A 72,089-nucleotide genomic window follows, 5' to 3' on the forward strand; every position below is an offset into this window, starting at 1 on the left:
TGCTAGGGGTATCTGCCTAAGATACCTGATCAGAAATACTCGATATCATCAAGTCACTGTCACATTCATTATTCAGTTGTATGATCTCAATGAGAGCGTCTACATCACCTATCATGAAGGGATCTCCCGAGTAAGACGTGGTTCCAATGTCTGAGGTTTATCTTGCCGGCCTCTCAATTTATGCCATTTTTTGAGTTTTAATTTACGAACATATTTAAAGACATCAATTCTAGATTCACTATAATTGAAGTACATGGAAGGGCAGAAGGAGAGGCCCAACCTGAGAATAGTCAGTTCAGTTTCAGTAATTGTTCGTTTGGAAAAATTTATGACAGTTTCATTTACCATCTTGTCATCCATTATTGGCCTTTTCTGGAGCGTGTATTGGCTCTTCCCATGTCGCCCCTTTGCATTGCCTCTTCTCCCAGCACTGGCGAAGCCTCTTGCCCCGGTTCCTGCGTTTCCACGTCCCTGGGTCGTCCTTGGCCTCTTGATGGAGTTGGTGGTGGAGGTGATGGTGCCGGAGTTCCCTGGTTCGTCCGTCTGCTCCGGCGCAGATGACGATACTCGTCTAAAAAATTCGGTTTACGAGCTGGGGTTTTCACTTGAGTATTGTCTTCAATCGATGCATTGGAGACTTCTGAATCTGTCTCGCTCACTGCAATAGACTCGTCTTCCCCCCTTGCTCCACCTTCCACCTGTGTAGTTTCAGCAGTATTAGCATAGAGATGATCGTATTTTCGGCTGAAGGTCAAGATCCTCCCCGTATCGTAGTCTTTGTAATCTCGCTCCAGTTTTCTTTCTTTACGTGCCTTGATATCCTCCTCATGGCGCTTGAGGCGTTCTTTCATATCTGCGACCAATTGTTTGACATTATCTTCGTCTGCATGTGTACTAATGTCTTCCATCAGTGCAGCGATTTCTTTCAATAAACTCTCACGATCTAGCCATGCATATTTGACTAGAATTTCCAACATTCTCCTGGAACTGTTGGCAGAGTTAATAGACCATTCAGCCAACATGCCAGGGTTAAGTGCTTCATAGGTGGGAGTAATAAAGATACGTAATCCTCTAGGCACCATTTCTTGATCTATATAGTTCTGTAGGGAGGTAGCCTCCCACCATTTGTTTATTTCTCCTTTCTTCAGTTTCTCAAGTTTGTTAATTTTATCCTTAATCGTTTGTGGGGGGTCTTTTTTGACAGTACTTCCCGTAGGAGCTCCTTTCTTGGTCCTGGCAAACAGCAAACGTGCTGCTGCCCTTCTCTCATCTTCCTCCTCCATGTGTGAACTCCCTTGGAGAAGATAACTCTCTGTGGCGAAATAGTGGCAACCGCCCTTAGTAAATACCAAGTTCCTCCTGCTAATATATTACTGGAAAGAGTCTGAGGGTAGGAGAAATCGTAGTGGCAACAATGAAAATTCACTGCACAGCGTGTAGTTATCAGAGTTCAAAAACGCCCATGCTGGTAACGGGAGCACTGGAAGAGGGAAAAGGGCGACGCGCCGTTAACCCCTAGAGACCCGGTGCCTGAAAGCGTAAGCCAGCCAACACCCTGCTCCCAGAGGACGGACGCAGGACCCACAGCCCACAACCCAGCACTCACCGTACACAATCGCCTTCTCCTCTCCGTGAGGTACAACACAGTCCAGTATATAGTATAGCCGGGCCAGATGCAAACTCCTGTAATAGTTCCAACAAAACGCTCAGTCAGAATGCTAGAGGCCCCAAGGGAGGTGGCGTGCGTTCCGGTCGAGCAAGCCGGAAAAATTAATCCACACCACAACAAGTTGCAGGCTCTCAGCTGCCGCCACAAAACACCAAAACAGGAACAGTCCAAGGGTGTTTATTCACAAGCTACATGTTTCGGCTTCTCACAAGCATTGTTCATGCAAGTGAAATCTCGATTGCACAGTGTTTAAATCGTGTTAACATCACACAAGTAGAAAGAGGACTACGGGTATAATCAATGGCAGACATGTTAGGCAGAAAAAATACAGACATAACGAAACCCATTAATCATTGTGTCCACTAAATCAATGTAAGTCCAACTAAATTGATTTCAAAAGCGATAAGCAAATATATTGAAACCAAACGGAAAACATAAATCAAAATACTGGGTAAAAACCAAGCAGCGTAATATGAACGCCTAAATAAGCGCAAAAAATGCAAAACATTTGATATATGCATAGCTACCCAGAACAGGCAAGATTAAGCCGTAAATGCAGAAATCAAACCCCAGGGAAAATCAGACCCGGGAAGAACTGCATGTGCTGTCTCTGCCGTTAAAGAGACAGTACAAAATGCAACACTCAGAACCGAAAACATAGGTTCAGAGGTGGCATAAACAATAAACCTGCTGCAAGATAATACAACCTAATAGTAAAACAAAGGTACAATACTTGTAGTAGTGGAACAGGTCAAAGTCAAATGTACATCCTGCCCATAACCCGCGAAGAGTCCACTGAACACTTCATGGACTCTTCGCGGATTATGGGCAGGATGTACATTTGACTTTGACCTGTTCCACTACTACAAGTATTGTACCTTTGTTTTACTATTAGGCTGTATTATCTTGCAGCAGGTTTATTGTTTATGCCACCTCCGAACCTATGTTTTCGGTTCTGAGTGTTGCATTTTGTACTGTCTCTTTAACGGCAGAGACAGCACATGCAGTTCTTCCCGGGTCTGATTTTCCCTGGGGTCTGCTTTATGCATTTACGGCTTAATCTTGCCTGTTCTGGGTAGCTATGCATATATCAAATGTTTTGCATTTTTTGCGCTTATTTAGGCGTTCATATTACGCTGCTTGGTTTTTACCCAGTATTTTGATTTATGTTTTCCGTTTGGTTTCAATATATTTGCTTATCGCTTTTGAAATCAATTTAGTTGGACTTACATTGATTTAGTGGACACAATGTTTAATGGGTTTCGTTATGTCTGTATTTTTTCTACCTAACATGTCTTCCATTGATTATACCCGTAGTCCTCTTTCTACTTGTGTGATGTTAACACGATTTAAACACTGTGCACTCGAGATTTCACTTGCGTGAACAAGGCTTGTGAGAAGCCGAAACATGTAGCTTGTGAATAAACACCCTTGGACTGTTCCTGTTTTGGTGTTTTGTGGCGGCAGCTGAGAGCGTGCAACTTGTTGTGGTGTGGATTAATTTTTCTGGCTTGCTCGACCGGAACGCACGCCACCTCCCTTGGGGCCTCTAGCATTCTGACTGAGCGTTTTGTTGGAACTATTATGGGAGTTTGCATCTGGCCCGGCTATACTATATACTGGACTGTGTTGTACCTCACGGAGTGGAGAAGGCGATTGTGTATGGTGAGTGCTGGGTTGTGGGCTGTGGGTCCTGCGTCCGTCCTCTGGGAGCGGGGTGTTGGCTGGCTTACGCTTTCAGGCACCGCGTCTCTAGGGGTTAACGACGCGTCGCCCTTTTCCCTCTTCCAGTGCTCCCGTTACCAGCACGGGCGTTTTTGAAATCTGATAACTACACGCCGTGCAGTGAATTTTCATTGTTGCCACTACGATTTCTCCTACCCTCAGACTCTTTCCAGTAATATATTAGCACTAGGAACTTGGTATTTACTAAGGGCGGTTGCCACTATTTCGCCACAGAGAGTTATCTTCTCCAAGGGAGTTCACACATGGAGGAGGAAGATGAGAGAAGGGCAGCAGCACGTTTGCTGTTTGCCAGGACCAAGAAAGGAGCTCCTACGGGAAGTACTGTCAAAAAAGACCCCCCACAAACGATTAAGGATACAATTAACAAACTTGAGAAACTGAAGAAAGGAGAAATATCCAAATGGTGGGAGGCTACCTCCCTATAGAACTATATAGATCAAGAAATGGTGCCTAGAGGATTACGTATCTTTATTACTCCCACCTATGAAGCACCTAACCCTGACATGTTGGCTGAATGGTCTATTAACTCTGCCAACAGTTCCAGGAGAATGTTGGAAATTCTAGTCAAATATGCATGGCTAGATCGTGAGAGTTTATTGAAAGAAATCGCTGCACTGATGGAAGACATTAGTACACATGCAGACGAAGATAATGTCAAACAATTGGTCGCAGATATGAAAGAACGCCTCAAGCGCCATGAGGAGGATATCAAGGCACGTAAAGAAAGAAAACTGGAGCGAGATTACAAAGACTACGATACGGGGAGGATCTTGACCTTCAGCCGAAAATACGATCATCTCTATGCTAATACTGCTGAAACTACACAGGTGGAAGGTGGAGCAAGGGGGAAGACGAGTCTATTGCAGTGAGCGAGACCGATTCAGAAGTCTCCAATGCATCGATTGAAGACAATACTCAAGTGAAAACCCCAGCTCGTAAACCGAATTTTTTAGACGAGTATCGTCATCTGCGCGGGAGCAGACGGATGAACCAGGGAACTCCGGCACCATCACCTCCACCACCAACTCCATCAAGAGGCCGAGGACGACCCAGGGGACGTGGAAACGCAGGAACCGGGGCAAGAGGCTTCACCACGCTGGGAGAAGAGGCAATGCAAGGGGCGACATGGGAAGAGCCAATACACGCTCCAGAAAAGGCCAATAATGGATGACAAGATGGTAAATGAAACTGTCATTAATCTTTCCAAACGAACAATTACTGAAACTGAACTGACTATTCTCAGGTTGGGCCTCTCCTTCTGCCCTTCCATGTACTTCAATTATAGTGAATCTAGAATTGATGTCTTTAAATATGTTCGTAAATTAAAACTCAAAAAATGGCATAAATTGAGAGGCCAGCAAGATAAACCTCAGACATTGGAAACACCGTCTTACTCTGAAGATCCCTTCATGATAGGTGATGTAGACGCTCTCATTGAGATCATACAACTGGATAATGAATGTGACAGTGACTTGATGATATCGAGTATTTCTGATCAGGTAACTTTGGCAGATACCCCTAGCACTACCCAACTCTTGAGGGAATCCAATTTCTCTACTGATTATAGTGCTGCATCGGGTTTTAAACCTAGATCTACTTTCATTCCTCTTATGCCGCATGATGCGATTGACACATTTCACAAATGTGTCAATAAAGAACTTAATAGTTTCAGACATCATAAGAATAGGCATCAGAAATCTGAAAAAGATAACCTCTCCTTTAAACAGAGGAAAGCGTTGAAATCTTTGACTGAGGACAGCTCCATTGTCATCTGCCCTGCCGACAAAGGTGGCAATATTGTCATCATGGACAGAGAACAATATGTTGCTGAAGCCCATAGACAACTTTCGGAAGGCAACTTTTACACCGCCACCACTTTTGAAATGTACAACAAAAGTATTATTGAACTATGGGACAAACTAACTGCTTGGAAAGATAGGGGTATCTTAGAGTGGGAAGAGTACAGATTCCTGAAAAATGATAACCCCACCCTTCCAGTACTCTATTTACTCCCCAAGATCCACAAAAGCATGGACCAGCCTCCCGGCAGGCCCATTGTATCCTCACGCGGCAGCGTTGCTGAACATGTTTCCAAATACGTGGATCACTACTTAAGAGATTGGGTTGAGGGACTCGATAGTTATGTCAGGGATGCCAAAGACTTTCTTTCCAAACTGAATAATCTCACATGGGATGAGAATTACCTCCTCATTACCATGGATGTCCAATCCCTGTATACTATTATAGATCACAAACAGGGTTTGGAAGCATGTCAATACTTCCTTGAGGGACGTGCTCTGCGTTTCAGGGAGCACAGCAAAATGCTCCTCGAGATGATTAAGTACTGTCTCCAAAACAACTACTTTCTCTTTGATGGGGCCATCTTCAAACAGGAGATTGGTACGGCGATGGGTTCGTGTTTTGCCCCAAGTTTAGCGAATTTGTTCATGTGACATTGGGAGCAAAGCATCTTCACGGACCCATCGCTTACCGAATCGATCAAACTGGTGGTTACTTGGTGGAGGTACATCGACGACCTCTTTATGGTGTGGAGAGGCACCAAAGATGAGGCGTTGAGTTTCATTGAGACCTTGAACAACAATAATCAGAACATCAGACTTACTAGTAACATCGACAAGGAGATGGCGGAGTATCTTGATGTCAAAATCGAGATCAAGGATAATAACATTACCACCTCCTTGTTCAGAAAACCCACCCCTGGTAACAGCATTCTCCATGCCCTCAGCAGTCATCCAGAACCCCTGAAATGGAGTATTCCGTATGGAGAACTGCTGAGGGCAAAAATAAACTGTAGTACGGATAGTAACTACCAACTGGTGGCATCTGAAATGCTGGAACGGTTTAAACTCAGGAATTATCCTGCTTGGGTTCTTAAGAAAGCTAAGAACAGAGCTGACTCTATTTCACGCATTGATACCTTGCGTGACAAAACCTCTGAAAAGACCAACAGTGAGGAAGACAACACCAGACTTATCCTCACATTTAACAGGGAGTCACAACAAATACATAAGATTGTCTCTAAAAATTGGGATATTCTCAAGAGTGATGCTACCATTGGTCATATTATTGCCAATAAACCAAGTATCACTTACAGAAAAGGGAGGAATATCAGAGATATCTGTGTTCGCAGTGACATCACTAATTACTCCAACAACCAAGATTTAGGTTTGAAAGGGTTTTACCCTTGTAGCCACTGCAAGGCTTGTAAAACAAGTACCTCTGTTAAGCAAGTTACTTACAATGGGGTCAGCAAGATCATGAACCAATTTCATCTTTGTGGTTTACGTTATCGTTTGCCCCTACGAATTATGGTATATTGGCAGTACGACTGCACATGCCAAGAAAAGGATTCTCGAACACTACCGCGCCATTGTTAACAATCAATCAATCAATCAGGACATTTATATAGCGCACTGCTCACCCGTAGGGTCTCAAGGCGCTAGGAGGGGGGGTGCCGTTACTGCTCGAACAGCCAGGTCTTGAGCTTCTTCCTGAAGGCGAGGTGGTCTTGGGTCAGGCGCAGGTCGGCCGGGAGGGAGTTCCAGGTCTTGGCGGCTAGGTAGGAGAAGGACCTTCCTCCTGTTGTCGCTCTTCGGATGCGCGGGACATCGGCGAGGGCGTGGCTGGTTGATCTGAGGTGGCGCTTGGGAGCGTAGAAGTTGATTCGGTTGTTGAGGTAGCTCGGGCCTTGGTCGTGTAGGGCTTTGTGTGCGTGGGTGAGGAGACGGAAGGTGATTCTTTTCTTGACGGGGAGCCAGTGCAGGTCTCTCAGATGTCCGGAGATGTGGCTGTTTCATGGGAGATCGAGGATGAGTCTGGCTGAGGCGTTCTGTATCCGCTGGAGTCTCTTCTGGAGCTTGGCGGTGGTTCCGGCGTAGAGGGCGTTGCCGTAGTCCAGTCGGCTGATGACGAGGGCCTGGGTGACGGTCTTCCTGGTCTCGGTGGGGATCCACCAGAAGATCTTCCGTAGCATGCGTAGGATGTTGAAGCATGATGAGGAGACGGCGTTGACTTGTCTGGTCATGGAGAGGGAGGAGTCCAGGATGAAGCCCAGGTTGCGTGCGTGGTCCGTTGGTTTGGGTGCGGTGCCCAGGGCGGGGGGCCACCAGGAGTCGTCCCAGGCGGAGGGCGAGGAGCCCAGGATGAGGACCTCCGTCTTGTCTGAGTTCAGTTTCAGGCGGCTGGTCGTCATCCACTCGGCTACATTTCTCATCCCTTCGTGCAGGTTGGTTCTGGCGGCGGCGGGGTCGTTGGTCAGGGAGAGGATCAGCTGCGTGTCGTCGGCATAGGAGATTATTTTGAGGTTGTGTTTGCGTGCGATGGCCGCGAGGGGGCTCATGTAGACGTTGAAGAGGGTGGGGCTCAGCGAGGATCCTTGGGGGACGCCGCAGATGACTTCGGTGGCCTCTGACTTGTACGGTGGTAGGCGGACTCTCTGTGTTCTTCCTTCTAGGAAGGAGGTGATCCATTCCAGTGCCTTCTCCTGGATTCCGATGTTGCCGAGGCGCTGTACTAGGGTGCGGTGGCAGACAGTGTCGAACGCCGCGGAGAGGTCTAGGAGGATGAGGGCTGCTGTTTCTCCGTTGTCCATCAGGGTTCGGATGTCATCGGTGGCAGCGATGAGGGCGGTCTCGGTGCTGTGGTTGGCTCGGAAGCCAGACTGTGATGGGTCGAGGGATCCATTCGTCTCGAGGAAGGCGGCCAGCTGTTTGTTGACGGTCTTTTCGATGACTTTGGCCGGGAACGGGAGGAGCGAGATGGGACGGTAGTTCTTGAGTTCGGTGGGGTCTGCTGTGGGTTTCTTGAGTAGAGCGCTGAGTTCCGCGTGCTTCCAGCTCTCCGGGAAGGTGGCGGTGTCGAAGGAGGTGTTGATGATGTCTCGCAGGTGGGGTGCGATGACAGTGTCGGCCTTGTTGAAGACGTGATGAGGGCAGGGGTCGGTTGGAGATCCGGAGTGGATGGAGTTCATAGTGCGGATGGTGTCTTCGGTGCTGATCGGGGTTCAGGCGCGGAGGGTGGTGGTGGGTGGTGTTGCTGTGGTCGTGGCGTGCGTCGGTTGGGTGCTGAAACTGTTGTGTATGTCCGCGATCTTGTTGTGGAAGAATGAGGCGAGGGAGTTGCAGAGGTCTTGCGACGGGGTGATGTCGTTGTTTCCGGCGTTGGGGTTGGAGAGCTCCTTTACGATGTTGAAGAGTTCCTTGCAATTGTGTGCGTTGTTGTCTAGCCGGTCCTTGTAGGCATTTTTCTTGGTGGCGCGGATCAGTTGGTGGTGTTTCCGGGTGGCGAGCTTGAGGTTGGCCATGTTGTCCATTGTTGGTTCCCTTCTCCACACATTCTCGAGGGCTCGGCAGTTCTTCTTGGAGCTCTTGAGTTCGTCGGTGAACCATGACGCTTTTCTGCTGCCGGGTCTGCTGGGCGGGGTCCTCAGAGGGGCGAGTTCGTCCGCACAGTTGCTGATCCACTTCGTGAGGTTGTCGGCGGCCTGGCTGGGGTTCGTTGAGCCGGCGGGAGGGTGCTGGCTCAGGGCGGTGGAGAGCTGGTCGGCTGTGGTCTTGTTCCAGCTTCTTCGGGCAGCCTGTTGCTGGTGGTGGTGGATCGTCGTTCTTTTGAAGGTGAAGTGGACGCAGCTGTGGTCCGTCCAGTGGAGTCCTGTGGCGTGGCTGAAGGCGATGTCTTTGCTGGATGAGAAGACGGCGTCGAGTGTGTGTCCGGCGAGGTGGGTGGGGGTGGATACCAGCTGCTTGAGTCCGAGGTTGGCGAGGTTGTCGAGCAGGGTGCTGGTGTTGCGGTCGCTGTTGTTCTCCAGGTGAAAGTTGAGGTCTCCCAGGAGGATGTAGTCGACGGAGGGGAGGGCATGCGGGCTAATGAAGTCGGCGATGTCTTCGCTGAATCGTGTGCGTGGTCCCGGGGGTCGGTAGATCAGGGTGCCTCTGAGGGTTGTTCTGGGGTCCGTGTGGATCTGGAAGTGCAGGTGTTCGGCGGTGGTTAGGGTGTCGTCGGTGTTGGTCGTGATGCGGATGGTGTCTCTGTGGATGATGGCGATGCCTCCTCCCATCTGGTTGGCGGTGCGGTCCCTCCGTGTGATCTTGTAGCCCTCTGGGATGGCGATGGCGATGTCGGGCGCTGAGGAGGCGTTCATCCAGGTCTCAGTGAGGAAGGCGACGTCAGGGGCTGTGGTGTCGAGGAGGTTCCAGAGTTCGATGGCGTGTCTGTGGACGGAGCGGGTGTTGAGCAGGATGCACTTGAGGTGGTTGCTGCTGGTGTTCGTCTTGGTGGGTGTTGGTGCGGGGCAGGTCCGGATGCAGGTGAACTTGCAGGCGTGGCAGCTGAAGGGTCCGTGGGTGTGCTTTGGGGTGGCTCGGTGACATCCCGGGATGCCGCCGGTATTGAGTGCGAGGAGGTCGGCGGCGTTGTAGGTTCTTCGGGTCGGCTTCCGTCGGTGGGGGCCAGGGGTCCTGGCACTGGGCGCGGTCCGGTCGCGGACGGGCGCAGACGGGCTTACCTTTGGCGCGCCTTCGGCGCACAATCGGCGCGCCCGCTGCGCGTCAACGCTGCACGTTCGCACGGTCGCCATATATGGCGAAGTGCGCGGGTGGGCGGAGCAGCTGGGAGGCGGGAGCGGGGAGGGTACAGAAAGAAAAGGGGCGGGGTCAGTGGTGGAGGCGGGAAGCGGGAGGGATGAGACGGCGGCAGAAACTAGGCTAAACAGGCAGAGATTGGGGGACAAAAGTGCTAAATAGACAACAAAACTACTCAGAGACACAATACAGTCAGAAACAGTGATACAGCGCAAGCAGCGAGCACAGACCACGCCGCTCGATGTAAGGGGGCGTGGTCACGCGGCGGAGCCGGGGCAGCGAGGCAGAAGGCGGGGAAGCACTGCAGCAGCTGGTGGCCGTGCGGCGCGGGGGTGTCCCAGGACACCCCGTAGCCAGACACTTCAGTGAACACCATTTTTCCAATCCTGCGCTCATGAAATTTTTCATTTTAGAGCAGATAACCAAAAATCCTAGGGGTGGCAATAGACTTCTGAAATTGAGACAGATAGAGTCTAAGTATATCATCTCCTTCCAGACTAAGGCCCCTGGAGGATTGAACCAGGATGAAGAACTTGCGGTTCATCTGAAAGACGATTATACTTAGTCTGGTTTCTTGGTCATTCTATCTAACATGTAATATGTCTTTCTCCATGTTGATGAACTTGTTTACTTTTATGTGCACTTGATTGGTCATGTACCATTTTAATTCTGTTTCTTTCTTTTGATCTTTTCAGGATCTATCCTACCACTTTTCTTCTGCTCCTGTCACTTTTCAAGAGCACGCCCACTCGGGCATCACTGAACACTTCATGAACTCTTCGCGGGTTATGGGCAGGATGTACATTTGACTTTTACCTGTTCCACTACTACAAGTATTGTACCTTTGTTTTACTATTAGGCTGTATTATCTTGCAGCAGGTTTATTGTTTATGCCACCTCCGAACCTATGTTTTCGGTTCTGAGTGTTGCATTTTGTACTGTCTCTTTAACGGCAGAGACAGCACATGCAGTTCTTCCCGGGTCTGATTTTCCCTGGGGTCTGCTTTATGCATTTACGGCTTAATCTTGCCTGTTCTGGGTAGCTATGCATATATCAAATGTTTTGCATTTTTTGCGCTTATTTAGGCGTTCATATTACGCTGCTTGGTTTTTACCCAGTATTTTTATTTATGTTTTCCGTTTGGTTTCAATATATTTGCTTATCGCTTTTGAAATCAATTTAGTTGGACTTACATTGATTTAGTGGACACAATGTTTAATGGGTTTCGTTATGTCTGTATTTTTTCTACCTAACATGTCTGCCATTGATTATACCCGTAGTCCTCTTTCTACTTGTGTGATGTTAACACGATTTAAACACTGTGCACTCGAGATTTCACTTGCGTGAACAAGGCTTGTGAGAAGCCGAAACATGTAGCTTGTGAATAAACACCCTTGGACTGTTCCTGTTTTGGTGTTTTGTGGCGGCAGCTGAGAGCGTGCAACTTGTTGTGGTGTGGATTAATTTTTCTGGCTTGCTCGACCGGAACGCACGCCACCTCCCTTGGGGCCTCTAGCATTCTGACTGAGCGTTTTGTTGGAACTATTACGGGAGTTTGCATCTGGCCCGGCTATACTATATACTGGACTGTGTTGTACCTCACGGAGTGGAGAAGGCGATTGTGTATGGTGAGTGCTGGGTTGTGGGCTGTGGGTCCTGCGTCCGTCCTCTGGGAGCGGGGTGTTGGCTGGCTTACGCTTTCAGGCACCGCGTCTCTAGGGGTTAACGACGCGTCGCCCTTTTCCCTCTTCCAGTGCTCCCGTTACCAGCACGGGCGTTTTTGAAATCTGATAACTACACGCCGTGCAGTGAATTTTCATTGTTGCCACTACGATTTCTCCTACCCTCAGACTCTTTCCAGTAATATATTAGCACTAGGAACTTGGTATTTACTAAGGGCGGTTGCCACTATTTCGCCACAGAGAGTTATCTTCTCCAAGGGAGTTCACACATGGAGGAGGAAGATGAGAGAAGGGCAGCAGCACGTTTGCTGTTTGCCAGGACCAAGAAAGGAGCTCCTACGGGAAGTACTGTCAAAAAAGACCCCCCACAAACGATTAAGGATACAATTAACAAACTTGAGAAACTGAAGAAAGGAGAAATATCCAAATGGTGGGAGGCTACCTCCCTATAGAACTATATAGATCAAGAAATGGTGCCTAGAGGATTACGTATCTTTATTACTCCCACCTATGAAGCACCTAACCCTGACATGTTGGCTGAATGGTCTATTAACTCTGCCAACAGTTCCAGGAGAATGTTGGAAATTCTAGTCAAATATGCATGGCTAGATCGTGAGAGTTTATTGAAAGAAATCGCTGCACTGATGGAAGACATTAGTACACATGCAGACGAAGATAATGTCAAACAATTGGTCGCAGATATGAAAGAACGCCTCAAGCGCCATGAGGAGGATATCAAGGCACGTAAAGAAAGAAAACTGGAGCGAGATTACAAAGACTACGATACGGGGAGGATCTTGACCTTCAGCCGAAAATACGATCATCTCTATGCTAATACTGCTGAAACTACACAGGTGGAAGGTGGAGCAAGGGGGAAGACGAGTCTATTGCAGTGAGCGAGACCGATTCAGAAGTCTCCAATGCATCGATTGAAGACAATACTCAAGTGAAAACCCCAGCTCGTAAACCGAATTTTTTAGACGAGTATCGTCATCTGCGCCGGAGCAGACGGATGAACCAGGGAACTCCGGCACCATCACCTCCACCACCAACTCCATCAAGAGGCCGAGGACGACCCAGGGGACGTGGAAACACAGGAACCGGGGCAAGAGGCTTCACCACGCTGGGAGAAGAGGCAATGCAAGGGGCGACATGGGAAGAGCCAATACACGCTCCAGAAAAGGCCAATAATGGATGACAAGATGGTAAATGAAACTGTCATTAATCTTTCCAAACGAACAATTACTGAAACTGAACTGACTATTCTCAGGTTAGGCCTCTCCTTCTGCCCTTCCATGTACTTCAATTATAGTGAATCTAGAATTGATGTCTTTAAATATGTTCGTAAATTACAACTCAAAAAATGGCATAAATTGAGAGGCCAGCAAGATAAACCTCAGACATTGGAAACACCGTCTTACTCTGAAGATCCCTTCATGATAGGTGATGTAGACGCTCTCATTGAGATCATACAACTGGATAATGAATGTGACAGTGACTTGATGATATCGAGTATTTCTGATCAGGTAACTTTGGCAGATACCCCTAGCACTACCCAACTCTTGAGGGAATCCAATTTCTCTACTGATTATAGTGCTGCATCGGGTTTTAAACCTAGATCTACTTTCATTCCTCTTATGCCGCATGATGCGATTGACACATTTCACAAATGTGTCAATAAAGAACTTAATAGTTTCAGACATCATAAGAATAGGCATCAGAAATCTGAAAAAGATAACCTCTCCTTTAAACAGAGGAAAGCGTTGAAATCTTTGACTGAGGACAGCTCCATTGTCATCTGCCCTGCCGACAAAGGTGGCAATATTGTCATCATGGACAGAGAACAATATGTAGCTGAAGCCCATAGACAACTTTCGGAAGGCAACTTTTACACCGCCACCACTTTTGAAATGTACAACAAAAGTATTATTGAACTATGGGACAAACTAACTGCTTGGAAAGATAGGGGTATCTTAGAGTGGGAAGAGTACAGATTCCTGAAAAATGATAACCCCACCCTTCCAGTACTCTATTTACTCCCCAAGATCCACAAAAGCATGGACCAGCCTCCTGGCAGGCCCATTGTATCCTCACGCGGCAGCGTTGCTGAACATGTTTCCAAATACGTGGATCACTACTTAAGAGATTGGGTTGAGGGACTCGATAGTTATGTCAGGGATGCCAAAGACTTTCTTTCCAAACTGAATAATCTCACATGGGATGAGAATTACCTCCTCATTACCATGGATGTCCAATCCCTGTATACTATTATAGATCACAAACAGGGTTTGGAAGCATGTCAATACTTCCTTGAGGGACGTGCTCTACGTTTCAGGGAGCACAGCAAAATGCTCCTCGAGATGATTAAGTACTGTCTCCAAAACAACTACTTTCTCTTTGATGGGGCCATCTTCAAACAGGAGATTGGTACGGCGATGGGTTCGTGTTTTGCCCCAAGTTTAGCGAATTTGTTCATGTGACATTGGGAGCAAAGCATCTTCACGGACCCATCGCTTACCGAATCGATCAAACTGGTGGTTACTTGGTGGAGGTACATCGACGACCTCTTTATGGTGTGGAGAGGCACCAAAGATGAGGCGTTGAGTTTCATTGAGACCTTGAACAACAATAATCAGAACATCAGACTTACTAGTAACATCGACAAGGAGATGGCGGAGTATCTTGATGTCAAAATCGAGATCAAGGATAATAACATTACCACCTCCTTGTTCAGAAAACCCACCCCTGGTAACAGCATTCTCCATGCCCTCAGCAGTCATCCAGAACCCCTGAAATGGAGTATTCCGTATGGAGAACTGCTGAGGGCAAAAATAAACTGTAGTACGGATAGTAACTACCAACTGGTGGCATCTGAAATGCTGGAACGGTTTAAACTCAGGAATTATCCTGCTTGGGTTCTTAAGAAAGCTAAGAACAGAGCTGACTCTATTTCACGCATTGATACCTTGCGTGACAAAACCTCTGAAAAGACCAACAGTGAGGAAGACAACACCAGACTTATCCTCACATTTAACAGGGAGTCACAACAAATACATAAGATTGTCTCTAAAAATTGGGATATTCTCAAGAGTGATGCTACCATTGGTCATATTATTGCCAATAAACCAAGTATCACTTACAGAAAAGGGAGGAATATCAGAGATATCTGTGTTCGCAGTGACATCACTAATTACTCCAACAACCAAGATTTAGGTTTGAAAGGGTTTTACCCTTGTAGCCACTGCAAGGCTTGTAAAACAAGTACCTCTGTTAAGCAAGTTACTTACAATGGGGTCAGCAAGATCATGAACCAATTTCATCTTTGTGGTTTACGTTATCGTTTGCCCCTACGAATTATGGTATATTGGCAGTACGACTGCACATGCCAAGAAAAGGATTCTCGAACACTACCGCGCCATTGTTAACAATCAATCAATCAATCAGGACATTTATATAGCGCACTGCTCACCCGTAGGGTCTCAAGGCGCTAGGAGGGGGGGTGCCGTTACTGCTCGAACAGCCAGGTCTTGAGCTTCTTCCTGAAGGCGAGGTGGTCTTGGGTCAGGCGCAGGTCGGCCGGGAGGGAGTTCCAGGTCTTGGCGGCTAGGTAGGAGAAGGACCTTCCTCCTGTTGTCGCTCTTCGGATGCGCGGGACATCGGCGAGGGCGTGTGCTGGTTGATCTGAGGTGGCGCTTGGGAGCGTAGAAGTTGATTCGGTTGTTGAGGTAGCTCGGGCCTTGGTCGTGTAGGGCTTTGTGTGCGTGGGTGAGGAGACGGAAGGTGATTCTTTTCTTGACGGGGAGCCAGTGCAGGTCTCTCAGATGTCCGGAGATGTGGCTGTTTCATGGGAGATCGAGGATGAGTCTGGCTGAGGCGTTCTGTATCCGCTGGAGTCTCTTCTGGAGCTTGGCGGTGGTTCCGGCGTAGAGGGCGTTGCCGTAGTCCAGTCGGCTGGTGACGAGGGCCTGGGTGACGGTCTTCCTGGTCTCGGTGGGGATCCACCAGAAGATCTTCCGTAGCATGCGTAGGATGTTGAAGCATGATGAGGAGACGGCGTTGACTTGTCTGGTCATGGAGAGGGAGGAGTCCAGGATGAAGCCCAGGTTGCGTGCGTGGTCCGTTGGTTTGGGTGCGGTGCCCAGGGCGGGGGGCCACCAGGAGTCGTCCCAGGCGGAGAGCGAGGAGCCCAGGATGAGGACCTCCGTCTTGTCTGAGTTCAGTTTCAGGCGGCTGGTCGTCATCCACTCGGCTACATTTCTCATCCCTTCGTGCAGGTTGGTTCTGGCGGCGGCGGGGTCGTTGGTCAGGGAGAGGATCAGCTGGGTGTCGTCGGAGATTATTTTGAGGTTGTGTTTGCGTGCGATGGCCGCGAGGGGGCTCATGTAGACGTTGAAGAGGGTGGGGCTCAGCGAGGATCCTTGGGGGACGCCGCAGATGACTTCGGTGGCCTCTGACTTGTACGGTGGTAGGCGGACTCTCTGTGTTCTTCCTTCTAGGAAGGAGGTGATCCATTCCAGTGCCTTCTCCTGGATTCCGATGTTGCCGAGGCGCTGTACTAGGGTGCGGTGGCAGACAGTGTCGAACGCCGCGGAGAGGTCTAGGAGGATGAGGGCCGCTGTTTCTCCGTTGTCCATCAGGGTTCGGATGTCATCGGTGGCAGCGATGAGGGCGGTCTCGGTGCTGTGGTTGGCTCGGAAGCCAGACTGTGATGGGTCGAGGGATCCATTCATCTCGAGGAAGGCGGCCAGCTGTTTGTTGACGGTCTTTTCGATGACTTTGGCCGGGAACGGGAGGAGCGAGATGGGACGGTAGTTCTTGAGTTCGGTGGGGTCTGCTGTGGGTTTCTTGAGTAGAGCGCTGAGTTCCGCGTGCTTCCAGCTCTCCGGGAAGGTGGCGGTGTCGAAGGAGGTGTTGATGATGTCTCGCAGGTGGGGTGCGATGACAGTGTCGGCCTTGTTGAAGACGTGATGAGGGCAGGGGTCGGTTGGAGATCCGGAGTGGATGGAGTTCATAGTGCGGATGGTGTCTTCGGTGCTGATCGGGGTCCAGGCGCGGAGGGTGGGTGTGGGTGGTGTTGCTGTGGTCGTGGCGTGCGTCGGTTGGGTGCTGAAACTGTTGTGTATGTCCGCGATCTTGTTGTGGAAGAATGAGGCGAGGGAGTTGCAGAGGTCTTGCGACGGGGTGATGTTGTTGTTTCCGGCGTTGGGGTTGGAGAGCTCCTTTACGATGTTGAAGAGTTCCTTGCAATTGTGTGCGTTGTTGTCTAGCCGGTCCTTGTAGGCATTTTTCTTGGTGGCGCGGATCAGTTGGTGGTGTTTCCGGGTGGCGAGCTTGAGGTTGGCCATGTTGTCCATTGTTGGTTCCCTTCTCCACACTTTCTCGAGGGCTCGGCAGTTCTTCTTGGAGCTCTTGAGTTCGTCGGTGAACCATGGGGCTTTTCTGCTGCCGGGTCTGCTGGGCGGGGTCCTCAGAGGGGCGAGTTCGTCCGCACAGTTGCTGATCCACTTCGTGAGGTTGTCGGCGGCCTGGCTGGGGTTCGTTGAGCCGGCGGGAGGGTGCTGGCTCAGGGCGGTGGAGAGCTGGTCGGCTGTGGTCTTGTTCCAGCTTCTTCGGGCAGCCTGTTGCTTGTGGTGGTGGATCGTCGTTCTTTTGAAGGTGAAGTGGACGCAGCTGTGGTCCATCCAGTGGAGTCCTGTGGCGTGGCTGAAGGCGATGTCTTTGCTGGATGAGAAGACGGCGTCGAGTGTGTGTCCGGCGAGGTGGGTGGGGGTGGATACCAGCTGCTTGAGTCCGAGGTTGGCGAGGTTGTCGAGCAGGGTGCTGGTGTTGCGGTCGCTGTTGTTCTCCAGGTGAAAGTTGAGGTCTCCCAGGAGGATGTAGTCGACGGAGGGGAGGGCATGCGGGCTAATGAAGTCGGCGATGTCTTCGCTGAATCGTGTGCGTGGTCCCGGGGGTCGGTAGATCAGGGTGCCTCTGAGGGTTGTTCTGGGGTCCGTGTGGATCTGGAAGTGCAGGTGTTCGGCGGTGGTTAGGGTGTCGTCGGTGTTGGTCGTGATGCGGATGGTGTCTCTGTGGATGATGGCGATGCCTCCTCCCATCTGGTTGGCGGTGCGGTCCCTCCGTGTGATCTTGTAGCCCTCTGGGATGGCGATGGCGATGTCGGGCGCTGAGGAGGCGTTCATCCAGGTCTCAGTGAGGAAGGCGACGTCAGGGGCTGTGGTGTCGAGGAGGTTCCAGAGTTCGATGGCGTGTCTGTGGACGGAGCGGGTGTTGAGCAGGATGCACTTGAGGTGGTTGCTGCTGGTGTTCGTCTTGGTGGGTGTTGGTGCGGGGCAGGTCCGGATGCAGGTGAACTTGCAGGCGTGGCAGCTGAAGGGTCCGTGGGTGTGCTTTGGGGTGGCTCGGTGACATCCCGGGATGCCGCCGGTATTGAGTGCGAGGAGGTCGGCGGCGTTGTAGGTTCTTCGGGTCGGCTTCCGTCGGTGGGGGCCAGGGGTCCTGGCACTGGGCGCGGTCCGGTCGCGGACGGGCGCAGACGGGCTTACCTTTGGCGCGCCTTCGGCGCACAATCGGCGCGCCCGCTGCGCGTCAACGCTGCACGTTCGCACGGTCGCCATATATGGCGAAGTGCGCGGGTGGGCGGAGCAGCTGGGAGGCGGGAGCGGGGAGGGTACAGAAAGAAAAGGGGCGGGGTCAGTGGTGGAGGCAGGAAGCGGGAGGGATGAGACGGCGGCAGAAACTAGGCTAAACAGGCAGAGATTGGGGGACAAAAGTGCTAAATAGACAACAAAACTACTCAGAGACACAATACAGTCAGAAACAGTGATACAGCGCAAGCAGCGAGCACAGACCACGCCGCTCGATGTAAGGGGGCGTGGTCACGCGGCGGAGCCGGGGCAGCGAGGCAGAAGGCGGGGAAGCACTGCAGCAGCTGGTGGCCGTGCGGCGCGGGGGTGTCCCAGGACACCCCGTAGCCAGACACTTCAGTGAACACCATTTTTCCAATCCTGCGCTCATGAAATTTTTCATTTTAGAGCAGATAACCAAAAATCCTAGGGGTGGCAATAGACTTCTGAAATTGAGACAGATAGAGTCTAAGTATATCATCTCCTTCCAGACTAAGGCCCCTGGAGGATTGAACCAGGATGAAGAACTTGCGGTTCATCTGAAAGACGATTATACTTAGTCTGGTTTCTTGGTCATTCTATCTAACATGTAATATGTCTTTCTCCATGTTGATGAACTTGTTTACTTTTATGTGCACTTGATTGGTCATGTACCATTTTAATTCTGTTTCTTTCTTTTGATCTTTTCAGGATCTATCCTACCACTTTTCTTCTGCTCCTGTCACTTTTCAAGAGCACGCCCACTCGGGCATCACTGAACACTTCATGAACTCTTCGCGGGTTATGGGCAGGATGTACATTTGACTTTTACCTGTTCCACTACTACAAGTATTGTACCTTTGTTTTACTATTAGGCTGTATTATCTTGCAGCAGGTTTATTGTTTATGCCACCTCTGAACCTATGTTTTCGGTTCTGAGTGTTGCATTTTGTACTGTCTCTTTAACGGCAGAGACAGCACATGCAGTTCTTCCCGGGTCTGATTTTCCCTGGGGTCTGCTTTATGCATTTACGGCTTAATCTTGCCTGTTCTGGGTAGCTATGCATATATCAAATGTTTTGCATTTTTTGCGCTTATTTAGGCGTTCATATTACGCTGCTTGGTTTTTACCCAGTATTTTGATTTATGTTTTCCGTTTGGTTTCAATATATTTGCTTATCGCTTTTGAAATCAATTTAGTTGGACTTACATTGATTTAGTGGACACAATGTTTAATGGGTTTCGTTATGTCTGTATTTTTTCTACCTAACATGTCTGCCATTGATTATACCCGTAGTCCTCTTTCTACTTGTGTGATGTTAACACGATTTAAACACTGTGCACTCGAGATTTCACTTGCGTGAACAAGGCTTGTGAGAAGCCGAAACATGTAGCTTGTGAATAAACACCCTTGGACTGTTCCTGTTTTGGTGTTTTGTGGCGGCAGCTGAGAGCGTGCAACTTGTTGTGGTGTGGATATATATATATATATATATATATATATATATATATATATATATATATAAATAAAATAAAAACAAATGTATGTCCGCGAAGGTTTCTGGCATACATTTTTTTAAAATATCGGCCCTCATAATCTTTCAAATACTGTTGTACGCACCAGACGGAAAAACAACAAATTGTGTATCCACAAGCACTTGAATAAATAAATAGAATTAAAACACCATTCGTCCGATCGCCATGAAGCTTTGGGAAGTTGTTGAGTACACTCCTGCAAAGGTTTCTGGCATAGCATTTTTTAAATATCGGCCCCCCAGGGCCCTCATAATCTTTCGAATACTGATGTACGCACAAGACGGGAAAAAAAAATTGTGTTTCCACAAACACTCGAATAAATAAATAGAATTAAAACAGCATTTATCCGATCGCCAGGAAACTTTAGGAAGTTGTTGAGTACACTCCCGCAAAGGTTTCTGGCATACAAATCTTTTAAATATCGGCACCTCCAGGGCCCTCATAATCTTTCGAATACTGATGTACACACAAGACGGAAAAACAAAAAATCGTGTATCCATAAGCACTCGAATAAATAAATAAAATTAAAACAGCATTCAATCGATCGCCAGGAAACTTTGGGAAGATGTTGAGTACACTCCCGCGAAGGTTTCTGGCATAACTTTTTATTAAATATCGGCCCTCCCACGGCCCTCATAATCTTTTGAATACTGATGTACGCACCAGACGGAAAAACAAAAAATCGTGTATCCAAAAGCACTCGAAAAAATAAATAGAATTAAAACGACACTTTGAAATGTTTTCCATATTAAAATGAATAAGTTTCAATAAAAATGACACAATGTAAATTGAATGTTATCATAACGAGTTTCCTGGAATTTCCTTTTTCCGGAGATCGCAGCAACGCGCGACGGGTAAGCTAGTATATATATATATGTTACCTACTGGCGGTCGCCAGTAGGTAGGTATAGTTAGGACCTAGTTTCCATAGGAAATCTGCAACATTCTATTTGGAATAACTTTGGCGCCGGTTGATGAATCTTCGCGAAATTCTCCAAGAAAATGGCCTCCTCCGCTCCACTCCTTCCCTGAAAGTCTGGGGGTAATTCGTGAAGCGGGGGCTGAGAAAAAAGGGGGACCCAAAACGTGTTTTCCTCATGCAATTTTCCCTAGGACCTTTAACCAGGGCCACAGCCCAAACTTCTGAACGGAATTACACCAAATTTAGCCAAAGAGTAGAGTTCCGTTCGCAGACCACGCTTTTTGTTAAATGGTGTAAATCTGTTCAGTAGTTCCCGAGAAAATCAAAAGTAAAATCATAGATATATCTAGAGATGAAGTACCGTACTCTGTACTGTACTCTGTACCTTCCTGAGCACGAGTTTTATGCTAATTGGCTGTCAACACCTCAAACCAGGAAGTGTTGGCAGCCATCTTGTGCCTCGGCAGAACTGAGGCACAAGAAAGAAGCAAAAGAAATGCAAAAACATGCAAAGGGGGCAGGATAGACACACCCTGACCCCCTAGGCCTGCTCCAAGGTCAACATTTTTAATTTCTTTTTTAAAAATCGCGGTATACGAGTAGGTACGCGTACCCTATGAAAACAAAAATACCTGGTCTGTTTTTTTTCAAATTAGCCCCCGGGGGCATAGTGAAAAAAATGTGGGGGGGCCCCAATCACCCCTACACTGCCCCAGGGACCGCCACCCCCTGGGTCAAAGTAATTATAATAGTGGGGGCACACGGCCCCCCCCACAGTCCCGGGGACAGCCACCCCCGTGGCTTGTATATGTATGTTTGGGGGCCTCTAAGGCCCCCCGAGCCCCGGGGACCACCACCCCGGGGCTTTATTATTAAATATGCGGGGGGCTCACAGCCCCCCCACAGCCCCGGGGACCGTCACCCCCCCGGGCTTCAATTCGTATGGTGGGGGCCTCAAAGGCCCCCCAAGCCCCGGGGACCGCCACCCCCTCGGAGCTTTATTATTAAGTATGCGGGGGCTCACGGCACCCCACAGCCCCGGGGACCGCCACCCCCCGGGGCTTCAATTCGTACGGTGGGGCCCTCAAAGGCCCCCCACAGCCCCTGCGACCGCCACCCCCGGTGCTTCATTTTTTAAAATAAAAAAACCTGTGGTGGGGGGGCTCAAGTCCCCCCCACATGCCCTGGGGACCACCACCTCCCCGGGGCACTAATATTTAAATTGGGGGGTCCGTGACAGACCCCCCAGCTCCGGGGGCCACCATCGCCCGGGTTTTTAACAGGTGGGAGGGGGGCCACAGGTAACCTCAGGATTGAAGAGGAATATATTCCCCAACCTAAAACACGCCACAGGGCGTGTTTGCACACATGTCACCTCAGGCCCCGCCCCCTTCCTTCACTATTGAGCGAAATATTCCTCTAAAATCAGCCGAACTACGAATTCCGATTTACTCCCCTGTTATCAGGAGAGACCTTAGTGCTTCATATTTTAGCCCACTACTGTTCCTGAAAAGTAATTCTAATCGTAGTTACAGTAACTTGAATTTCCTTCCATAGGCTAACATTGACTCGTTTTACTCGGAAATTTTTCTAAGTGTGGAGTTTTGGAACTTTAAAAAATTTCTCAAAAATCAGCCGAACTACGAATTCTGATTCACTCACCTGTTATCAGGAGAGACCTCAGAGCTGCATCTTTCAGCTCACTACTATTCCTGAAAAGTAAATTTAACTGTACTTACCAGTAACTTGAATTTCTTTCCATGGGATATCATTGCCTTCAATATAAAATATGTATAAATTAAAAAAATATGAAATAAAAAATATGAAATAAAAATATGAAATATTACAATTTCAATATTTTTAAAAACTTTTTTTTTCAATGTATATAAAAAATATGTAATGTAATTTAAAAAATTAAATATCTAAAAATAAATACTTTAAAACAATGTAGTAAATTGGTATAAAAAAAATAACAATTAATATATTTAGAAATTATCATGTCATCAGTGATGTCATGAGTGATGTCACTGACCATGTCATGAGTGATGTAATATGTGACGTCATCAGCAGTGCATTGCGGGCGCGCGAGTTATAGTTAGCTGAACTAACTATAACGGGGGAATTTCAAAGGGGAAGATATGTGTTATTCATTTTTTGTATGGTCTTCTCCTTCCATATTGTGATATTGTGATGTTTCATTTAATTTCTTCTTATGATTGCCTTTCCATGAAATGCTTTGTGTTCTCTAGTTATTACGTTTGTAGCAGCATACTCACTTTGTTGTTGTTTTGTACAAGGGGAAGATGTGTGCTGCGGAATGCTGGTGCATGGTGAGGTCATGGAATGTTGAGGATAACAAAAGAATGTTTGTGTCGTACTAGCTGATTCAGAGGTGGAGTGGACTTTAGAACATATTTATTTTCCATTGAAAAGGAGGGAAACTTGTAAAAGATCCTTTTCCCATTGTAATTCAACAGCAGATTTTGTCTATCCCCATATGAGTCAATTAGGACTATATATATATGTAAGATGTGCCTACATCAATGCTGAAATTAAGAGGAGAGGATGAGGTTTTAGTTGTGGATTGTAAGGGGTGGTGATGAAAAAAGTTGTAGGTGAATTGGCTTGAGGTGTTCATATCTGGTAGCATGGTAGGATGAAATACTAAATTTGTGTTGCATGGCGGAAAATTCAATAACATCCCCATTTGAGAAGGGTTGACCAATAGTCATAATCCCTTTATTTACCCATTCTTACCAAGACAGGACCCTAGTATTTAATTTTATATGCTTAATATACCATATAGGTAAAAATTTGATATTCTCTATATGAGATTTAAAACAGGTAATCAGGGGTTTAGCTAATGAAACAGAGTGAGTAGGTATCGGGGAGTAACATGATTTGGGAGGTTGTGAAATATAAGTTGAGTGTTGAACAGTAAAAAGAGTAATGAAGAAATATTCAAATTTTTGCTATATAGAGGATTCATAGTAAGTTTCATTAGAAAGGGAAGTTTGGAACTGTTTGAGTTTGAAGGCAGAAAGATGTGTGGAAAAGTTGGGAAAATGTACCCCACTGGTTTCTTTAAGTTGTTGTAACTTGGCTAAGGTGATGCAAGCCTTGTGCTTCTTCCATAGAAACTGTATCAATAGACTATTAGGAGATTTAAAGAATATATTAGGGATAGGAAGCAGGGATAGGTAAACAGTAATAATTGGCAACATCATAATTTAAATGATAGCAAGTCTGCTTCCACGGATACAGGAGCCCATTGGACAATGATGTTTGTAATTTTGATTTACGTACATGGAGGTTAACCAGTTTAGTATCTCTGATAGAGCTACAATACAACATTCCTAAGCATGTAATACTTTTTGACTTCAATGTAAAACCTGGACTTTAAACATCTCTTGAAAACAAATATTTGCTCAACGGGAGGACTTCTGATTTGTCAATGTTGAGTTTATATCCTGAAACAGCAGAGTAGTTCTTGAGTAATCAGTGAAATTCAGGAACCATAAGTTGTGGATCATATACAAAAAGTTAGATGTCATCTGCATATGCAGTGAATACAACTTGTAAATCCTTATATATAAAACCAGAAAATGTTTGAGAGCTGTGGATTTTTTCCAAAAAGGACTCAAAAGCTAAAATAAATCGAAAGGCATACAGGGCAATCCTTTTGAGTTCCTCTATGCAAGTGAAGGTAATGTGATTGCTTACCATTAACCAATATAGAGGTGGAAGGTGTAGAGTATAAAAGGTGAATATATTGCAGAAATTGAGGGATGAAGTCATGCAATTTTAATGCTCTAAACATGAAAGAGCAGTAGGCACAATCAAACGCTTTGCCTGGGTCCAGTAATATGGCACCACCGGGGGAGGTATATTTGGAAGCCAAGAGCAGAATATATAAAAGGATTCTAAATTATCCGAGATAAACCTTTCCCAAACAAAATTGTACTGTTCCATACAAATGAGATATGGGAGGATATGATTGATATGCAAGGCAAGTGGTTTTGCAAAAATCTAACAATTGGACTTGATAAGAAAGATGGATCTATAACTCCAGCATAAGGCCAGTTCGTTATCTTTTTTGGTAAGCAAACATAACATGCCTTCACAAAATGTGTACAGTGCATTGTCCTGGGATATAAATGAATAGAAGAGCAATCGTTTTGAGATTCAAATATGGGAACATTGGGAATAAAATTCAACCAAAAAACCATCTAGGCCAGGAACCATGTCTTTAGGAAGTATTGTGATCATGCTCATAAGTTCTGCTACCAAGATTTCATTTTCCAAGAAAGAAAGGTCAGGTGAATGCTCAGAATTCCTAGGGATATAATATAAAAAAGGCATCCAGATCATCCTCCCTGAGAGAGTTATGGGGTGTATAACTAATTGTAGTAGTCGCTGAAACATTCTAGAATCTTTGAGTTGCTACAAAGTCTTGTTCCATGTTTAACAGTAATAGTATGAAGTTTGGATTTTTGCTACTTACGTTTGAAATGATTGGCTAGTAATCTGCCCACATTGAAAGGATCACTGTAATATTTGGCATTCATTTTTAGTAACTTGTCACATGCATTTTCTAGACATTGCTTATTATACTGAAATTTGGCTTGGTCAATTGTGTCAAAATAGTTGCCTGCATGGATGAACAATATTAATGTTCAAGGGTTTTTAATTGTTTTAAGCAGTTCTGGAGAGTTCTTAGGTTTTAAGGGCTTTCTTTTTTTGGTAGTAGCAAAATCTTTCAAGAAACTTCAAATTGTTCAACAAAATTATTATCAAGCAATAGAGCATTTTTAAATTTCCATCTACTGGAACAATGACTGTCAGTTAAGATATTTAGATCTACTAAAATTGGGGCATGATTTGAAATTAGAATGGAGCTAATATCTGAGTGCAACAGGGATTGAAAACCATTTTTTGATAAAAATATGTAATCTAGTCTAGATTTATAATGGGGTACAGGGGAATAAATAGCAAATTCCTGTACATCAGGGTGAGAGGAACTCCAAGTATCAATCATCCCACAAGGCACAATGAATTGTTAAAATAATGTTTTGTATTTTGGTGGGTATATATCAAGCTTGAGAGTTTTGATCAATGAAAGGGTCTATTGCTGATTACAGCTCCCCCTCCCCTACTATAAGGGTATCGGAAGGCCAAGATAAAAATGTAATTGTAAAATGTTCCCAGAATTGTGGATCTACACCTGTGGGATCAAAGACATTACAAATAGAGAGATGTGTGTGGTTTAACTTGAGAGTTAAAATAATCCATCTACCGTTATGATCCTTAGCTTTTTTCTCAATATGAAAATATTAATTTGTATGGATGAGAATGATCACATCATTTTTATTATTGAAAGATCATAGAAAAATAATGTCTTGTTCTTGAAGGTGAGATTTTTGTAACAACGCAATCTGACATTTCAGTCAGGAAAGATTGATGAGAAACATTTTCTTTTATAATGGGGTTATTTAGGCCTTTAGCATTCCAAGAAAGAACACATAAATTGCTCATGAGACATGGGTAAAGAACATTAGGTATTATAACTTTAAGTATACCAATTATTTAGTAATGCAATAACCTCAATATGAGATGTGAACCAAGCAAAGGAAGGCTGCCTAAGGAAAAAAACATTGCATTATGGCAGTGGTTCCCATACTATGTGCCATAGCTCCCTGGGGAGCCGTGAAACCTAGCCAGGGGAGCCGCGCACCAATTACTTCAATTTAATGTTGAAGGGTCTGTTGGCTTCAGTTAAACTAATTAGACTTAAACGCATGATGTCGATGATTGTAAGTTATGTTACGTAGATTTATACAGCGCAGCATTTGCAAAGTAAGAGAACATGCTGAGAGATTACAGGTTAAAAAGCCAGGTCTTGAGGAGCTTTCTAAAAGCCAGCAAAGAGGGTGCAGATCTAATGTTGACAGGAAGGGCTTTCCAGAGCTTAGACGCTCCTACTTGGAAGCTACTATCTCCCAATCTAGCTTTCTTGAACCTGGAAGGAGTAACGGAGTATGAACCCAAAGATCTAAGGTTCCTCTTAGGAATGTACCATGAAATTGAGTTTCTCAAAAATTCTGGACCAATGCCATGTATGGCCTTTCACGCGAGACAGAGTGTTTTAAATTCAATGTGGTTTTTGACTGTCAACCTGTGTAGTTCTTTTATGGCAGAAGTAACGGACTGATATTTTGGCAAGTTTTCAGGAGTCTGGCAGCTGAATTCTGCAGCACCTGTAATCTGTTTAAATGTTGTTTCTGCAGGTTCGAGTAGAGGCAATTACAATAATCAATTCTACATAAAATGAATGATGAGATGACGGTTTTCCTTGCACTAACTGGAATATAGAGCAGAATCTTTCTGATGATTTTTAACATATTATAGGAAGTGACATGCTAAAGCTTGTGGTGAGGATGTAGCCTTATGGCTAGAGCACTCGACCTCGAAGCTAGGGAACCGGGTTCGAGTCTAGGCAACAACGGTCAACATCCTCTGATTCTGAGCAAAATCACTTAATCTGCTTGTGCCTAAAAAAATTATGTGTCCTTCTGTAACAAAACTGGTGCTTATGTAAAGCGCTCTGATACCTGATGTCTCTGGTCTAGTTCGCGCTATATAAATCTAAAAAACAAAGATAAAAAAGCTGTAAACTAAGTGCCTAATTGATGGCATGTCTAGGGAGATGACCTCCATAGTACACTGGATCCCCAAGTCCCAACACTCCCGAAGAAAGCAGAAGATGCCTGATTAATTTTGTTACACTTGTTAATAGTTTAGTTTTTTTCCAAATGCATTTTACACCAGTGCAAGTTACCAGGAGAGTAGAGTTGTTCTTTCTAATAAACATACTAAGTATATGTAAGTATTGACATTTGTACTTCAATCATAGGTCCTTCCAGTACACATTTCTTTCAGTACACACACATTTCCAGAAAGGCCTGCACTCTCCTTGAGCACAGGGAAGTTAAACACCATATACAGCACAATTCCAATATTTGGAAGCAAGAAAGAGGGATGTTTAAAAAAAATTAGGAATTAGTTTTACTTGCATTCATTTGGAGGCAATTTTAGGGAGGAGACAGCAAAAATAAAGCTGTATGTGTTTAAAAAATTGTGAGTCACCCTGCTTAGACACCTATGACATGGGTAGAAATAGAAGTGCATGCAAATATTCTTCAAGCACACAAACACTTTGCCAATGGGGCCTACATGCATAGGGGTGCTAACTCTATTTGTGGGATAAAAAAGTTTGAGTTTACTCAAAAAAAGGCATTGACAAAGAAGTGTAAACGGGAATATTTTATTAGAGGCGCCACCTTAGTAATATGAAACACCCTGCGTATATGATTATAATACCTTCATCAGCTTTATCCCAATTATTTTCAGAGAGAAAAATGCAAGTACTCCTGAGGCCGGGCTTACATTCACCTCAAAAAAGGTAACAGTGGGGAGCCACGGACAAAGGCCAATGGGTCAAGGGAGCTGCAGGTCAAAAGAGTTTGGGAACCACTGCATTATGGTATGGGGTAGAGGAGAGAAGAGAGTATAGAGGTAGGGAAAATACTAAGAAACAAAAGAAAGAGTAGGGTGGTACAGAAATTACCTATCATCAATAAAGAAAATGTGGCAAAAAGCAGGGAGACCTTATTCATGTGTATTAGAAGCAAAGTTAAAGATTACTTTTTCTATTCCTCCACTGGTCTTTTCAATCCAAATAACAGACTAACATGTCCACCACTCAACTTAATTTCATATTCCACTATACTAGTTCACCACTAATCCTTTATGGGTTTCCAAGTAGTGTGTTACTCCCCGAAAAAGGACTTTGAAGCGTCATCAGGGGTAGTAAGAGCTATATAAATGCAATTACAATACAATACAATTACAATACAATGTAGTAAAGCTGGAAGGGGGTGATGCGTAAAACAGAGTAAAGCCAAGAATGAAACCCAAACCCCGGAGAAGAACGATATATAGAATACAGAATGACTGATGCTGCAGTCCGACCAACGCATTACACTGTTTGCTAGTCGGAGGCAGCAGAAGGAGGGACAGACCAATGCTTTCCAATGGGCTTAAGGAGCATCAAAACTCCTCATATTCCCTCTGTGACGGCGGCTTTACCATCAGGATTATGATGTTGGTTTCTGACAGCTGTTTAATGTCAGCTTGTCCGACATGGAAGGGCTGTTGGAAATCAACATGGGGACCCTTGCATGGTGCCCTTCACCCCTGGCCCTCTGCATCATGGCCTGGGAGATAGGTGCCCCCTAAATATCCCGGCACCATTTGACAGGTGCCATGAGGTGCCTGTCACATGGTGCAGGGATGTTTGAAACATACATTTTTCAATGAGAGCTGGTGCTGTGGGTGTTTTCATCCCACCGCCAAAGCTCTCAATGGAAAATGGATGTTTCCTGGTCTCATCCAAATTGGGATGACGGAACCGCTGACCCATGATGGTTAGTCATAATCAGGCCCTAAGGGTATACTATAAAGTTGCTGAAAATGCAGCAGTGAAAAAACAGGTGTTCATGTTGTGAAGCCCAAGCAAAAAAAGACAAATTAACCCCTTGCGAACTGCGTTAATTTTTGCGCTGTGCGGGCGAATTAAAGAGCGGGCGGGGTACGGATGGCCCCCGGCCGTCCTCTGCACACACCCACCGTGACATTAGATGGCTGGGGCCGTCCAGAGCATGCAAGGGGTTGAAGTTCAGATTTTACCAAGGTCCATCTCTTCACGTTTATGTGCGTTGATGAATTGCTTCAAACCCGTTGGACTGTTGAAGGTGGTTGTTTTGTCTCTATACATAACCTTGAAGAAACAAGGGTGAATAAGATCGTATCTCTAATGCATGGAGCGGAGAGCCAGACAAAAGTACAAAAATCCCTTTCTGAGAGCAGCCATAGATCTTGCTACATCGTAACTGAAGAAAATCTTATGTCCTGGCCACAACATTTACTTGTGTTGGTTGGCAGCTGAGAGAACTTTCAAAAGGAGTACTGAAGAAAAAATGCAATGATTCCATGAGGTCTGGCCAATGTAGCAGATGACATATTAGGGGGGGGGGGGGGCAAGACGATGGGCTCTTTGAATATTAAGTTCAGATAAATCTGCGAGGCTAACAATCTTGGTGATGTTAGCCTGATGGAATGTGTAAATATCTGAACCCTCCATACTTCCAGGAATGCCATACATTTTCACATTGTTGTGTTTTTTGTGGGTTTCTAAGTCCTCTGACTCTTTTTTATAGAGTAACTATTGGATTTGAAATCTACATTAACCATCACATCCTGGGCATCGCTAATTCTCTGCTCAACGTCTGTAAGCCTGGAATCCAAGTGAGACCATTTGTCTTCAATTCATTGGAGGACAGCATTCATCTTCAGTATAAATGTTTTCTTTATTCTAAAGTTCGTCCATATCATCTTCCAACATTAAAGTTAAGAGTGATTTTGAGAGAGACTAATGGTCGTTTTTGACTCACTTATTGGGATTCCCATTGGGCTCCTTGTGAATACTAGGAAGGGGAGCAGGGGAAGAGGAGGACCTTTATAACAAAAAGACTGGGTGCCTAATATGAAGAGAGCAGACAATAACGGTAGCAGAAGTCTCTGGTGTAAACCAACAATATATTGTGAAAACTCATCACCGGTAAAGTTGGTTGCACATAAATATGAGCTAGTATTTAGGATCTGGGCAATATTTGAAGTAATAAATCTCTGGAGCCAAAACAATGACTAAAACATCAGTTCACTGAGAAAATTATCAAGTTCACCAAATGCCGCCAACTGGCTAAGGAAACATTTTAAATTAATCAGTTTACATAGAGGAGGTAGGTTTGTGTAAGATTGAGAGCATTTGGCTTCAATTTCAAGTGGAGCACCACAAAGAGTAAACAGAATTGTAAAGAAAATGTCAGTTCCACCCGCCGACATGAGGAGTAGTGGGCGGATGCCAGTATCAGTGGAGAAAGACCTTGAAAAGGGTCTCAAATTCACCCCACCACTCCTCATAACCTCTGCAGCCACCACAAACCTCTAGACATTGGCAAAACAATATTTATTCCATACTTCCTCTGTGTGAACACTCCGAGGGGCTCCGAGAAGTGGCTTAGGTGGCTATCATGCATCGCTCCCATGCGCAGCTCTATACTGTGTCATTTTAAAAGTGACTTATGGGAGAAATTGTTTTTGTTTTGAGGCTTCTATACCACATGCAACTTACAGATGCCTAATGGATTTGAGTTCCTTGTCTCTCTAAAGTTTAATATAGGTTTATTCTGGTGGTTTCTTTAGGCAGTGAAATTCATACACTAATTGTTTTGCTTCTGATCTTCCAAAACAGACTAGGTATACAAAGGTAGGACTGTAGCCTGATTGTCCCAGCTCATGAATCTATTTTCACTGTGACCACAGCACTATGATGGCTCCAAGTTCAACAGAGTGCTGGCTCTTGGTCACCCGTGCCCTTTTCTGATGTTGAAGGGAAAGCCCCATTGAAATCTTTGAGGTTTGGAAATCACACACTATAGGAAAAAGGGTGGGTGTGGGCCTGCAAAAACATAAATAAAAAGCTAGAATTCAGCCTTTAGCAAATTGACAATGATTGGAAAGTAGGTGGAACATTTCAGAGCTTCTGTGAAGAAGAAGTGTAACATGTTATAAAAGAGAATGAGACTTTTATTATATGAAATGTTTCTTTAATGTAATCCTAGCAGCAGCAAAAAGAGATGATGATAAACGAACATTTTATGATGTCATTGGAGGTGTAGAGCAGCAAACATTTTCCTATTGTTAACTAGGCAGTAACTGTTAGAAAGTGCATCTTTTGACATGGTTAGTTCCTACTTTTTGCTTGCTGCCTGGGGTGACTGTAAGTGCACTGGGTCCATGCTAATTAGGTTCCCAGTGCCAGAGCTCTTTCCCAAAACTGTACCACGATTGGCACAACTTCAGCCACCCTTGTAAGTCCCTAGTAAAAGGTATGCCTGGTACCTAAGAAATGGGTACTAAAGCCGGTTAACTGGGGCTGCAGCAAGAATTGTGCCACCTCAGAGAACTCTTACCAAGACCATGCAAACTGCCAATGCAAGCTGTGTGTATTGGTGCTGGAAAAAGCAAAGAGTCAACATGGCACACAGCCTTGTGTGTCATGCCCACACACACTGCATGAGATATAAGTAAGTCACCCCTGTTGCAGGCCTCACAGCCCTGAGGCAGGGTGCACTATATTCCATGTGTGGACATACCTACATGAGCAGATATGGCTCTGCAATATCTGAGCCTTTCTTGGATATTGTAAGCACAAAGGAAAGCCATAAAGAGTATATGGGCTGGATACTTGTCCTTAGAGTTTCCAAGCTCCATGATGGCTTCACTGTACCCTAAGATGTTTGGTAACACACATCTTGTCTTAATAAGTCCTCAATGATGCCAGTGAAACATTTATTGCTAAATACACACATTATACTCTTTAGAGGGTCCCCTGAAAACCTATCAAGCACTGGTGCGGTCTGATTTTAGTAGACTATATAACAAGCCAGCTTGATACATTTGGTGGTTCAGTGGTAGGATAGAAGACTTTGCATTTGCTGTCACCACTATGTCATTAAGTGACCCACAAGAATACAATCAAAAATTGTCTATAGCCTAATTGTATTTTTTATTAATTGGTCTATTTTTTTCTTCATTTCTAAAATTAAACATTAGGGGCCTTCTCTAAGTCCCTGAAACTAAGTGGTTAAAAATGTACAAAAAGACTACTACTCTAGTTGGGGCAAAGTATTTAGTGTTATGTTTTTTCCTAAAAAGTTTCCAACTCTAGTAAAAAAATAATTTTGGATACCGATAACCAGGCTCAGGAGCTTGACTTGACCCCTTACATTGGCCTATCGTATGCCAAGCTTAGGGCCCACTGTAGGGGTTATGGTATCAATACTGGCAAACATGCTATAAAAGATAAGATTAGAGGGCTTTTAGCAGAGTTTGAAAGAGATCGTTCAGAACTAGTGGCTCAGTGTGATGAAGATGAGACTGCTGGGGATAACTGACGATTGAGCTGAGGAGGTGGCTGAGTTCATCCACTCAGAACTAGATGAGAGTCTCTCAGAGAAGCACCTCATGCTAGACGGAATGACCAGGAAGTTGAACTTAGAAGTTCAACTTCTGGACTTAAAATGACAAAGAAAAGAGATGGGCCTAGGACCTATATCTTGTGGCAGCCGTTTATAAATAGGGAGACAGAAGATCACTTTGATTCAAAAATTCCCGAAGGGATTGTCCCTAAATACTCAGACGGTGATGCCTTCACCAAATAGTTCACTGCTTTTGAGAGAGCCTGCCTGCTAGAAGAAATTAGTCTCCTCACATGTGGGAACTAGTCTCAGGTAAGGGAAGGGATAGACTCCTGGCATTGAATGCAAAATATGCCTAGTTTTATGATCTCATGAAGGGTACTCTGATTGAGAGCTTTGGAATCAACACTAAAGAATACAAAATATATTTAGAGAGACTCAAAAAGCCCAGAGTCAGTGCTGGTTGGTATTTGTTAACTTTTTATTGAAAACACTAGATGGCTGGTTAACAGGTAACGAAGTGCATGACTATGAAGGGCTTTGCAATCTAATGAAGAAAGAGCACTTTTTAATTAACTGTTACACAATGGGAAGATACATCAGCTTGTAGTAGACCTAGGTCCACTTTTTTTCTTTTTAGTTCAGGAAGAAGGCAGACCACTGGGTTAAACAAGGGTGACCAAAGCTACAACTGATAGGGATGCCTAAAAGAAAGAGGCCAAAAGACCCCCTCCCCCCAAGGTAAGATGGTTACCAAAAGGATAAAAATACAAATTTGTCTTTTTCTGGCTCCCACAAACCTGCTCAGGAGGAAGGGCACAGAAATCCTTCACAGTCCAAAGGTGGGTACAAGGGTACAAACTGGGATCCCAAAAAGGCTAGGGTTTTTTTTATTGTAAGGCAACTAGACACCGAACTGGAGACCGTAGCTGAAAAAATAAAAAGAATGCCTCCAGCAATCCTGCAGTATATGCACTTGCAAGTCTCCAGATGGGATGACAGGTGGGACATGACCATATCAGAGAGCCTGCTGAGGCAGCACTAGTCACAGAGGGTGGCGTGGACATTGTAACCCTGGCTGTAAAGAACCACAGATAAATGGGGTGAAGGTTGATGCTTTGTGAGATGATGGTGCCAGTGACACTATGGTGGTTAAGCAACTGATGACCTCAGGTCAGTATTTGCCTGGAGAGACTTACACAGTCCTTAATGTTTACAATCAGGCTAAAGTGCATCTAATGTCGTTGGTGTCCTTAGAATGGGGAGGGGATTACCTGCCACAGAATTGTGGTGGTATCTTCCGCAATCCCAATCCAGTGTTTGCATGGTAAGGATCTGAAGTACTCCGCATTGGCTGGGGTAGAAAGAAAAACCCATGCAGCAAAGCTGGGAATACCTGAATGGGTGTATGGGAAATCCAGAGAACAGAGTAGAACCCAGGGTAAGAAAGAAGTGTTGGAGGCTGAAATTATGTACCACCCTACCAAGAGAAAGGGAAAGAAGTCTGGACAGCCAGCTTTGATATAGACACCAGATCAAGCCCACTCTCCTCAGGGAGAAGTCTTGTCAGTCCCAGAAGAAACTCAGCCCCAGGAACTTGGGCCTTCCATGTTAGAGCGTTGGTGCCCAGGGGTTCCTTTAGGGAATATTTTTGCCATGGAAAGAGAACTCGTCCCATTCTTGAAAGCCTGAGGCAGTAAGCTGCTGATCAGTAAATAGGAAGTGTCAGTGGTTCCCAGAGAACCTATAGGGAGGAGGGACTCCTATACACTGAGACCAGAGACCCCAAAACTGGTGCTGCTAGGAAAGTGGTGGTGCCTCAGCAGTTTAGAGACTTCCTCCTAACATTGGCCCATGAAAATCCAGTATTTGGGCATGGTGGCCAGACCAAAGCCTGTAGTATGTTAGTCAACCACTTCTACTAGCCAGGAATGTCCCAGAAGTTGAAGGAGTTTTGCAACTCATATGCCACCTGTCCAGCCAGTAGCAAGACAAGCAGCCACCTAAAGACCCCCTTAATTCCACTGGTTAGGGTACCATTTGAGAGGGTTAGGGTCAGCTTTATTGGTCCTATTGGCCCTCCAACAGCATCAGGAAACAGACTAGTGGTAGTGGACCATGCCACTAGGTATCCTGAAGCCATTCATCCCAGGAAAACCACTGCCCCTGCAATGGCCAAAACTCTCCTTGGTATCTTTAATAGGGTTGGGTTCCCTAAGGAGGTAGCATCAGACAGAGGCATGAACTTTATGACTGCATACTTGAAACATATGTGGTCTACGTGTGGAGTGTACTATAGGTTCACTACACCCTGCCATCCACAGATACATGGGCTTGTAGAAAGGTTTAACAGGATCCTAAAAGGTATGAATGGTTGAATCCCTGAAAAATTCAGAAGGAGATGGGTTGTCTTACTACCATACCTGCTTTTTGCCTACAAAGAGGTGCCACGATTAGGGAGTAGGGTTTTCCCGCCTTTTAATTTTTCTTTGGATACCCTATGAGAGGAGGACCCCTCTGTCTTACCAAGGACGATGGGAGAGGAGAGGCCTCTCAAAGAGCCTACACAGAATATTGTGGTTTATGTGCTTGGCCTTTGTTCCAGGATGGCTGGGTACATGAATAAATGTCAGCAACAATCTTAAGGCCATCCAAGAGCTCCAGAAGCTCTGGTAGGACCAAAAGGCTGCCATGGTGGAGTTCCAACCAGGGCAAATGATATGGGTTTTGGAGACTGTGGCACATTGGGCCATCCAGGATAAATGGACAGGGCCCTGCCCTATCCTAGAAAAAAAAGCGGAGGTCACCTCAAAAGGGTCACACACGTAAATCGCCTGAAACCCTATAATGACAGGGCTGAACTGACCATGTTCATGATCACTGATGAGGATCAGAAAGCAGAGAGTGAACTTCTCCATGACCACCTCTCTCACAACCCTAAAGATGGCTCAGTGGAAGGGGTAGTCTTTTCAATCACCCTCCCTGACCAACAGCAAACTGGTTACAGGCAAGTCCTAGATCAGTTTACTGAGCTCTTCCCTTTGACCCCTGGTCAGACTAACTTATGTACCCATGATGTGGACAATTGTGACAGCCTATCTAACAAAAATAAAGTCTACAGGCAGTCTGATCAAAAAGCATCAACATTGAGGTAAGTAAGATGCTGGAATTGGGTGTCATTGAACCCTGGGAGAGCCCTGGGGCCATTCCAATCGTTTTAGTCTCCCAGCCTCACTCCTAGGATGGAAAGAAAGAATGGAGGTTTTGTGTCGACTATAGGGGCCTCAAATCAGTCACAAACACTGATGCACATGCAATTCCTAGAGTTGATGAACTGATTGACAGGTGGGGGCAGCAAAATATCTGAGTACCTGTAGGACTTGGCCTTTTTGGCTAAAGTTCCCTAAACATTTTGCTTTCCCCCTAGGCATTTTCCTGACAGAGTTGCCAATTTAGAAGCATTGGGTACTTTGCCACTGCTGATCAGTGTCAAAATACAAGTGTTCCCTATCTAAAATGTAATGGTAATTGGTAGGCCATAATTGGTATGCTTGCCTTACTAGTAAAGTCCCTAGTTATGTGCACTGTGTGTGCCAGGGCTAGTAATGCAAGGCGTGCGGAGAAGGGAACTCAGGCCTACAGTGTAGGGCCTGCGCGCAGAATGCTAAGTAAGCATGTTGTCCTGACAAGTGCAACCACTTGTCAGGCCTGACTTTCCCTTTTACATACACATTGGGCACCCCTGTACCAGGGTCCCGGGTAATCCCTGAGCATGGTGCAATATAGGTAAAAGGCAGGACATATCCTAAGGTGTCTGTAATGTTCTGACAGTGAAAAACACTCCATTTCGTTTTTCACTGCTGAAAGGCCATCCTGCCACAGGACAAAATGGGTGAGGCTGGGTGTTGTGTTTGTTAGCCTAGTTTCATGTAGGTCTATAATGGAGAGGTGAAGTTTAGTATGTATGAACTCACAGTGTCATAACACATCTTTCTGTGAAGGTGGTTTTGTCACTGTGTGTTCAGAAACCACTCTTTTAGAAAGTGGTTGACTTTTGTGCTCTAGGCATTTCTGTGTGTCGCTGCTGAAATGTGGATCGTCTACCTGGATCTGAAAGGTGAGAGGAGCTGGGAGAGGTTTTGACCCAGGGAGGGGTTGAGATGGCACCAGGCTGCCCTGCATCTGGAGAGTAGGGGGAGGAAAAGCCCAGGAGGTGAAAAGGCCTGGGCTGGTGCTATAAACCAATTGCCCCATCTCCTGTTGAGTGATTAAGGATCCAGACCCCCAGTATCATAGGGAGAGAGGTGAAACTGGGAGGAGGACACACCTAGAACTTATTTAGGGAGGGGTCAGGGACCCCTGAGCACAAATGAACTTCAAAGACAGTAAGGGGTATAACTATGAGAGCAGGAACCCCTGAACGTTGAAATTAAACAGAAATGGATTGAGACTGAAAAGGCTTGGAACTATTCTGTGGTCAAGAGGAACCTCTGCTAAAGAAGGAGCAACAGAAGAGACTACTGTGAAAATATCAATCCTTGCTTCATGATCTGGAGCTGGTCTGCAGTCTGATGTTCTAACTAAGGGAGAGGCTGTTGGGTCTGTGCTTGGAGGCGCTGGGCCCCCCTTCTTTGTGTTGTGTCTTGTAACACCAAAGGACCGAGGAGAGCCGGCTCCCTGTTTGGAAATACAGGATAATAAAAGTATCCAGAGAAGTCACAAGCAATGCGGTGTGCACATGCTTTTGCAGATTGAGACCCTCAGTAGATGTGCCTTGTGATCGTGGGCACGCAGGAGTAATCTGAGTCTCAGACGCGCAGAGTGCGTGTCGTGGTGCAGCCATGGCATTGGCGAGGAGTGCCTGGACATTGTGTGCACCAGGAGAAGAGGTGAGCCTCAGAAGCAGAGGGTGCGTGTTGAGGTGCAAGCAGAGGCTTTAGTAAAGAGCGCTGGGTTATCGTGAGCACCAAAGAAGAGTCGAGTCTCGGACACCAAGTGTGCGTGTCGCGGTGCATCCTGAGAAGCTGGTGAGGAGTGCCTGGGTAGAGTGTGCACCGCATTTGAAGTAAGGTCTCCACATTGCTAAGGGCAGGTCTTGGTGTACCCTGAGACTGCTGAAAGAAGGGCCAAGTCATTGGGCGCTCAGAGGAAAACAACAATGGTCAGGACCGTAAGTAAGTGTAAGTACACTGGGTCCTTGCTAACCAGGTTCCCAATGTCAGAGCTCTTTCCCAAAACTGTACCAAAAATGGCAAACTTCAGCCACCATTGTATGTCCCTAGCAAATGGTGCCCGTGGTACCTAGGGCATGGGTACTGAAGAGGGTCCACTGGGGCTGTAGCAGAAATGGTGCCACCCCATTGACCCCTCACCAAGACCGTGCACACTGCCACTCCAGGATGCGTGTCTTGGTGCAGAGAAAACCGAAGAGTTTACATGACACATAGCCCTGTGTGCCATGCATTCATACACTGCAAGCGATATAGGTAATGTGTGGACATACCTGGATGAGCAGAGATTACCCTGCAATATTTATGCCATTCATGGATATTGTACATGCACAGGGAAACCATAAGAGTAAATGGGCTGGATACTTGTCACTATGAGTTTTCTAGCTCCATGATGATAGTCAGTGCTTTTAGAAGGCCAGAAACAAATCCTACTCTTGGAAGAGGTACTAAACAACTCCAGGCTGGCATGCCTTCAGATTGGGAAGCTTCAAATGCATTGCCAAATTTGATGTTCAGCCTAGGCTTCCCCAGATAGTGGGGGATGCCAACCCCCTGTCCTGCTCCACATTTGGCTGGAAAACAGACAGCAAAATTAGTTAGATACTACAGACCGATCTCACTGCTCCCTGCCCGGCCAAACTTGCGGAAAAACATGTGCACTCCACTCTCTCTGATTATTTAAAAGCACACAACATTCTGCATCATAGTCAGGGTTCCGCTCTAATCTGAGCACAGAGACAGCATTGCTGGAGGTAACCGAGTCTATCAAGGAGGTGACAGATCGTGGAGGGAAGGCGATGCTGGTATTATTGGATCTTTCAGCGGCCTTTGATACCATCCCTCACAACCGTCTTCTTTTAAGACTTCAGGAGATTGGACTTAGAGGGATGGTATTCAACTGGTTTGAGTCCTTCCTGTCCGAGCGCCAACAATTGATCTGGGTCCCTCCTTTTTCAGCGGCTGTCCCTCCACTGGCAGTAGGTGTGCCACAGGGGTCGGTAATAAGTCCCTTCCTTTTTAAAATCTTTCTGTCCCCCCTGGCTGAACTGGTGGAGTCTTATGGTGCCCGGATTGTGTACTACGCTGATGACACGCAGCTTCTCTTCACCTGTGACAAGAACACTGAGTTTGCTGGCGATTCCATCAAGAGTTGCCTCAAGGCCGTTTTCTCCTGGATTCAGCGTAACCAGCTAAAATGTAATTCAGATAAATCTGAAATTATTTTTTTTGCCCGTGCCCCTGACACTCATTGGAAATCCTGGTAGCCTGTGGATATGCATCCCCCGTCTTCATCCACCCTGGTTGCTAAAAATCTGGGTGTCAAAATTGACAATGGATTAACTTTTAAGCCCCAGATTCTCAGTCTAGTTGGCCAATGTTTTGCCCTGCTGCGTACGCTCAGGAAATTCCTCCCTTTTCTCTCCATTTTTCACAGGAGAATCACAGTCCAGGCACTGATCGGCTCTAGGCTCGACTATGCCAATGTACTCTATCTTGGGCTCCCAGAGTACCTTCTAGCTCGCCTGCAAACTGTCCAGAATTCTTCTGCCAGGGCCATTTTTGGCCTCAGTCAAAGGACTCACACCTCAGCCCTTTTTGACTCGCTCCACTGGCTCCCAGTGAGGAAGCGTATACTCTTCAAGACTCTAACCATGGCCTTTAAATCCTTGCATGGTATTGGTGCTGTCTATCTAAGGAAACGTGTCCAATTCTATTTCCCATCCAGATCTCTACGCTCTGCCACACAAGCTCTGGCCATCGTTCCAGCTACTAAGCGTGCCCGGATTGGGGGCCGCTCCTACAGACTACTGGTACCTCAGCTTTGGAATATGCTTCCCCTCTCTCTTAGGAAATTAGACAATCTGCTGTCCTTTAGGAAGAGTTTGAAGACCTGGCTTTTCGGTCTTTAGTCTGTCTGTGTTCTCCGGTCTCCTCTACAGATCTACATAGCGCCGGGACACTCTGCCCGAGTAGCCGCGCGCTTTATAAGACACCCAATAACATAACATAACATAACATAACATAAGGAGGAGAGTCCACATTCAGCCAACACAATCCGTAGGGTGGGGCAGGCCATGTGAACCCCCGGTCTCAAAATCCACCATCTTGGGTTGGTGGAGAAGCAACCTATTTGGGCTAGGGTTGTGCCTCTTCCCACAGGAAGTGGTCACTTAGAGGATGTAGGCACCCTGAAGGTAGATTGCCCAATTGCTACTACCCGTCTCTCCCTGTAACACCTGTAAATTTAATATTTAGTTGGCAAAGACAAAGAGGCCCACTGCAGGAGAACTGAAGCCTTGCTGCAGAAGAAAACTGGTGCCAAACAATGCATGCTGCCTTTAGGACATCGACCATCACTGTGTGCTGTGTTGTCTATAACCTGTGAAGACTCCAAGAACCCTGGACCTCCTCCAGATTTGGAAAACGTTCCCAAGAGCCTCCATTGGAGTGAAGGCCGAAGGAGCATCTACACCAGTTCCAGAGGGTCAGACCAGCATCTCCGCCAAATATGGAGGCACCAAGACCTACTGGAGCTGCACCATACCCCTACCCAGTGTACCAGGACCTCACCTCTAAAGCACAAGAAGAAGAGTACACTCCAGACTCCCACAATGCCAGAAGCAAGCACCCATCAAAGGACAACCAGGCCCCTGAGATCCACTTCCAGAGCCCGGTAGTCCCGGAATTGTCTCTTCAAGCTGCCTGTTCCTGACAGCGAGGAACTCTCGATGCACGACGCCCGGTTATCCTATCTACTCTGTACCCGGCTCCACTGGACCTGGTAAAGAAAAACCAGCTCTGCTCCCATGGCCCTGGGACCCTTGCCACTGCTCCCCTTGAAGGAGACCCCTTGGACTTATCGTTAAGTCCCTCTGTGCAATGTGTTTTCATGTGGCTCCCTTCGTCGTAGCGCATCCGCTACCATCTACTTCATCACTTTGATCGTGGTTGAATCTGGGACGTCCCAAATTCTGCTCCTGGAACATCAGACCTGGTCCCATGATCAACCTACAATAAGAAAATGAACTTTATGCAAGCATTGCCTGATTTTCTATGCATTTTAATACTTTTTCCCATTGACTTAAATGGTGAATAATTGGGCACAAAAGTGATATATTTTCAGAACTTTTAAATATCACAACTCCGAAAGTACGTACTGTAGATAAAGCTTTTTGGTCTTAAAATTCCATAAAAATCAATACTTTTTTTGTAAATTAGTCTCGGATTTATTATTGAGTGTGTATATCATTTATTGCCTCTATGAGTGTGACAAATGCTTAGCACTACCCTCTGATAAGCCTAACTACTCACCCACACTACCAAAAAAAGAGCATTAGAATTATCTTCTTTTACCTCTGTATACCAAGTGGGGATCTACAGATCTCTCTGCACAGTGTACCTCATTTTAGTACACAATATAGAAAGCCAGCTTACTACAGTAACAAATATAAGCAAGGAGGTAGAATTCTGATATGAAGAACTGTCTTGGCCCTAACAGAAAAAAAAATGAATAAATAAGCGTGAACTCCCAAGGTGTCAGCAGAAAATGAGAAGCAATGTGACCATTTTAAAAATGTTGAAATAGGGAGAACCTGAAAAATAAATAAATGTGAGACAAAGCAAGATTTCCACAAACTATATGTTGGTAAATAACATTAAGTAAAATAAAATATTATTAGGTAAACAACAGCAGCTTCCAAACACAATGAAATGGTGCATTAACACCCCAGGGAAGTGACGGAGGGATATTATACCAACCTTATTGTCTTTAAGAAAAGTTTAGATTTCCTCTTCACTGAAGCTAGGAAAATCCCCCTTTTAACATAAGATAATTTGGCAATACAACACACAGATTCAAAATCTGGAGATGACTCTGATTTCCATATGGCCAGCTGGTTTATGGTTGAGCGTTCTATGGGTTGCTGCTCCTGAACAATCAGCAAAAACTACAGTTGATGGACAGAATGCAGAACAATGTCATACATTCACCCCATTACAGAGATCTGGGCCTAAATCCATCGTTTTTTTGCTCACCATGCCATTCCAGTTTGAGCCCAGCCATACATGAACAATCAGCAGCCCCAAGGATATTTTCTGGCAGTGTGCCAATCAAGAAGTTCTTTCAAACAATGTCTTCACAAGTCGAATTGGTTCCAAAGATGGAAGTGTTCAGGCCTGTGGCAGACACAGTTTACTTGGCCCTGCGGAACATTGTAGTGCAAGAGATTGGCTTGGGGGGGAAGAGATATTAAATTGGTTAGGAAAGTAAAGGAATTGTACACCTGAAGACAATCCACAAAACAAAGAGCAGCAAGGGTGGGGAAATCACAGTAGAGAATGGAATTGTGAGAGATCTTGGCACTTGCTGAGCATGACCTTATGGGAGAGAAAGGATTTTTGAAATTTGGAGGACAAGAGAGTTATGTTAAGTCTATTTGCAAAGCAAACTACCATCTGGGAGCCTCGCTCCCCCACCATGCACTGTGTTAACAATGATGTCATCTCAGATGTTGCTATGATATAAACATAAAAGAATAGATGTTGTCATGAGTGATATAATGTGTGAGGTAATTAGCAATGCTGGGTTAGGGTATGAGTTATAATTACTTCAGGGCACGAGTTATAGTTCTGTGAGATAACAATCCCATGTGAAAATCAATATTTTGGGGGGGGTTAAAAGAGTATCTTGTAGCTTACATTGTCACCTAACTACAATGCCCATTATATACTTTCAAAAGAAGCATGAAGCTAGAGGAATGCCCAACCTCTTGAGTCAGGTCTGGCAGGCGGTCGTCACTACCATATATTCCAAACAAACCACACTCCTCCTGAATCCATAAGCACAGCAAGCACATCAGCTAGTTTCTAAGCCAAAATAAAATAATTAAACCATTAAAATCCCTTTTTAACATTGTTCATACTACAAAATGCAGCCATAGAACCAGTCAATCAACTTTACTGTTCCTGTTTACAAACATAAGCCACATAATACACAACACTAACTTGAGTTATAAAAACACATATAAAAACACATGAAGGCAGCAAACATCAATTATTACAATACCATAAGACTATTTTTCCCCAACCCAATTACTAAGTTAGTCATAGACGTCTCTAAGTTGATTAGCAGAAAGAGGCTTGAAAGTGCATTACTAATTTGCCACTCAAATGAGCAATGTCGTAATCCCGGACTTTTCTTTTACAAACCGCATACTTGTTAAAGACAATCTATCGGCGTGTACCAAAACTTTGAACATTCTATGAAGTTCAAAGTGGAAGCTACATGGTTGTACCAAGGTAATTTGGTTGACTTAGTGCTTGACCACAGCTCACACAAGGTTTACGTGTAGTTGCTCAGCTCTTGTGCCCCCCAAATTTCAATCCAATACAAGATTTATCTAAGTACTAAACAGTGATCAACAGAAATGGGCCCTACTATGACCTGAAAGCATCTGTTTGGGTTCATGTTCTAAGATAAAGATGGTGCTGCAGTACGTGGTTCTCAAATCTCACCAGACCAACAACTTTATTATGCTCCCGCAACTTTGCCCTGTAGATCCCTGCACCTATAGTCTTTGCTCAATATACTATGAGAGCAGGGGCAGTCAATCTACAATGACAATTGTTTGAAAATCTTAGATCAGAGTTGGCGTTTTGGCTCACGATTACCTCACTTTTGAATAACTAGAGAGACTAGGATCCTTTTTTTCATTAGATTTGACCCTCAAATAGTCTGGAGGACACATGCAATCCAGCTGCATTCTTTAGATATTAAGGGCCAGATGTAGGTAATCCAGATTTACCAATTCTAAAATACCGAATTTTACCGGTTCGGTATTTTAGAATCGGTAAATGGGATGTAGGTATTCATTCGGTAAATTTTACTGAATCGGTAAGATTCGGTAAATACCTCCAGGCCCATAGGAATGAATGGGAATTAACGAATCGGTAAATACTGATTCGGTAAAATCGGTAACACATTCAAGGGTGGCAGGGTGTCACTTTGACACCCTGTTGCACCCCTGAATAGTGCATGGGTGCACATGTGGCACACATGCATGCCCTAAGGGCATGTATGTTTGCCACATGGCACTGTTATAATTTGCAAAAATTTGCTCTTTTTTAGGGTTTTCGATATTTACCACCAACTTGTAGTTGGTGGTAAATAATGAATCCTGAAATGGGAAAAGCACTCATTTGAGTGCTCCCTACATTAAGGATTCGGTAATGTACCGAATCGGTATTTTAAGGAATTGGTAGTTTACCGATTCCTTAAAATACTGATTCGGTATCCGAAGCCGTAAAATGGCCACCTACATCTCAAAAGCCTAATACCGGTCGGTAACGGCCGAAATTTGGTAATTTCGGCCTTTCCCGACCGGTATTGGGCGACCTACATCTGGCCCTAGATGTATTCCCTATGCTGCTTTTGTAATTTACTTTGTCTTTGATATGATGACCTGAAGACTCTTTGCTTCACAGTAATCTTTAAATCCCTTGAGTTAATGCATTCAAATTTTGGTGTGAGTCAAAAGAGCAGCGTCTTTGATAAATAGCAAAATTTAAAAAATATTGCCCACCACAAACTGCCCATTTCTAGAGATTCAAACCAAGCCGATATATATCAACCTCCCATAATAAACAAGGCTGGGACAGGACACAGCACTGCATTACACCTATATTTATCGCAAACTTGGAGTTCTTTCACTATTTTTGGCTTTATTTAGCTAACGGCAGGTTCTCCTTTTAGTGGAAATTTTTTGTGGACACTAATTCCTCTGGGCATCCCAGTTCCACCAAATAAAAAGTCAGCCAACCACATCAAACACCATTTTAAGGTTGATGAATGTCATACATAGCCTTAATTTTATTATATGTATGTATTTCAGAACCTCAATTGTGCAATCTAATTGCTTGGTCAATTGCTCCTAGGCCTTTTCTGTACCCTCCTTGTGAAGATATAATAATCTCATAATTCATGTCCCAGTCTTCCGCACAGGTAAGTAACAATGTTGGCATAGATCTACCAATTCCTTCAATGGGGGCAATTGTCAATAACTGGCTGGATCATTCCGCGCTCCTTTTTTTATAAGGCGGGTTGATAATTGCTGCCCACCAAAAAGAGTGAATCTTCTCCTGAAGCCATATTGCATTTTAGGCAACAGATAAGATCAATGCCACACTGATAAGACAATTCAAAGAATGTCAACATATACCCCTTCAGGATATATCCATGCTTTTGGCTGGGAATAGCTATTTGAACCTCACCTTCAGTAAATTTGTAGTAGGATTTAGCTATAGCTGTTCCTGTGGCTGAAGAATAGATTTGGCTGCGAAAAAAATGACATAATTCATTAGAGGCATGCTCTTGATTTGTCAAAGAATTGAAGTACTTGAGCTAGCCCAATTTTACATGATTGAAAAGTAGTTGTACCAGGAGTCAGATGTCATGGAGGTGTATAGATTTCTCCCACTTCCTTCAGAGCCCATCTAATCAATTCCTAAAATCTCTTGGTGTTCCTGCTTCTTAATGCATCCTTGAGTGCTTGATAAGCTTTTATGTGGAGACGACTGCTCTTGCATTTTATAAAGGTTTTATACTGCTGCCGCACTTTTTTTAAACATTATTCCCTATCGATTACAGTATGCCTGTGCTTCAGAGTAATTGCGTACAATTGCTTTAGATTATGGCATTCCACAGAAAACCAGTTAATCTTCAATGAAATATCAACATCTGTGGTACTGTGTGATCAGATAGATGGAGAAATAATTAGCCTTCTCAATTACGTTTTCGAGCCTGTGTACTATTTCTGGCATCTCTCATTTCTAGGGATTCTTAGATTTAAGATACCAGGGAAAATAGGCTACATGATGACCAGTTTTCTTGGTGTCAATACTTTGCAAGGCCATTGTTTTCCTGATAGTTGCAACATACACTTTACTATATATCACAGTTCAGAGAGAGACTTTTGCTTATCTGATGCTGCATAAGGGAGTCTAAAATGAGATATATATAGGTCGTGGTCACTTTCAGTCATTTTCTGGACTAGAAAGTCTTCAATGAACTGCCAATATTTCAGGTTTAATAACTATAGTTGATGAGGCTCTATCAATTCCAAGGGCAAAAAGTACATTTGGCAGGGGACATACAGCCATTCAGGTAGTGTATGTCAATACTTACTATAAAGAAAGATAATTTGACTCCCCTCTTTGATTTGCCCATGGATTGGAAGACAGGTTGTGCTAAAACGCTTTTTCTTTGAGCACATCTAGATCCACCAGTGATGCATAAGGTTTTGTGTTAAAGTCCCAACACACCCGGATGATATGAAGCTTGATGACATGATGACAAATGAAAGGGACTGCCGTTGTTGGAACTGGTCCAAGCAAAGAGCACCAATGCATTTATCTAGCTCCTGAAGTTGTACATACAATTCTGATGAATACCTAGGCAAAAGATAGACATTCACTATTTCTAAGTTTCACATTTCATGAGAAATCTTAAGTAAAAGAATATTATTGCTAACTTAGGAGTAAGACTGGCTTACAGAGCCTAGGGGTATCCAGATCATTAAACCACATCATGGATTTGAGGCAAAATAATGCACCAACTAGGGTGAAGATGAGAGAAAAATAGTCTCTGGGCTGATATTGTGAGAGATGTTGAATGAGGCTGACCCAAACAGCCAGTGTATTATTTACAACAAATCTATCAGAACGCTACAGACAGTCAAGCCATGTCTGTAAAGGAAATAGATTTGCGTTCTTTTTAGGACCCTCAACAGTAATGTTCAGTCAGTGGTATGTTTTCCACTGGCGTTCTTATGACTGAAAGTGACATCCTTGGGTCTTAACTTCCACCAGGAACAGAGGTCCCGCGTGTTAGAGACATTGACGGGATCCTTTCTATAAAAATACTGGTAAAGTGCCTACTAACCCCATAAAACAAAACTTGAACTTATGTAAAGACTACTAGGGATAGTGGCAAGATTAAATTGAGGTATACAATGTGTTTAAGGAAGTGTTGGGGTGTCCCACATATCTGTATCATAAACATCATCTGATCAACATGTTTCAGTCATACTTGCACCCTCCTGGGACTTCGGCTTTCGTCAGGACCTTTTATGGATTTTTTGATCCTTCTCTAGGATCAGAATGGGATATTGCCCTGATTACATAAGTCCTCTCTCATTTAGAGAGTCTTATGGACATCTTTGTCCTTTCCTGAAAATACAAAAAATAACAGTGTTTGTTCATACATTTTATGACATACAGAGGTGCTGTTCATTATGATTTTGACCTCGAATGGCCAATTCTTGTTGTGTTGTCCAATGTGGCATCACTATGTGTATACTACACAATAGAGTGAGTAAAGAAAACACTTAGGGCCCAATTACAAATCTGTGGTCCGAGTATCGCGAGACACGTGGTGGCATGGCGATGGGGGTCCAGCCACCCCCACACTGGTGGCCTGACTGCCCGATTAGGACTCAGGCTGTCGAACTGCCCTGGAACTGCAGGCTCTACCAGGAAACAGCCGTTACCCAGCGTAGGAGCGATGGTCAGAGGCCGCTTTATGCTTGCCAGGACCGCCATAGAGCTACCAAGCATATAGCGCATTTTCTCTCAGCCAGGCTATCCCTGGCAGTTCTACTGGTAAAGCGGACACAAATAGGGCCCTGCAGGACCCCCCTGTGCCTCAAACATATGTGGATGCACACAGGGGGGCATACCATGTTCCCCCTTGTGTGCATGCACATAGGTTCCTGCACGGCATGGACTTTCGAGTCCATGCCATGAAGGAACTTTGTGGTGTGGTCCGATTGCGATGCCTTTTCTAATGGCGCCATTACCTTTAAAAAAAGCACCACGATGGGACTGCCATGCCGCCCACCTGCCAAACTACTTAAAAGTCATAGTCTGGTGGGTGGTGCGAGCTGTGGCAGAGCAGTGGTGCGGCAGTTTGCACCGCCGCACCATCGCTCCAACAAAAACTTGTAATTAGGCCCTTAGAAGCTAAGAGAATCATGTGAAAGTAACCACTTAGTTATTCTAGTAAATGGCCAGCTACACATCCTGTCTGCAAATGCAGTCTATATTTCAAATTTCATGTGATAATAATGGATTTATTTTTTTTAACTGCTCAGTGTATGTCATCTGTATATCCACAGTGTTAGTATTCTGGAGAATTACTGTCCGTATGGAGTCGCATCTGTGCATGCTGTAAAAAGTAAATTTTTATTTGTTTGTGCTCTAGATTGCAAGGTACCTTCTCATGTTCACATAGGAACGGAGTTGACTCGTAATTTCTATTTAAGGCTAAAAGGAGGGGAACTGAAAAAAGATGGGTATGACGTTTTTGCAAAATTTGAGGTTTTGATAATGAATGTTTGAACCTTTATTCTTGCCTGGGAGGATTCCAATGCAGGGGTGAGGACTACAGGTTTTGCTATCATTTGGGAGAGAGGGTACACAACAGTTACAGGACTGGGCTTTTATTCATCAGCAGATGGATCAGCAGCCCCCCCAATCGGTGCCTTCAGACCCTCACAGGTGAGTAGCCGCGCTATATGAACCCCTGATTGATTGATAATTTTAGTTTGGGGGTTTCATACACGCACCCTTCTCTGAATCTCTCAGATTCCAGTAGTTTTCACCTATACAGCAATAGATGGATTTTAACTGTCAGGTGAGTAAACCAGGATCTACAAAATATTTTATAAATTGAATGAAATATACCACGGTTGAGAAAGAAACAAATGATCACACAGAGATTCATGAAGATTTTTGAGTCCCTTTAATCAAGCATACTGCCTAATCTTCCGGAATATTAGTTTCTAAAGCAAAAAATTAAAAATCACCTATTGTAACTAATATCTCTATTTCTCATGTAGCTCAACTAGCAGCTATAGCTTTTAGTCAACAATACTGAAAACAATACAGAATGGTAATTGAGTAATAGAAGATAATGGGGCCAATGTTGTGTCAGCTGACGCGACCTAATACGCATGCTGACAATACACTATGGGGCAGATTTATGATAACTGGCGCATCCCCAGGGATGCGCCAGTTATTTTGCGCCGCTGCTCCGCCACCCATGGTGCGCCGCATTTACAATGCGGCGCACCATGGGGCAAAAACGGCACAGATGCGTGACGCATCTGTGCCGTAAAGGTGGCGCATTGCTGGAGTTGCGTCGCAAGCGCGACGCAGCTCCAGCAAGGCTCGGGGGTGCCCCATCTATACAATGCTGCGTCAAGACCTACGCCTGCTTCAAGCAGGCACAGGGTTTTGACGCAGCAATGGCCTGAAAGTGAGTGAGTGAAATCTTATAGATTTCACTCAGCCACTTTTGCGAGGCGCACCTGCCCCGGAACGCCCACCCTGCGCCGGAACGCCCACAAGTGGCGCAGGGCTTTACAACGTGACGCATCTGCCTAGATGCGTCACATTGTAAATGGGTCGTAGGGATGCGCCACGTTTACGCCGCAGTTGCGTGACGCAAACGTGGCGCATTCCCATCATAAATCTGCCCCAAGCTCTCTAACTGGCAATTGTAGCGCTCTGCATTTACATCCTCACTTTAGAAAATAATCTGAATTGTTGTTGAAAATACCAGGCTCTCAGAGCATACTTCCAGTAAACTGATAGTACCCTCGTATGCAGGGGAAACTTGCACCTTTGAGAGAGAAATACCTGTGCATGTGTTTTTGCTTTCTTGCTAGTGAATCTTTATTCTATCATGTTGAGATGATCTGCCTACTAGCTTTTGTTTATAAGTCTCAACCGCGTGACACTTTTAAGTTACAAATGCAGTCACTTCTTTGGAATTCCACCGTTCCTTTTGCTTGTTCCCGGTCTTGTGAAGTCTGAGCTGTGATCTGACAGCAGGACTCTGGTTTATAGGATTTGATGTGTTGACGGCTATGACAAGAGATTTGAGTGGGTATGGAAATGTGTTGTCTTTTCCAATCTGATGCAATGTATGTAATCGACGTCACACGTGGTTCAGATATCAAAACTATGAAAACATTTTTACAGGTGCATTATGAAGTTCAGTGTTGAAGCAAAGTGTCATTTTCATTGAGGAAGTTTATTCATTTGAAATTAAGAAAGGCTGACGCCTGACGCTAACTTTAGATTACCATAACTGCTCACAACTACAGCTCAACTTCAAACCTCTGTATTTCAGTTTCAATTTAAAATTATTTAAAGAAAAAGAAATCATGGACCATCATCAAGGTCAACGTTCATGTGATGCCACTATTATGGGATAAGATTTGATTTCTAAAAACCTTGTTATTTTGTGTGTAATTGAGTGACGTAATAACTTCCCTTTGTAGGATAAAAACACGTCACCCTCTCAACCCGCCCCACTCAAAAGGATCCTTAGCATTTACACTATTATCATCACGAAGAGGCAGATTAACTAATATTTTGACAAGATGCAGCACATCAACATCTACTATAATATGATGCTGGGGCTCTGTTCCCATAAGCTGGAACACAATCAGGCTGCCTTGCTCCAGGCATACATGTTTGCAGGTGAGAGCCTGATGTCCAGCAATGCGTTTGTTCTGAAAGTCTACCCTTGAAGTACAAAATACTATAGGGGCAGATTTATGTTGGGAATGCGCCACGTTTGCGTCACGCAACTGCGGCGTAAACGTGGCGCATCCCTACGACCCATTTACAACGTGACGCATCTAGGCAGATGCGTCACGTTGTAAAGCCCTGCGCCACTTGTGGGCTTTACGGCGCAGGGTGGGCGTTCCGGGACAGGTGCGCCTCGCAAAAGTGGCTGAGTGAAATCTATAAGATTTCACTCAGTCACTTTCAGGCCAATGCTGCGTAAAAACCCTGCGCCTGCTTGAAGCAGGCGTAGGTCTTGATGCAGCATTGTAAAGATGGGGCACCCCCGAGCCTTGCTGGAGCTTCGTCGCGCTTGCGACGCAACTCCAGCAATGCGCCACCTTTACGGCACAGATGCGTCACGCATCTGCTCCGTTTTTGCCCCATGGTGCGCCGCATTGTAAATGCGGCGCACCATGGGTGGCGGAGCAGCGGCGCAAAATAACTGGCGCATCCCTGGGGATGCGCCAGTTATCATAAAGATGCCCCTATGCCTGGACTTGATGAAATAAACACGTTTTCCTCTTTGTATGGGTGCTGTACAGTGCAAAGCTTGAATATTTTGGGGGAAAAACCTTTCTCCTAATTTGTGTCTTCTATATGGAGATTTTTTTTTGTCACAAAGCCCTCTCTAAAAATGTTGCAAGTAACACATAGCACTGATTTGCTTCCTTTTAGACACCGTTCCAGTGGAAATAAAGTTTTATGTTGGAAAGCAAATGCCAACTCAAACCGTTGCACTGGTGTGCATCCCTTTTGGTGATTGTACGCCAGTGCAAAGTGCCCAAAAATCTGTCACATTGAGTACGACTGAAGCCAGTGACTCCAGTGGGCTGACCCTTTGCTGTATGCTGTAGTGGGCAGAAGTGGAATGTGAATGACATACCAACAGACCAATGAATGAAAAGAGCTGTCTGAAAGACCCTTTAAGTAAGTATATTAGCCATATAATTTTAGTGGAATCAAAAGGTACTTGCTAAAGCCAGACTTAAAAAGGGTGCTATATAATGAGTTTATGTTTATTCTTGTATGTGGTATCTAATTGCAATTGTGATGTGATGGGGATAAATCTGGGAACATAATAACACAGTTACTCACATGTGTGCCCTTACCAATGCTCAGATGAATAGGTCATGCAGTGCAGAGCAGCAACCGAAGTTGCTGCTCTGCATTGTGTTAGCAATATAGCAATAAAGTGTCATTTACTAAGATATTGTACTGTCCTGCTCTCTGCCTAGAGCTGGTGCACAATCAGGATGTCTAACAACATACACACATGTTTGCACCATAGTGCAATGTCTAGCAAATGTTTTGAACTGGAAGGGTACCCTTTCAGTACCAAATACTATAAATAGGCTAACTTTATAACTTTTCCCATTTTGGATGGTTGCTGTACAATGCAGCATACATGCAATCAGAATCATTTGGACAAAGAAAAGCATTTATCTTTTTATCATCCAGCTCTCAAAAAGGAGATTATTTTTGGGTGCAAAACCATGCGTGGAACGCCCATATACAACCCAAGGAACGTCCCATTTTTTATAAAGTGCTGATTTAAATAACTTTCAAGTAACTTTCAAGAACATTAAAAGTTTTGCACAGGAACACAAAATCCAAAATAATCATTTTGCACAGGTTCTAGTTAGGGTAAGGGAGTAACACACCTAAAATAACCCCTGCTCATCCCCTTGTTAGCTTGGCACGAGCAGTCAGGCTTATCTGGAAAGGCAATGTCTGTAGCGTTTCCACACAATACAGTAGCATAGTGAAAACACTCCAAAATGATGCCACACCAGTTTTAGCAAAACAGACAATTTTATCTGTGTAAAACCAGACCAAAACGATAACAATTAAACATGCATAAATTAAAATACAAATTTTGTAAGAATCAGCTTAAGATGCAGTTTCCCGAAGTCAATAGCTCCGACTGGGGCTATTGTGGTGTCGTGAAAAACAAATCCAACAGTTCAGGCTGACCGAGAGGGGTGCGGGCCAGCTACAGGTTCCAGAAGACCTGCAAACAATACTTGGAAATGATGGACATTGTGGAAATAGCAATGAGATCTAAAGATGCAGCATTGCCGGCTTCAGCAAGAGTCCATTCCGGAGGGCGGTGCAGAAGTCATTGGGCCGTCAAAGTAACTTGCATTGCATATCAAACTCCATGGGGTTGAAGTGGGGAGTGCTGATGGCAGGGCTGGGGCTGTGATGCAAAGTGGAGCAAAGCGTTGTGCAGTGCCCAGAGGTCAAGGTTCAGGTAGTGATCTGGTGTCATTGCTGAAGCGCTCTTGTCAGTAGACCAAAGGTTGCAATACAAACCAGGTTGATGAGTCATGCGGTGCGCACAGGTTGCGGTGCAAGTAGCGGTGTCAGTTGATGAGGCTGGAGTAGATGCTGCTGATGTCAGTAGATTAGGGCTGTGATTTGGGAAGGGGCAATGCTTTGTGTGCCTTACGGCCGGTGACTACAGGCCACAGTGAAGGCAGCAGGGCGATACATAATGTGGTGCCAACAGGCTGCGGTGCAAGCAGCTACTCCATGAAGGTGGTAGCGATGAGACCAGGATTGCATTGTGAAGTGGGCGATGCTTTGTTTGATGCAGTCTGGTCACGGTGCAGGTAGCGGCATCAGTGACAGTGTCAATATTCCTTTTTTTCTGTTGCAGCACAAAACTGCAGTTCCCAGTCCTGGTAAGGAGATGACGACAAAGTCTTTGATGTTCCTGAAACAGGAGGCAAGGTCTAACTCAAGCCCTTGGAGAAACTTAAACAGCAGGATAAAGACAGCTCAGTTCTGTCCTTTCACAGCCCAAGACAGAAGCAGCACACAGCAGCCAAACACTGCAAAGCATGAAGCAACATGGTAGTCTCTCCTGACAGTATTTCCAGCCCTTTTTCTTGGCAGAATCCTTACTCCAGACCAGAGTATTCAAAAGTTGGGGAGTCAGAGCCCCAATACTTATACCAGTTTTGATATTTGAAGTAAGCAACCTTCAAAGTAAAGTCTTTGTTGTTCACAAAACCTGGCCCCTCCCTGCTCTGCCCGCAGACACACTACAGGGAGTGGAGACAGCATTGTGTGAGGACAGGCACAGCCCTGTTCAGGTGTTTGTGACAACTCCTCCCACCCCTCTAGCTCAGGAAGTCCCATCAACCGGGTGATGAGCCATCAGGTTATGCAGGGCACACCTCAGATTCCTATGTGCGACTGTCTAGAGTGTATGAAGGAAAGACCATCTCCCTGGCAACACAGATATGGATTTCCCAGGCAGGCACTGAATCATTAAGCAAGAAAATGCTTACTGTCTAAATGTGCCATTTTCAAACAAAGAATTTAAAAACCACATTCAAAAACATATGTTTTTTTAGATTCTGAGCTCAGAGAGCCCAAACTGCAAATTTCTAACTGTTCCCAATTAAAAATTAGACTTACAAAATTTTACAAGGCAACTCCAATGATACCCTATGGGAGTGCTAGTTCTTGCAATAGTGAAAAACGAAATTGGTAGTATTTCACCATCAGAATATGTAAAACACACTAGTACATGTCTTACCTTTCACATACTCTGCACCCTGCCCATGAGGGTACCTTGGGCCTGCCTTAGGGGTGCCTTATATGTAGTAAATGAGAAGGTTTGGGCCTGGCAAGTGGGTGCACTTACCAGTACAACATGACATTTACTATTTGGACTTGCAGACACTGCAATGTCAGGCCTAAGACTAGTATACAAGGCTACTTGTGTGGGTGGCAAAACCTGTGCAACAGGTCCACTAGTAGAATTTGATTTATAGACCCTGGGGACACATAGTGCACTTTACTAGAGAATTAACAGTAAATCAAATTTGCCACTCGTCGATAACAAATCAGAATTATGATTCACACCAAAAGCATATGCACTTTAGCACTCAATAGCAATGGTAAAGTGCCCAGAGTCCTAAAACCAACATAAATGGGTGAGAAGAAATTGCAGGAAGGAAACAAAAAGTTTGGGTCTAACCAGGCAAAAATACCAGTTCCAACAATGTGTATTTGTAAAATGCACATTCACCTGTGGGCATCTTAGCACTGAAAAACAGTTGTTTACTGTTACACTACTCAATGGTGCTCATTTTATCGACTTCAGAACGATGAGTCGGCCCGCTAGGATTTGAATCTGTAACCGTGAGGTCAAGCACAGGCATCTATAGTGGACGCATTAGCCCACTAAGCCACCAGACCTAAGCACATGCTCTGCTTTGAACAGGGGGAATAGTAGCAAAGAGCTAAGCAAAAGCAATCACCATTTAAGCCAGAGGAAGAGTGTGCACCAAAGGTATATACGAATCTAGCAACTGGAAAGCTTTTTAATACTGACCCAGCAGACCATATATATTATTCGTTGACAATTATTATGAAGATACAGCGGGAACAACGTTGTATTTGTTTTGCTGAGCACTTCAGACCTTATGCCAGTTGTTTGTAAATTCTCTAGTTGTAACGTCCTGAAATGTTATGCTACTTTAGAAGGAAGGATGGGTGATCTTCTTTTCAATACTATGGGAGTCTAGGATGCTCCATAATTTAAGGTATGGGGTATAACATTTATTCACCTAAAGAAGATGCTACAGGCACAGAAACAACTAGCATGCTGTTTAAAATAAGCTTCATAGTCCTCATTGACGACTATTTTCTAGGATACTTTGTTTTCAGTGTTTTTTGCTTTTTTAGCACAGTTTTTGTTTTCGAGATATATATTCAGAATGCTTAAAAAGTGTCATGTGGTAAAGTGAGGAAGAGAAAAAGAGTTGGGAAGCGGGAGGGAGGCGGAGAGTGAACGTGTATGAAGTGAGTGTGAAAGCATATGTATGGAGGGGGGATTGGAGAGACTATGACACAGAGAAAAGTGTGCACGGCCAGCATTTACCATGTGTGAGCAGGGCCCACGTCCAGGACGCACGTTTTGAGGGGTGCAGTCTTCTTCTGAGAGTGAAGAGAAAATGAGAAAGATGAGTAAACGTAGAATGAGAGTGAGGGAGGGAGGTAGGTGAACATGAGAGTACAACAAAAGATATGGGAAAGTATGAATACATTTAAAAACTGCCTTTTAGAGAACATGAAAGTGTGTATGATGTAGAGAATGAAAAGAGAGTAAAAGATGGAGAGAAACAATAATATATATGGAGAGATACAGCAAGGAAAAGGCACAGGAGAGAGAGGAAGAAAAGGGAAGTGAAACAGTGACATAGAAAGATATTTAAGAGTGAGAGGAATGGAGAGAAACCCAAAGACTGAGAGAGTAGCTCTATGCAGTGGGCACTTTTTTCCAGAGAAATGAAGTTGATCAAACATCTTCTGGCACTATCTTATGACACTTTCTTGTACTAGCAACAGCCTGAAATACGTGAGTGGATGGGCAGCATTTTCAATATTATCCAGTCAGCCTTGCTTTAACTAATCCTTACCAGAAGCCAGACAATGGTGTATCGCAAAATGACTCCCCTCATAAAATATGATGAGGGGCCCTCAGACTAATTTCTCACATATATTTGTTGACCATGTATTCAGTGTGGGTGCGGGGGAGGTTTGGCAGCCCTCCAAATGGTTGATGACTTCCCTGCACCAGAGGGCCTTGCGCTATGGCCCTGGAGCCATAGACGAAAGAAGGAGTTGCCAAGTCAGAGAGGCTGAGGTGCTTGACCTCTTTTGCCCAACTATACACATACATCACAGACCACACACATGGCTGCAAAACAGCAGCAAGTCGGTCTGGGTCGGTTCTGCTCAACAAGGTTCTGTGCCATTTGCTACAAATTCATCAGGGTCCATGATGCTGCAATTATAAAGGAATCGTAGTGGCCAGAAGCATGTTTTATGGCCTGACATGGGTCTGACTGAAGCTTATCTATTGGTATACTAGGGAATCCCTCCATGTTACACAATCATCAGAGCAACATGATGTGGCAGCAATCACTACCCACAATAAAAATACAGTAGAGAAGATGCAGTGTTACACCTGTAGGTACCAACATTGGAACTGGGGGGCCAATTGACTAAGAGCTTGTGTTGCCTTTGCATCACGCAAGGTAATACAATGCACCCAAGCCCTTAAGTGGCATTTACTAAGCCATTCAAAGCCACCTTGCGTGGCTCTACGTGGTTTGGTATATCCAGAGTAATGGAAGCAGCACAAATCACTGACTTAATTTGCTTTGCGTTTAGATGGCATTCCATGGGTGGAGAATGGGTGTTCCTAATGTTCAAAATTTCCTAGGCAACATGGGACCTAACTCTGGTTAGGTGAATAATATAGCTAAAGATGATCCAGAGCCTCAATGTATCTACCAAGGACAAATGTCTAGCTTCATATAAAAGTTATTTTTATTCACAAAGTTATTTGTGTTACACATAAAAAGCAATATATATCACAATGGATAAAAAACAGAAAACATATAAATCTTAAAACACATGCATCAATCTAATAAAAAAAACAACAATTAAAATATAAACATCACAATGTGAATAGATTTACAAATGTAGGACACTTTTACAGTGAAAATTGCAAATGTTCATAACTATACAGTCCATAGGATTTCGTCGTCAGTCTCTACGCTCGTTTCGTCGGAGGGCCGCCTTCTTCAGGAGATTAACTTGTAACTCCATAAGATAGAAAACAATAGATGTTGCATATATAGTGCAACAGTGATACATTGAAGCTCTAAGAATTGATACTGAGAATATGGAGGTACACAAAAGAGCCCTGCTACGGTAAAAATGATCAAGCAACTCAATTATCAAAAGAAGAATCACGTGCTCAGAAAAAAAAGGGGAACAGAATATGTATAGTGTCAACCACTAGTATGCTCCTTATAGCCCAAACAGAAAAGATATGATCATGAAATGTCAGATATAATCAAACAGGAAGTTTAGGTCCATGTACCAGTCAAAGCAAGATAAGCAGGGGGCCTAACCTGTTCTAGACCCTAAGTTTTATTTATACATGTTGATCATCCCAGTAGTAGACCCATTCGGGTGCGGGGTCCCAACTAAAAATAATTTATAAAAGACATTCTTACCTAATAAGGATGTGTTCGTACTTTTCAATGGAGGGAGTAGTGTGCTGCACCAAATGGAATAGCTACAATTGATACAAAAGAGCAAACAGAGCCCATAAGATGATGCAAATTATATTTGTAGCATGAATTAATGTAAAGGCTCTATTTTGGCAAACCAAACAATGGTTACCTATGATTAAAAGATAAACTGATATATAATATCCTTCTTTCATCAAGCCTACATATAGTCCTTAGTTCCATGATGTTTGATAATGATTCTGTAATTTTCACGCTCCTCCAGATTGCAGGAATCAAATGTATTACACTGTCCCGGATCTATGTACAAAAAAGATAAACCATATGAGGACTGATGTAATAAACTCACACCCCTATCTCATGGATAGAACCATCAGAAGAAGGTTACCTGCAATGTTAATGTCTCTAGCCTAGTCATGCAGTCATAGACGTTCTGCAGCATAAGCTTTCTTTGATGCCGATAAGCTGTAAAACAACACCGGACAAAAGACAAACCAAAGATGGGTTTGTTACATACCATGCAATATATTGGGCATTATGTGCTCCGGTAAGAATGGCCCGCTGAATAGATACCTTTTCTGATTATTAGAATATAGTGAAAGTTGTATCCAAGTTCCTCCCAGGGTCTGAGGAGGAATAGTGTCTTGTATCTAAAGGGATCAAATGAGAACGACAGGAATACGGCGTTATATTTAACTATGTATGACTCGCTCCAAGTGTTCTCATAAAACCCAATGAAGTGTTACCTTTAAAAACGAGGTTAGACAACAATGTATGCCGCCTCTGTAATTGCAAAATGACTCTCGTGGTAGTCCCCTATTGACGCGACCAGATGGATAAACTGCAAACCAAACATAGTATGCAGCCGTATATTAACCAACTGTTCCAATACGAAGTATATAAATTAATGTGCCCCTAGCCGCCCAGTATCATGCATAAGAGGTCTATTTTATACTTGCAGATAAACTGTATGTCGAGCCGCGTTGTATTTTGCTCCCGATGATAAATGCGGGACTACTGTCCGGGACGTTTAAATAGCCCCGCCTTGAGCGTCTCCTACCGTAATGACGTAGTTAGGTCATGTTATCGGCATAACGATGTTTTCTGGTAACTAGAACGTCGTTCAGGTCTAGTATACTGTCTGAGGTTAAAATAATAGATATAGAGAAAAGACTCTAGTGGCCAAACAAAATATCATAGCCAATATGTATTATAAACATCTATTCAGATTCTAAGCCGATTCTCTGCCAATAGTATTTTATATATGAATGCTTGAATGAATTGATAAGATTGTGCTCTGAAATGGAAAAACTTCATCTGATGTAATCTAGTGCTGGCTCACACCCACACCTTATGTCCCTGTTTCCAATATAAATCTTGCATGGTCTGCTCTGATATTAGTGGTAATAAAGTTAGGCAATATTCATTACTCTTTATCGCCCATAACATCAATAGTACCGCCATGCTATGTCATGGAAACTTAACTAAGTGAAGGCATGAACTGCTGATATAGAAGGAATAGAATTGATAATGCAATACTGTGAGGAAATTTCTCAAACCTACCCTATATTAGATGGGAAAGTGGGTTAGCTGGTTATTTGATGTTATATTTAATCGCATTTTCCCAAGGTATTTCGCTGTAAGTCCTTGGATATGGGTTGATGGAGTAAAGATCCAAAAGACTTCGCATTTCTTTCTGTATTCCTCTGTATTTGTGTAAAGTTGACTCTCTAGATTTTCTATAATGTACCATCTCAGATCATTTGGTTTATGTTTCTGTTCCATACAGTGTCTAACTACAGGTGCATTACATTTAGACGTATGTATGGCTGACCAGTGTTCAGTAAACCGAGTGCAGAATGTTCTTGCAGTCTCACCTACATACCCAAGGTTGCAGGGACATACAAGCAGATAAATTAAATTTTTCAACTTACAGTTAGAAAATTTGCGGGGGCAAATATTAAATCCTTGGTACATGAAACTTTTTCCTATGATGGCCATGTCACAAGCTTTACAGGCATTACATTTGTATGTACCTGTGATGGGCCTGTTCCCATCAATTGTTTTTTGCACAAAAGGGGTTCCTTCCTTGAATCTGGAGCACGTGACATGCTCTTTAATGTTCTTGTTTCTTCGATGTGCATAAATAGGCTTTGGAATTCTGTCACACTCTTCCAAATTAATGTTTAAGATATGCCAATGAGAATTGACTATCTGACGTATTTGATTATTCATAGTTGAGTGTTTGGTAATGCACACTAGACGCTCTGAGTTCTCCTTTCTTTTTGATTGTAGTAAAGAATCGCGATCATAAAAACAAGCCTGTTTTAATGACATTCGCACTAACCTATGGGGATAGCCCCTTGCCAAAAATTTAGTTTTAAGAATACCTACTTGTTTGTCGAAATCTTGTATTTGGAACAGTTTCGACGCAATCTAAGAAATTGTCTGAAGGGGATCCCTTCTTTCTGTGATCTGAGATGGTAACTGTCGAAGTGCAATAATGTATTGCGGGCCGTGGGTTTAATAAATAGATCCACTTCCAATGTGCCCATATTATGCCTAATCAGAATATCAAGGAATTCCACCTGATTCCTGCTGATATGGGATGTAAACCGTAGGTTAACATTACAAGCATTTAGCCATAATAGAAACTCTCGCAACATCTCCTCAGTGTCTGTCCAAATAAAGAAAATGTCTTCTATATATCGCGACCACAAATAGATTGACTCAAAGAAGGGAGCCATCTGATTGTATATATTGGTGTATTCAAATTTAGCCATAAATATATTTTCTACTGATGGGGCAACTGATACCCCCATACTCACACCTTTGATTTGTTTGTAAAGGCTATTTCCAAACTGGAACGTGTTTTCTATGAGAACTAATTGAATACACTCAAGTAGAAAGGACTTGGGACATGGAACTTGATACTTATCTATAAACCAGTCAATTGCAATGAGAGCACTATCTTGCGGAATGTTACTATACAGTGCTTCAATGTCTAGTGTCACTAGTATGTTACTAGACTGGTTAAATGGGATGCCTTCTACTTTATTAATGATTGAAGTAGTGTCCATGATGTAGGACGGTGTTTTAGGTATATGTGGTCTCAATAACGTATCCGAATATTTGGAGAGTGGCTCTGTGATAGAGCCAATCGCTGAAACTATTAGACGGTATGGTGGATCAAGGGTGTCCTTATGAATCTTGTGGATTCCATAATACAAGGCATGGTGGAGGAGGATTTATTTAAATAATCAAATTCTTTTTCGCAAATCTCATTATTCTCTTGTGCAATTGTAATTAATGCCAGGATGCGTTGTTTGACTGTGGCCGTAGGATCTTTTTGTAACAAAATATAGAGGTTTGTATCGCTCAACATGAGTTTCATTTTTTGTTCATATGCTGCAGTGTCAATCAGAACGATGCCACCACCCTTATCGCAAGTCTTAATGGTAAGGGTGTTATCATTTGATAACTTTTGTAGGCAGCAGAATTCCTCTTTAGTTATATCATATAGAGGCTTCGGTGGGTGTTCCTATGCATCCAAACATGGATTTGGACACAATCTCAGATTTGCTCATGTTGGTAAACCTGGCATTGCATCTACACAGTATGCCTTCCCAATTTATGCGTAATGAAGAGAAATATCTTTATTTCTCCCCGTTAATTCCTATTTCGGCAGCATACTTAGAAAGAGGAAAGGATTGTATTTGTGCAGGAATGTATGCCTTCCTGCACAAAACCCATCCTGCTTGTATCCCAGGTACCCCTTGCTCAATGGCACATGGTTCCTGCATTAGCACAAGGAAGCACACCCAGTGCCAGCGCTGGAAGAGAGCAGAAATGCGTCATATCTTAGATATGGCACATTTCTTCTCTCTCCCTGTTGGGCAACGCAGGGAAGCAAGTTGTTTTGCTGGGTTGTGTTGCATGACTTCTTACTAAATCTGTGGCCCAGGTCTGAGTCACTTCCGCTCAACGTCCTGTGAGTCTAGGCAAATCACTCCCATTCCTAAAATATTAATTTGACCTTTTGTAATGTAATTGATGCTCATCGATAGTGTTCCAATTCCTTTGGGTTCAGTACCCACTATTTCATTTTAGAGCGATAAACCTTTATGCAAATTTTTGTTCATCAACAAAAAACGCAGGGCATCTGAGTGGTCTATATTGTTATGCGTTCTGTGATGTATATATATTTTTGTTTACATGGTGCTTTCAAAAACATAGCACGATCTTCCACACGAAAAACAGGATTTCAAAATGTGTTTGACGTAATTGTAAATTCTTAGAAGGAATTTTCTGTGCTGGGATTTAAAGACTTCACTGCAAGCTGTTACTTGCAAGGTACAAGCAGAGCCACTGCACTATAGCTCCTGCATGGTTACACACGTCTCCAGTTATTGTATTGTACTTGCATTTATATAGCGATTACTACCACTGACGAGGCATCAAATTGCTTTATTTATCTTTCAAGAAGATAGCCAGCTCCTACCTTGGGAACAAAGGAGGAAGTGCAAGAGAGCTGAACCGAGCAATCTGTAGCTGCCGTGCCTCCTAGCAAAGATTTTTATTTTAGGTCTCGACTAGGCAGCGCATGAGCTGTCTCTTCCAGACATGCTGTATCTACTCTGTGGGGTTTGAGTAAGTCCAATCGTTTTTGATTCATTCTTTTCTGTGCCCTTCTGAAAACCTGGCTTTTCTTTGGTGTATTTACTGTATTTTTACCTCCTTTGGTTGTTTGGTTCCCTCTCATGGCTACTGGCCCTATTGCATGTAATACTCCCCTCCCGGCTATTTGGGTTAGGTATGCTGCACTATTTGTTTCTTCTGCTCCAGCAGGATAGCTCTCCTTAGATACAACTGCTCTTCCTGCCTTGCCATCTTGCGCGTGAGTGAAAACATGCCTGTAAATCTTGTCCCAGCACCTACTTTCATATTTAGCCATTGCATTCCTTTTATTTAATCATCAGGGTACCCCACAGCTGCTCCAAATGCCATAGTGTCAGAGCTATGGAACCGGAATGATTTAGCATGTCTTCCTGCATTCCTTCGCTCCGATGGCGAATTCACTATACAGTGCCCCCGGGGCACAAGCTGGGAACAACTAGATTGCTCCTGTGTCAGCACACACTGTATGGTCTCCCTGGGGTACAAGCAGGCATCCAATCCAGCATGCCTTGTGTCACGTTTTTAAAGCGACTTGTCTTAATTTTTGTAAGTGCAAATTGCAATCACAGGAGGTAAAAGTTGTGGTGTTGATAACCTAATCTACATGTGAAACAATATTCCCACCTGCATTTGAGGTTAACAAAAAAGGTTAAGGAGCTCACATTAAATATAAATTCACTGCTGTCATTTAGCAACTGATAATACCGGGATACCCCCCTCTTAACCTTAGAGTGTATAATGTACAAGGAACATCATGTGCAATGAAGTCTGCGCACTGCAGCCATAGAAAGATGCATTACCAAGTCAATGAGTGGTAATCGCCAGTCTGACTTCTCACTGATGTATGATCCATTGCCAGAGCAGCAAGGTGGAGGCCTAGGAATCCCCTTCGGAGGAATATATAGCAGAAAGCATTACATTGGAGGTGGCACCCTGGAGAAAAACTGAAATTGAAATTACCACTATCCCTTTTCCCCTAAACTGCCCCTGTGCCAAGCTCGATTTGGGCATCTTTCTGGAGCTGTGTTGGAAATGTCTGCCGAAGACCTCTTCTCGGATACCCCTCATACAACCGTCCAAATCCGCCATAGTCATTATTAATAATTATTGGCGTTTTTAATGCATTCGGTTTCTCCTATAGAAACATGTTTCATAAAGCGTGCTATGTAGGAGCTAGGGAACGGGAGGGCAAAGACAGGAAGGAAGGGGTGGTGGAGGGTGCTACTGGCAGATATTAGTTCAGAAAAAGGGCTCTGCATTGCAGCTGCTATTAATGGGAGACCTTTGCCCTTCAACACCAGAAGGTTCCATTTTGTCTCTATTTGAGGGAAGAAGGTGCTTATCTGTGTGCACATTACTACAACGGGCTTAGTGTTAGGTGCCTACGAGGGTCCAATGCCAGTGGTGGGTAGCACAGTACACCCTTGATAACAATGACTGTGTACTTTTCTTTATCATTATTGCCCTATGTCATGACCATCTTGCCCATAATATGTGTACAAAATGACTGGTGTTGGTTTCACAGTGTCTACATATCACCATGACTTGTGCATAGAGGTGGGACAAGACCGATTCTGGCCATGACTGTTTTGCAAGTGTGCGTGTCTGCTTTGATTCATACTCTCAGTAGTGTCTTCACATGAGTCTGCCATTCTTAAATAACATGCTGTTTCAGTGTTTGCACACTGTCCTTGCCTGCTATAATGTACTCAATATATAATATCTTCACATCATCCAGCCATGTCGGTCTGTTTGACAGTGCTTGTGCATGTCGAAGTCTGCTTCCTGCACTTCGGTCCTGTCCATAGTGCTCACATCACTTCAGTGAGCTAGAGCTCGCGCAGTATGCAATGTCAGCACATCGCCACTGCCGGCTCAGAAAAGGTCTTTCAGGAAATAAAACCTACGCTTTAAACGGGAATTTCCAATCCAGTGGCACTCTCCTACATCAACCCTACAAGGAACACTTGGAAAGGAATTAAGAATAAAGTCACTTTGTTGAGTTTAGGGTACTAGGAGTCTGTTAGGTACATCATTGGATCAAGTGTACCGTAGACCTTAAAAATGCATTAACATTTCATTTATTTCAATTCAATTAATGCATTTTTTATTTAATTGAAAAATGTATTTTATTTTATGGTACGTTTTAGGGTTACCTTTTTGGTTAGAACGAGGTTCAATTAATTTAAATCAATGAAGCTAAAAGTGATTTAATTAAAATATAAATACTTAGGGCCATATGTAGGTGGCCAAATACCGGTCAGCAAAGCCAAAATTCTGTAAATTTTGGCTTTACCGACCGGTATTTGGCCCTGTGCGGTGTACGTGTAACCGAAAGCCATCGGTAATAACGAATTGGTAAATATTTACCGATTCCTTATTTACCGATCGGTGAACACCGAAACAAACAATACCGATTCGGTAAATACCCAATCAGTAAAAATCCCAAAATGCGATGTAGCAAAAATCGGTAATACCGAATTTGACCAAAATCGGTATTAACGATTCGTTAATTACCACTGAACCAGAGCAGGTAGTAATGAGGTGCAGTGCTTAAAAACAGCCCCAAAATGCAACAGTGTGAACACAATGGTGGGCCTCTACCTCATAGCAAGGCGGCTATGTTTGAGAGCAGTAGGAGTGAGGATTTGGAGACGGGAATAGCGGGTGTACAGACTGCGCGTCACATTGTTCCAATTGACTGAACCAGAAATCCATGAGAGGTACAGGCTGCACCCACACACCATCCTTGACCTCATACGGGACTTGAAACCATATCTTGAGCATCAGACACCAAGGGCGCACGCAATACCCACCCATGTACAGGAGCTCTGTTGCCTGCACCTCCTGGCCTCAGGAAGTTACCAGGGTGTGATAGCCGCAGTAGGTGGTGTGTCACAGAGCTGCCTATCCAGATTTTTCAACACCTTCCTGGACGCCATGATGGCCCGAATGCATCATTAAATAACCTTCCCCAGTACTAAGGTGGAGCTGCAGAAGACCAAGCTGGATTTCTACCAAATGGCGCAGTTCCCACACGTCATTGGTTGCGTCGACGGAACCCACATACCAATCTGCCCACCTTCAGTAACAGAATACATTTATCGCAACCGCAAATCCACTCACTCCATAAATGTGCAGGTGATATGTGATGCAAAATTCATCATAACTAACATTGTGGCAAAATTCCCAGGGAGTACCCACAACTTGTACATATTCAGGAACAGTGGTATCCATACACGTCCGGCTGCTGGTGAATTTGTCGAAGGATACCTACTAGGTAAATCAATGTCACATACCCTGATGTATTCCTTGGCTTAACCTATTGGTGACACAAATTAATGGCACTTTCATTTGCATTTAGGTGGCAGCGCATATGCCCTCCGGTCCTACCTATTCACACCATACCTCAACCCAACCACACCAAGGGAGAGGAGATACAATGTGGCACATAAGAGCACACGCAAGGTGGTGGAGCGCACCTTTGGACTGTTTAAAAGCAGATTCCGTTGCCTCCACAAAAGTGGAGGTGCACGTCAGTACTGCCTGATCAAATGCTGCAAAATAATTGCAACATGTGCAATGCTCCATAATCTAGCCACCAAAAAAGGAACAGCAGTGGAAATAACTGACTCTGAGGACGAGGGCGAGGACAATCCCCAGCCAGAGTCCTGCGAAGCTGGTGTTGCAGTAGAACAGGATGGGAGACACAGACGGGCAGAGATAACGTCCAACTATTTCTGACTGAGTAACGACACAGAGCCAGTAACAGTTTTAGTGCAATGGTGTTTAATTAGCACACCACCAGGATTGGAAGCAGGGTCCATAAAGACATGGGTTACATCACCCTTCTAATGTTTGGCAAATAGCAGTTGGCCCTATTTTCTGCACCCACGCGCTGCATGTGCATGTTCCCTGGCTACACTGTCTGTGGTGTCAGATTGTTCCTGGGCAGCGCTGTGGTGTTCGCTGCGCCTCCTGACCTCAGAGGGAGAGGGCGTAATGCTACCATGGCTGGTAGCCTCCTCACTGTCCCCCCTTCCATTGTGGCCGCCTTCACGTTCTGCAGCAGTTCTAATGCAGAGGTTATCGAGACCATGCCCCTGGCCACGTCCCTGCTACAATGCGCCATCTCCTCCTGCATGGCAATAGACCTGCGGCACATGAGGGAGGAAGGAGTGGACAGCCGGTTCCTGCCTTGGTATAGGCCTGGAGTCTCTGTCTCTCCCTGCACCTACAATGACGGTCCTGCTCCAACTGGCTGCATAGATTGTCCACAGAGGTTGCAATTCCCATCATTCCCTCACACATGTTGTCGCCCATTAAACTAATGCCCTTTTCAATCCTGCACATGTGTTTGTTCATGTGGGCCACCTCTCTGTTCAATGTACGCCTCTCCCTCCATTGCAGGCGCTGGACCTGGAGCATGTTGCCTTCCAGTCCAGTGAAGACACTTTCTTCCTGTTCGGAGCCTTGAGGACTGGCTGGCCTTGCCCTGCAGCGTCTTGATGAAGTGTGGGCGCCCTCAAATAGAGTACCAGCCCTTACTATGTTGCCCTCCTCATGGATTGGAGACTGTTGGCCCCCTGTGCCCTCCTCCTCCGACTCCTCCATCTGCTGGAGGGTGGCCACGGCATGCCTTCTGCCTGACTGTGGTGGTGGTGGTGATTGTTGCAGTGGTGATTGCGCATGAGGAATTGGCGACATTCCCTGGCGCTGTGGTCATGTCGGTGAAGGAGTAGTTGGTGGTGGTGGTGGTTGTGCGGAGCTTGTGTGCCCTGCAGGCAATCTCTCTTCATCATGTTGCCTCCCCTCTGGCTTGGCTGTCTTTGTTCTGCTCCCCGCTGCAGCACTGCGAGATGTCTCGCCTGTAATGACAGAATGTAGATGTACTCACTTATCTGGCTGTGTTTGCATTGCATTAAACATCATGCCTAAATATCACAGTGACTGTCCTGAGCTTGCCAATTACTTTCACATGCTATTGTTTTCCCTAGGACTACATCTCCCACAATGCATAGCAGGTAATGAGTAAGACATGAAGTGGAGTGGGAGCCTCTATGCCTCTATGGAGATTGGGGTTGGGGAGGGGGTAGCACAGCATGCTGGGCATGCAGCTTAACTTGTTTCCTTGCTGCTCTGGCAGAGCTGTCTGTGTTTCCCACGCCACTCACACTCTCCGGGTGGAGGGTGGACTCTACCATCAGTTCCAGTGGTGTTGGTGCAGGTGCTTTGTTCTTCCCTCTGCCTGTTTTGCCTGCCTGCCTCTGCCTCTCAGCCATCCTTGCCTTCGCCGTCTTCCTGAGGTCGTACCACCTCTTCTTGATGTCCTCAATGGATGTATGACGTCACAACGCATACTTTTACAACGCCTACCTTTACAACGTGGTTTTTACCACGCATACCATTACAACGCATAGCGCTTTGGGGTGCTGGATAGTGAATAGTTTAATTTACTATTCCAACCCCAGTCCTAGTGGATAGTAGGGAAGGTTATTGGATAGTAAATTAACCTATTCCCTATCCTAGAGCGCCCCCAGAGCAATGCGTTGTAATAGTTTGCATTGTAAAAGTTGCGTTGTAATGGTAGGTTGTTGTAAAAGTTTCGTTTTAAAGGTTGTATACCGTCCTCAATGGAACGCTGGGTGACACCAATTGCATTGATCTTGCTCTGTATCCCACTCCAGATCTGTCTCTTCTGAGACTCGGGCACATGGAGGGACTGCTTCCCAAACAGCTTGTCGTGTTCTTGACTCACATCCTGTATTAGCACCTCCAGCTCCTTCTCACTGAACTTCATCTTCCTTTTCCTTTCAGTTGCCTCCCCTCTCCCTCTTTGCTTGCCATTTCAAATGTTTTTTTGTTTTTTTCTGCAGCTGTGAGGATATGTAGCTCCTGGCTCCTCGCCTCACCTGCCTGCCTCACAGTCAGCTCCAGGTTCAGTGCAGCTGCCTGGGTGTGGCCACTTCCTGTTTGGGAGGTAATTGGATGACACAGGATTGGCTGATTCATCAAATTACGAATTATTGAATTACCGAATCGGTATTTACAGATTCGGTAATGGATTCGGTAATTCAGAATCGGTATTGCAAGTTCGTTTTTTTTTTTAACGATTTGTTCTGAATCGGTATTTTTTACCGATTTTTTGTGAATCGGTAAATTTTAACGATTTTTTACGTACATCGCTTTTTCCGATACCTTAATACCGAATCGGTAGTATTCGGTATTAAGGAATCGGTATTCATGGTTTACCTACATATGGCCTCAAGTGGTGAGATATGGTGGTAAGTTCCGGTACGTGAATATATCACTTTAATTTTAAATGTATAAAGTAAGCAATTTAGATAAAATATATTTGACTAAGCAACGTACCAATTGGTAATGCTTTTTATAGTGTAAATTTAATGACAATAAATGTGATTTATGCTAAAACTGGTTGGGGAAGGCCTTAGATGAGGCATAATAGTATAATTGCTGCTTTTTTAGGTCGAGTCTAGCATTGCAACACATGCGCTGCTCGCTGTGCAAGGCATGCAGTATTCAGTAAAGCGTTGAAGCTTCGTGGAAGCTCGGCACACTCTTGTTTTTCTATTGTGTGCTACAACTCTTTGGCACACTACCTTGAGTGACATTGGACTTTTTATTTGACAAGTCCTTGTCTCATTTGATTTTACCTTGGGAATCTCCTCCATTCCTAGGCCAGCCGGGACGTAAGTACAACCATTTCAGTTATTCGCCATAGAGCCCTGAAGAAGTTGTGGGTTCACACCCTGATGAAACACGTGTTGGATGGGAAATCGATCTCCAATAAACACAATGGACACGAGATACCCAGAGTGTTCTGCTATAATTTCATTTATTTGCTTGTAGATAGTATTGTTTTGCTTGAATTTTCATGAATCTAAGTTACGCAGTACTGGTTCTGCGGTTTACAATAACGTGTGCACATGCATTTGTAATATAAACTTGTGAACCTTGTGTCTGTTTGAGGGCTTCAGGGTTATCCCTTCGACTGTAGCACCATACGGTACAAATATCATCTATACACAGATGCGCACATGAGTAGGTGCCATCGCATACCACACAAATCAAGACCCTTCCCTTGCTTCCTAGGGTAGAAACATCCTGACCCCCTAGTGTAGACAAAGAAAAGGGTTTGCATTGATGGACAGGAAGATGTTATGTTATGTTCTGTTAAGGGGCGTTTTACATAGCGCTCAGCTACTCCAAGGAGTATCCCGGCGCTTCAAAATCCCTCGGCGGTACAAAGGTGGGGGCAAAACAGAGCACCTACTGAACAAAGAGCAGAGTTTTAAGGTCCTTCCGGAAAGCTAGCAGATTGCCATTAGATCTCAAAGGTAGAGGCAAAGCGTTCCACAGCTGTGGAGCCAGACGTCTGAACGAGCGTCCCCCGCACTGGGCACGCCGAATCGCTGGTACAGCTGCCAAGGTCAAGGTCAAAGACCTAAGCGATCTAGATGGCTGATAGAATGCCATCCGCTTTCAGATGTACGCAGCTCCTGTCCCAAGAAGTGCCTTTAAGGCCACAGTGAGCGCTTTAAAGACAACGCGCTTTCTAATGGGGAGCAAGTGGAGGGTTTTAAGAAGGTCGCTGGCACTGGTTCTCCGATTGAGGCCAAAAATGGCACGAGCTGCAGCGTTTTGGACAATTTGCAAGCGCGTTAGAAGAAACTCCGGCATGCCAAGATACAGCACATTGGCATAGTCCAGGCGTGAGCCTATCAATGCCTGCACGGTCACTTTTCTGTGATCCAGTGAGAGTAGGGGCAGGAATTTCCTGATCATCTTCAGGAGACCAAAGCATTTGCCCGCTAGGCCTAACACCTGAGGTTTCAAAGAGAGGCCATTATCGACCTGCACTCCGAGATTTTTGGCGACTGCAGAGTCACTGGAGGGGGGAAACATCGCCACCGGCCACCAGGACTTCAACCTCGGGTCCGTAGGGCAGCCAAAAAACAACACCTCAGATTTGTCGGAGTTGCACTTGAGGCTGTTTCGATGAAACCAGTCGAATACAGCCTCTAGACAGCCTCTGATGATCTCGCCATCAAAATTGGAGCCTCTGTAACACGAGAAGAGAAGCTGGGTGTCGTCAGCATACGACACGATCTGAGCTCCATGGGACTCAGCCAGAGCCGCCAGGGGGGCCATATAGATATTAAAAAGAGTTGGGCTCAAAATTGAGCCCTGGGGCACTCCCACCTCTAGTGGCGGCATCATGGCAGAGAACGGAGGAGCCCAGACCGTTTGTTGGCGGTCAGCTAGAAAAGACTCGAACCAACCGTACACCGACCCCTTAGACTGATCTCCCTAAGTCTAGAAAGGAGACAGCCATGGGGGATGGTGTCAAAGGCCGCCGAGAGATCCAGCATCACCAACATCGCTTTGCCCCCAGAGTCCAGGGTCTCCTTGATGGCCTCCGTGACTTCAAGCAGAGCTGTCTCAGTACTCATGTTAGACCGGAAGCCCGACTGTGACTGGTGTAGAATATTATGTGTCTCCAGAAAGCTGGCAAGGGTTAGATGGACGTGCTTCTCCACAATTTTCACCAAAGCAGGCAGAAGGGAAATTGGTCTGTAATTACATGTGCCTGATTTTAGTTTTGAAAGAAGGTCCAAGAAGGCCTGCGGAGTTAAGGGCAGAAAATCCGCAAGGGAAGGCCTCTCGGCGTCTAACGATAGTACGGGTAGAGACGCTCCCTGGGCTATGGACACATCCGCGACAGAAAAGGAGGCCTGAATAGATTTAATTTTATTTGCAAAAAAGTTAGCTAGCTCAGTGACCCAAGGCTCCGAAAGCGAGCTTCTGGGGGTACACCAAGAAGGAGAGATGAAATCCTTCACTATCAGAAAAATTTCTTTGCAAGAGTTAACGGCTTCCTCAATTCTTCTTGCAAAGTAAGCCTTTTTTTCTGTGGTGATGTCATGGTGGTATTCCCTGATGGATTCTCTGTAAGCTTCTTTAGATATAGAATCATAGTGCCTACGCCAAGTTCTCTCTGCTTTTTTACATTGCCGCCGCTTCTCTGCCATAGCTGGAGAAAACCAGGGCGCAGAAGCTCTGGGAGAATTAGTGCGGTCGGCTAGAAGGGGGGCCAAGTCCTCGAATTGCTGAAGGAGCCAAGGCTGCAGGTGCTCAAGATCAGTTTCTAGAGTGCCAGACAGCAGGCACGGGTGAGAAAGTAAGGCCTGCGCTAGCAGGTCTGGAGATACACGGTGGAAGGCTCTGTTGTTCTGAGCTTTGTGGACCTGGCCGCTAGAGCATACTTTTTTCAAAAGAGTGATCTGAAAATCCACTAAGAAGTGGTCTGACCAAAGAACTGGCACGGGGGTGGAGGAGTCAATCGGGATAGTAGAGAACACTTGGTCCAGTGTATGACCCTTGACATGTGTAGGGGCCGACAGATAAGGAATGAGTCCCACCGAAGCAGTAGTATCACTCATCTTGATACTGTCTGTTGTATCCACGATATCCATATGAATATTAAAGTCACCTAGAAGTAGGCAATGCTGTGATTTTACGCAAAGTGCAGATATTACGGAGTGGAGCTCCTCATGGAAAGAACCCATAGGGCCTGGAGGTCTATAGACCAGGAGCCC

The sequence above is a fragment of the Lissotriton helveticus genome, chromosome 11 (genome assembly GCF_964261635.1).
Source record: "Lissotriton helveticus chromosome 11, aLisHel1.1, whole genome shotgun sequence".
Taxonomy (NCBI): Eukaryota; Metazoa; Chordata; class Amphibia; order Caudata; family Salamandridae; genus Lissotriton; species Lissotriton helveticus.